We start from the raw sequence: 71,503 nt of genomic DNA on the forward strand, positions 1-71,503 counted from the left end.
CCTTAAGGAATAATAGAGTGCTGGCTATTGCAACTGCTGCCTTTACAATCCCCCAACTCATCTCTTTTGCTTGTGTCCCAGAAAGATGTGAAAATATTTCCTTATTCTCTGTTTGCCTCTTCCTCAAAATGAAGATAAAAATCTGAACAAATCAAGATAGAAGAATACATTATGATGAAACTACCATCTCTCTTGGTAACCTCCTTCAAACCTTGTATCCAGTGACCTTAAGAAACTTCACACAGCCCTGAAATTGATTATTGTGAGAAACGTTTTTCAATACCCCAGTCTGCATGTTAACACTGAGGTAATTAAGAACCGGAACCACTGTATGAGAAATCACGTTACCAAGCTACTACACAATTATTCTCTTTAATCTATCTGTCTGTCACATATTTCTTACCATTAAAAGTAAAGCATTCTTCACATTTCCAGATAGAATTATTTCCTTCATTCTTACATTGGAATCGAACCACACACTTCATTCATCATCTGTTGTCATTCACCCATTTTTGGTGATGAGACCAGATGTTTTTGCTTTCTCCTCCCTGTGAGCTAGCAAAGTCCCAGTGCTTTTTCAGAATACAGCATGACATGGGACAAGAGTAATTTGAGAGTATTTAGTAAAATTCAAGGATGAAAAAATCCTTTTTCAAATCATGTCTTTAAATAAAGAGAACAAAGTTTGTGCTCAGCAGGTCATTTTAGAACATATAGAGAATGCATAATTTTAACTCCATGCTGAAGTATTTATACAGAAGTAACACAGTCTGCTAATCAGAGCACACAAAGGGCAGTCAGAATTCTTCAGTCTCTCATTTCTCCAGGCACTGTTTCCCACAGCATTCCCTTGGAGCAGCTGGCAGCTCATGGCTTAGACAGGTAAAAAAACTGTCTGGATGGCCTGGCCCAGAAAGTGGTGGGGAATGGAGTCAAATCTGGCTGGTGACCTGTCACCAGTGGTGCTCCCCAAGGGTCTGTACTGGGGTCTGTCCTGTTTAGTATGTTTATTGATGATCTGGATGAGGGGATTGAGTGCATGCTCAATAAGTTTGCAAATAACACTTCTTGTTGCTTGAGGGAAGTGTCCATACAGAGGTATCTGGATAGGCTGGATCAATGGGCTGAGGCCAACTGTATGAGGTTCAACAAGACCAAGTGCTGGGTCCTGCACTTTGGTCACAACAACCCCATGCAATGCTACAAACTCGGGGCAGAGTGGCTGGATAGCTGTGCCATGGAACATTGAGGCACTGGAGCATGTTCAAAGAAGGGCAACAAAGCTGGTGAAGGGTCTTATGAGGAATGACTGAGGGAACCAGAATAGTTCAGTCTGGAGGAGACTTGGGAGACCTTATTGTTCTCTACCACTACCTGAAAGGAGGCTGTGGCAAGGTGAGGTTCTACCTCTTCTCCCAGGTGAATAGGGATGTCTAGAGGGGATGGCATCAAGTTGCACCAGGGCAGATTCAGGTTGGTTATTAGGAAAAATTTCTTAGATGGGGTGGTGAGGCATTGGAACAGTCTGCCATGGAAGTGGTCGAGTCACTGTTCTTGGAGGTGTTCAAGAATAATGTAGATGTAGCACTGAGGGATGTGGTTTAGTGGGCATGGTGTTGATGGGTTGACAGTTGGACTAGAAAATCTTAGAGGTCTTTTCCAACATAATGATTCTACGAAATTGTCATAGTTCAGCCACAGGGTCGCTGAGACTGCACTTTTAACTCTGCAAAGCAAAGAAGCTTCAAATGAGGATCTATACCAGGTTCAATAATGTCATCTGCCCCTCTCTTCTACCAATTTTGCCTTCCATAAAATGAAAATACTTCAACTTTGTAAAGCACTTTGAAAATTACACAAAAAAAAATAATACTTAAAGACAACAAACCATTTTCCAGATTACTTACCACTACGTGGACTCCAGGACACCAAGATCTGATAACTAAGAAATGCCTGCTGAATCTAATAGAAGGATTCATCTTTCAATCTGAGCCAAGGAAACTGTCTAGTATTTTGCATTTACACCAGCTACAAACAACTAAAAGCAGCACTGAAACTTGAGCAACCCTAGAAGACCAATGTCTTTAATTCTCATCATATGCAGAATGGCAGGGCCCAGCTGGGAAAAGCAATCTGCTAACATCTTACTAGCTGGCAATGAACAAGAACTGTGTGTGTGCATTGAGTGAGTGCTTCACTTCAGACTCTTGAATGAAGTAATGTTCTACAGTGCTAATGTAAATACAGTTCAATGGAGAGGATGCTGGCAGGAAGCCACTGTAAGGATTCAAATTCATGATGCTGGAAGATTAGCTTGGCTTGCAGATGTAATTTATAAAGAAATACAGCATCTCATATATGTAAACATTTCACCCAGGTAGTAAACCAAGAGAAAGTCTGAATCTTTTTATCAGATATCATGATTGAACAAATGGTTCCACTTCCTCCACATCTTTCCCTTATCCTGAAAAAGAACAAGGAAAATGGAAGAGGTTCCCAGATGATGTATTTCAGCTTGCCAGGTCAACTGAACAGCATGCAAAGCAGATGGGGAGCTATCCACTTCATGCTCATTCTCACTTGCATTACTCAAAGTATTGATTAATACTGTCCCAAATTAGGAGATTTGGTCTGTGGATATGTATATTAATGGTTTCTCCAAAGAGGAGTAGAGTTCCAACTGCTCCTCCAAAGAGAAGCCACTGAATCTTCTTAGATTATCATTTATTGGCTTTTCTCTAGCCTTCCTGTTTGCCTCATATAAGATCTTTATCAGCATTATGTGTGACAAATACTTGGGAATCCATCCAATGCCTAGTTCAATTGTCATAGGAAGAACATTGGTGGTGGCTGATGGCTGTAAGCATTTGTGCTTTCTGGCACCTGCAGATAGTCTGATGAGGGAAATCTGAACCCAGCGAAAGCAACACAGGGGGTTTCACTTTTTTGCTCCTGGCAAATCAAGTAGCTGTATCTTCCAACATCAATAATGGGTTATGCCATTGATTCAGTGTTGACTCAGAGCAGGTCTTCAGTTTCCTTCACTACTTGTAGGCTGCTATTGAAACCTGCCAGTTTCAAGAGGTGTAGGGCTATGCCTTTAAAGCTTTCCATTTCCTTCTTTAATACTTTTATGAATCTGTAAAACTTCAGCTCTCTCAAGTAACATGTCCTCATGCTGTATTCCTGTGCTTCACAGGGCCCATGACAATTGTCTTCTCCTGCATTCTGCCATAATGTTTTAGTCACCTCCACTGTCCTACTAGTCAGTGAGCAATACTCATGCACATCACTTCTAAATAATGTCTTGTCCTAGGGTTTTCTTGTCTACAGCAGTCTCTGTTCTTAACTACATCATTCAAAATGGAGTTGCCATGGCTCATCAATACCATCAATACTAGATTCCAATCCTCTCTAATCTTAGTTCTACTATGCCTTCTATGATGGAATGACGGCATTGGTAGGCAAAGGGAAGGCAACTGATGTCATCTACCTGGACTTCTGCAAGGCCTTTGACATGGTCCCCCATCAAGTCCTTATCTCTAAATTGGAAAGAAATGAATTTGAATGATGGGCTTAATCAGAGGATAAGGAACTTGTTGGAAGGTTGCAGCAATGGGGTTGTGGTCATTAGCTCTCTGTCCAAGTAGAACCAGGTAACAAGCAATGTCTCCCAGGGGTCTTGGGTCTGGTATTCTTTAACATCTCTGTCAGTGACATACGTGAGGGCACTAAGTGCATACTCAGCAAGTTTGCTGATGACACCAAGCTGGCCAGTGCAATTGACACAGCAAAAGGAAGGGAAGCCATCCAGAGGGACCTTGATAAACTCGAATTGTGAGCTCTTGTAAACCTATTGAGCTTCAACAAAGCAAAGTACAAGGTTTTGCACTTGCATCAAGGTAATTCCAGATGTGTTTACAAACTGAGAGAAGAAATCCTTGAGTGTAGCCCTTCTGAGAAGACAGTGGGTAGACAGTGACAGGACAAGGGGAATGGTTTCAAATGAAAGGAAGGGAGATTTAGATTTAGTCTGTGGGAAGGAGAAAGGAAGGTTTAGTAGCAGGTTGTAATTTCCATCTTCCATCCTGTCATAAATTGACAGTATGTGGGACAGTGTTCCTGCTTTGGTTAGCAAGGCAGCACTCTGTAAGCCCATGTTGCCTAGAAGCTGCCGGCTATCTCTGAAGCTTGCCTTCTGTTCTCCCCACTTCTTTCCTATCATTATCTTAGATCTCCAGTATTTTTAGTTTCCCTGTTCCATGCATGGTAGCCATGTTTGCTAAATTCTAAAATCCTCCCATGACACCAGTGCTGCAGATATGGCTCTCCATGCAACATGCTATTTCTCTAAAAGAGTGGTCATGTGCTGGAACAGGCTGTGTAGGGTGGTGGTGGAGTCACCGACCCTGTAGGTGTTGAAGAAATGATTAGATGTTGCATTGATGGACATGGCTTAGTGGGAAATATTGGTGATAGATGGATAGTTGAACTGGATAATCTTGAAGGCCTTTTCCAACCTTGGTGATTCTATGATTCTATGCTTAGGAAAAGGGAGCAAGACACTTCCGGATCACTTTCTGACATATATTCAACAGACAAATCCATGACTAATGTTGTGCATTCCATGGGATGGAAAAATGACATGAATGAAAATCCCAATTTTTGTGGCTAAGAACAGGAAAGGCAGAAATAGATAGATGAGGTGATAAGAAGCCCACTAGTAGCAGCAACAGAAAAGAAAGAAAATACATTCCAGGGTTCAAAATATATAGTGTCATAAGACTGTCTGCTTTTCATGGGACGTTAGGGTTGTTTATAGGCTATGCATTTTACAATTAAAATGACAGTGCTTCTGCTATATGCTTAGGAACCTTCCCAAGGTAACACAGGAGATTTCAGTAACATCCAAATGTTCACTGATGTAATTCCTCCCACCTCTGCATAGTCTGCTGTTTATCAATGAGAAGAGCTGAAAAAAGATACATCCATGTTCAAGAACAATAGCTCTGAGTTTGTGTCCTGTACAGACAGAAAGGGAAGGGGAGATGATATTGCTGATGTCTGTTCCGAATAGCAAATGACGCATCAAACCACTGAAATTTCCTATGCTTTTGTTTTCCATATTTGCAAACTGAGGCAACCACAAAGGCTGTCATGAGGCATGTAGTTCAAAAGTGCCTTGAAGCCACTGACAGTAGAGTCCTGGATACTGCTAAACGTCAGCTTTCAATTTAGGATCTCGAATAGGAAATAATAGAAATAGACAACATTATCCTGTAAGATAGGCCACAATGTGTGAAACAAAAAAACCAGCACTGCCACAACAGCCCCTTTGTGAATGGCGCGACAGGGGCTGAGGCTTGTATTTATACAAGTCTGTACAGATCCCTGTATAAACACAGGCCCGAGATGGGTCAGTGGATGCACTAAATGAAGGCACCATGGCATTATTCTGCATTGTCCTACTGATTCCAATAAAAACACTTACCAATGCCTAGTCACATGTCTTTCTGACCTGCTAGATAGCATGTTATTACACTTGCTTACTGGAACAACAGAAAGGGAACGCTTTCTACAGAAGTGGGTTTGTGGTCAGAGAGTTTAGTACGGAAATGTGTCTCATATAAAAAGGCCTCCTTGTCCCTGTGTCACACCCTTACTACTTTAGTCCAGTAAGCACCCATCACGAAGCACAAGTGAGAGAGAATTCTCCTGGTCTGAACAAAGAATCATAGAATCATAGAATTACCCAGGTTGGAAAAGACCTCGAAGATCATCAAGTCCAACCACAGCCTAACCATAGTGCCCTAACTCGAACAACCCACTGCTAAATCATATCCCCACACACCACGTCCAAATGGCTCTTAAACACAACCAGGGATGGCGATTCAACCACCTCCCTGGGGAGCCTATTCCAACACTTAACTACCCCATGCTCGTTTTCCTCCACATACATACAGAGTGAGAAGGTTTTAAGAACCATTTTCCCCTGTGTGAGAGAGACAGCCTCTGCCAGGTGCTCCTAAGAGAAGAACATGTCCCTTCACGGCTCTGTCCTCTGGCTGCAGTCAGCCAGTAAGGGGATGAGGGGAGAGACATCTGTTTCAGATTAAGGAATTGTTCCAAAACTTTCTGTTCAATGCAAAAAACACAACAGCATCATGAAATAGCCAGAATCCTTCGAAAGGGAAGGGATGGGGAGAACACAGTGGATGCAAAGTAACTTCTTGCTATGACCTGACCAAGGATAGCAAGAGGAGAGCTACAATAAAAACAGTCATCAGGGTGGAAATTAAGTTACAAGCACACCACAGGATAATAAGGACTTTACTATTCTTCAGAATTAGTACATTTTTCAAACATAAGGTTTTCATTAATCTTTTTTTTTTTTTTTAAAGTAGATAAAAAGCTATGAGTACCAAAGTAAGAAAATGCAGCAATAATTCAACATCTTCCAAAATATTTAAGCTAAGAAGTATGAGGAAAAAATGATTTGTCCCTTTCTAGACGACTAAGGATTATAGAAGGAAGTTATTGGCTTCTCTGGATTCTGAGCTGCTCTTTTCCCTCTCATTCCTCATAGATTTACAAAAACTTGGAAGCTTACTACGCAGTAGGCTCATCAAATGGTGAACTTGTCAGTAACTTCTCAGTTACTGACATTTTAATAGGCATCTGATTAAAGGAGAGGTATTTTAATTTTGCACTAAAATAACATACTTATCATGTTTATTTGGGAGCTATTTTGCATGAAACGTAAATTGAATTTGTTGTTGTTGTTGTTAATTGATATTAAAAGCAAGGGAACATTTGTGCATCACATGGCCTCCCACTGAGACCTGAAGCTGAATTGAGCACTGCCTGCAAACAGGTTATTGCTTCAGAGGATATTTTTGTTTTCCATTTAGAATAAGAAAACAGCTTACATCCTATGCATCAAATGCTCCTTTCATATCTTTTGGTCTAATTACCACTGCTGATATGTGTAAACATTTATTTTTCTTGCAAAAATCACAGATGTTCAATTCTGTACAGTAAAATAAGAGTTTGAGAGGGTTTGAGCCATCTGTATATGTCACTAGATGGCGTTGCAAAACAGTTATGGTATAGCCTAATGGCAAATCACAAGGCTGTGATAGTTGAGTAATAAGCTGCTGCACTTACATGTGATACTCTGGAGAACCTACTCATGTACCACATTCACTGAACCATGTCTGAGTACCAGCTCCCAATCAGAGATGCTACAGTGACAGACCATACGAATGACAAACACACACAAATGACCAGTCTTCATCCCCTACAGCTGCCCCTATGCAGCGATCTTGCAAATGTAGTGAGATCCTCATTCCAACCAGGCTAATTCATTGAAAACAGGGAGAGAAGCAAAGCTGGGGCTATTTCCATAGTGAACATGGTCCTGACCTAGGAAATCTGTTGGGCATCTTTCCAGCTTTTTTGTTTTTTTTTACTGCCCTTCCTTAAAGCCTGTGGTGTAGCTGTGCCTTAAGAGTGAGTTTCTAAAGTTGATGTGAAGAGGTGCTTTATGTATTAATATGCATTTGAGATCAGCTCATCAGACTTTAACAGTTAAAAAAGCAAATGCTAGGAGAACAACCTGCCACCCTACTAGGAACTCTGGGACAGTCATCCCATCTTCTACCTTACCCAGCCATTGCTCTCAGCTGAGTTTAGCTCCAAATTACAACTGCACTGCCACTTGCCTTCCAGCCTGCCTACAGTTACAGCCATGTAGCCGCACTGGCAGCATTAGGACTGGCAGAGATTAGTCTCTGCCTTTGCAGTTTAGCCAAGAAGTCTGTTGATGACGATGTGTGAGCTGTAACAGAGACCAGCTCTTATCCCCAGAGCTGTGCCTGTTCTCCAGGGCTAGCAGGGACAGCACGTGACTTGTTTTTGTCACTAAAATCAGATGGCATTTCTCTAACCCCCCAGAAGTAGAGGATCAGAAGGTCCTGGGGAATCTGAAGGGTTGGAGAAGCATGTGAAGCTGGAGCTATTTTATTTCTATCTGCACAGGATGCATATGAGGACAAGTATGTATGCTCCAGGAATGGAATACTGGAATTGGATGGACGAGACACAAAAGGCTGATACAATCACCTAAGACTTATTTCTCTGCTCATAACATGTTTCCTCATGCTCTGTACAGCCCAGATTTAGGAAATTCAGTTACAACAAGCACTAGAGATTCTATTGCCCCAGCTTTCCCTGTAAAAAATCTCTTGTTCCCTGGCTTTTCTTATCACAGCTCACTTTGGCTTATCATTTTGCCAAGCTTAATGTATATGCTTCTTTCATTCTCTCTTCATTCAATCAGTCTCTCAGTCTCTCTGTCACTTACGCTTTTCTTCTGAGGGAGAACTAAATCTCTCCCTCTATAAATAGTGCTGGTTGGTGTTCCAGTCTGCTGCTGATCTTTCCATTACCAAAACTTCTTGTCATTTTATAGCTCACCATCTGCTGTGCGTGATGGCATGCAGATGTTAGTCATACAGATGTTAGACATTTTTGGCTACGAGCACAGCAATAAAGAAATATTTCTCTAACACAAAAATTTGAGAACTTGCCTTAAATGAACTAAGTAACAGAGTTACTTGGTTCTGTCCCTTTGCTTCAAAATGTTGATGAACAAAAGCATATTTTTTCACTCACATTTGGGGAAAAAATGCTCATTCTTCTTTATAATGTTCTTTAAGAACTCCCTAAAACCTTCCCTATGCTAAGATACTCCTATACCGCTGATGACTGCCATGTATTTGGCCACTTGTGTATAACACAAGAATCTGGCACTCCTGCCCTATTGCCTCATTGTTCCTCGAGATCTTCACAGAATCACAGAATCACAGAATTATCAAGGTTGGAAAAGACCTAGAAGATCATCCAGTCCAACCATCACCAATACTTCCCGGCTAAATCATATTCATCAACACAACATCCAAACGTTTCTTGAACACTCCCATGGTCGGTGACTCCACCACCTCCCTGGGCAGTGCATTCCAGTGCCTGACTACCCTTCCCGAGAAGTAATACTTCCTAATGTCCAGCCTGAATCTCCCCTGGTGCAGTTTGGAACCATTCCCTCTAATTCTATCACTGTCTACATGACAGAAGAGGCTGACCCCCAGCTCACTACAACCTCCCTTCAGGAAGTTATAGAGAGCAGTAAGGTCACCCCTGAGCCTCCTCTTCTGCAGGCTGAACAATCTTGTATTTGTCTATCTATAACCATCTATTGCCTTCAACAGAGATTGTAGTTTTCTCAAAGAAGAACTTTTTTTGATGCTTCAGATCTTTGATTGCTGCTACAACTACATTCTGGCACCAGTCACGTTACTAATAGCTACCATGGATGAAATCCATCTAGGAACCAGATGATCTTTAAGGTCCCTCCATTCTGTGGAAGCATCAAGCCCTACTCCTTCAGTTCTTAGCAGTTAACTAAAATAAGTTCATATCAGACATAATAGAATATTTCCAAGGGTGAGATTAAGGGCAAACACTATTAGCATGTCAGTCACAGTTTTAGTATCAGACAACAGTTAACTATAGATACTTGTAAAGAGCTTTTGAGAGAGAAGACAGTGGAAACATGAAACTAGCACATTTCATTCAGTAGATAATTTTTGATAAATTGCAATGTTGTTACTCCATAACAGGATTTAGTTGCTTTCTGATTTTAGTGCTTTTTTTTTTTCTTTCCTCTGGTTGGGATGGCAACAATAATGTAGTGATACAAACAAAAAACGGAGAACAGAGTCTGTGAAAAAGGAACTTTGTATCTGGTCACCAACTTCGTTTCCTGCAGAAATATGACAGATTCCAAACAGTTTTGGAGAGCACAGCCCATTTGGCTTTAGGCTTCCAAGGGTTATAAAATCATTCACTATGGGAGCTGAATGATTGGGTTGGCTACTTGGCATAAGCTTCAGTATCATGTAACCATTTAATATTAACTGTCCTTGCAGAAACAACAGTGAAGAGAACTGGAGGCATAAATACAGTGGGACTTCCAACATCAGTTGCTGTGTTGTGCCACATACTTTCATAGCTAAAGGTGGTATAGGTGTAAATTAGACTTCCTTACTCCGACAACACGACTCTCTAAAACACCTGCAGGAAATAAGACACCTGAATCATGTCTTAAGCACATCTGCATCACTGTACACTTTTATATGACTTGACACTTAAAGCAACCTGTTCTTGGTAAACAGTAATTTTCTGTTCTTTGCTTTCCATTCCGAGTTCATGGACACAAAATGTTATACTTGTCTAAATGATGTCTGCTATATCACGATTCTCCCTGTGCTGATACATTTGTGTAAAACAGCTTTAGCAGTTCTGGTTATTTGTGTGTTAAAATTTATATTATTACTGGGAAAAAAAAAAACAACACCCAGGTCACCTCCCCACAGTGAAAGCAGGAGCTTGCTGGAATAATTATGGAAAAACTAACAACATCCAGACATGAAAATTTGGACCTATTATTTCACCTGGGATCTCTTTCACAACATATTTACTTTCTCATTTCTTTCTCCCTCCTCTTTAATTGTTGGAAGGCTGTGATCTCCCTTAAGTTTTCGGTTTAATCATATCCTATAAATATGGGTAAAATCCAAGAATTTTTGCCGATGACAGGAACTTTGCCATTGATTTCAAGGCAGCTGGTTCATATATCAGGAACACGTGTGGGCCTGTCTTTAACAAGAAAATAAGAATGCAAAACCAGAAATGGAAATACCGGATTGAATTGTATATGTTCCTGAAGAAATCTACTGTATGTGTTTCCCTCTCTCTTGTTTTGCTCACTTTGGAGATAATTAATTGCCAGGGAGCTTTTATCATTAACCTAGTTCTCCGAGCATAGGTGAGCCCATAATTTGGTAAGCTGTTTCTGGACTGGGATGATGCTCTCCACTCATACATTACACACAGAGGCACCAGATTCAGTGGCAACAACTTACTGTTTGATAGTAATATTAGCACTTCTAGAATATGGTCAAAAACAGCTTGCAGTAATGATCTAGAGAAGGGCAGAGACAGTATGTCTCTGAAAGCTTAAAAATAGAAATTTACACAGCATCTGTGTATTGAAAGGGAACCGGATCCAAAAAATGAACCTTGAAAAGCTATCTAGTATATAGCATATCAGATGCATCATTTCAGATGTGAGCCTCTACAGGAGTATAATCCAAGAACAGCAGCAATGTATTAATAAAACACGCTTCAACCACTTTTTTTTTTTTCCTGGCAGATAGTGCTTTTGTGCTCTAGCCCAAAATATATAATGAACTCCAGATCTCACTAGTTGCTGGAATGTCCTTTGTCAATAACTGTGAAAAATGTCTCTCACTCTGCAGTACAAAACTCAGCTGTGGAATTTATATGCATAAGTTCTTCCACTCTTAAAATGCATTTTATATTCTGAATGAAAATACTGACGTTGATTGTACATGGCAGTGACCATTCCCTGCCTCTGCTGTGTATGCTAACTCCATCTGCAACTTTTTTGTTTATGTGAGTGTATTGCTTCTGAAGCAATCTCAGAAACCCAGCTTTTTCCTATTATCATTTGATTAAAAATTAATTCCAGTATTACTGAATGGGAAAGATAGGTGTGTACATGTCAGTGTAAGATACCACATTAGGGACTAGGATATTTTTTTTATTCTTTGCTTTTCTTGGTAAGGAAGCCAATTTAGGATTCAACTTCATTGTTACTCTCTGGTTTTGTGGAAACTTATCCATGAGACATCAGTTTGGCTTTGGTTCCAATCTAAGTTGAGTTTAAATTACTGGCCTAAAAAACTGCAAAATGTAGTTCCCAAACCCTCCATACCAATGTCGTGTCTCAAGGCTTCTCACACCATTTTGCACCCTCTTCATATGTTTTCAGTTGAAAGGACCATAATAGTCAGCACTATTGTATTGCCAGCTGCTGACCACTTGCCATTGCTTCATGAATTATGGTTTAAGAACTATCTGCCTACATCATTCTGCACATATTTCTGCTTCCAAAAGTAGTGCAGAAAGATGACTGGTTTGTGACCCTGTACACTGGTGGAATGATGAGATTAAATACATTAGCAATTCATCTCCTCTCCCAGGTGAGTAGTTTTTGCTCCTCCACAGCCACAGAAGGAAAACAAAATTCTGCAAGAGCTGTATTCACCAGCCAAAGTGCACACCCAGAAGGCTGACATGGGTCTTCTTGGAGAGAATGAAGACTCTTAAAGGAGGCTATAGATCCTCATCCTGCTCTAAACAACTTCAGAACTTTTGACTCCATTTTCTAAATGTTTAAGCAGATACTTGCCCATTTCTACTCTATCTCCAAGAGCATTCCTCCAGTGTTCTCACTTCTATCTTCAAAGGCCCATCTTGTCCTCCTGCATGGCTGGACATAGCCAGGCAGTAGTAGACACTTGTGCTGGATTCAAGAAAAGAGATTAAGAGCCTTGGGCTTCCAGCTGCTTGTATTCCTTTTCCTCATTTTTATGAACTGACCTACAGGTCGCCGGCTTCTGGAGCATCTGCTTACTTGATGGTCACACCTACAAATGGGTAGCACCCTCCTCTGCCATGCACCAAGGAAAGATTCAAGAAGTGTCTGGCAGAGAAGACTTAGTTCAGCCTTGTCTTCCTTGCCTTCCATGCCCTTCCCTTTATAGTCATGAGAGTTATCAAAAAACGTCAGTATATGCTTAAATGCTCATCTGAATTAGAGCCATAGGAAAATCTGAATCTTTGTCACTGGCTAGTAAAATGTTAGAACAAAACTGTGTGCAGCCATGTAACTAGTCATTTTTATATTCATCCACAAAGCTTTCCGACACGTAATCTCTGAGAGTAATCACTGAGCACAGCCCTGTTTTGGAAGGCTCCTCTTATGCTAAACTGTAGCCCAGCCTGTTTTTTAAACAGGATCCTCCTTGATTCCAACCCCTTCAATTTTATAATCAAAACAAGTCTTTAAAAAAAGAAAGAAGCAAACAAATTTTCAACTTAAATTACAGGGTGAAAGAAAAAGGTTTACAAACCATAATATTTTAGGCTAGATAATAAGGCCCACAAATATCTAAAGATCAACCTCATCTGAATCAGTGGGCTGTTTTCTGGCAGAAATCCCTTCAAGTTCCTCTGCCAATGCAGAGAAGAGCTGAGCCTTCCCTGGTAAGTGAATTAGCTGATTGTATTGCAGGTCAATTTCCACTTGATCTGCTTCCACATGGGCAAATCCATAAGCGGTTGCATGTGGACAAAATACTTGTCAGAGAAATCAGACCTGGGGGCTGAAGTCCCAGCATTTGTGCAAAGAAGTTGCATAAGCACCAGCTTCCATCCAACTTAAATCTACTTCATACCACAAAGCAGAGCAACAAGAGCCAGAAGAGAATTTCCCCTCTATCCAGACAGGACTGACATAGGCAGGCCATTCTCCAGACAAAGGAAGGGAGAAGAAAAAAGAAAGTATGCTGGAGGGAGGAGGTAGCAAGGATCAATGCTCAGACCTGCGCCAGTATAACCTTCGGTTGTGCAGAGGTACAAATGTGGGAAGAGAAACCAGGCTTTTGCAGCTGGTGAGTTCACTGCTGTAGCTGAATTCATTTAATCCTGCAGGCTCATGACCCGGGAGAGGTAACCAGTTGTGCTTCATGGGATGATTCTAAATCTCAGCATCATTAAACGTCCTCAGTACATTTTCCCCGTGGGGTTATAGTGCTCCAAGAGAGGGAAGTTGGCCCCACTTATTGATCAGAGCTCATGAAGTCTCCCTTTCCCAGTAGCTCCAAGAAAGGAGAAGACTATTTCTGTGACAGAAAGGATCCTGTACATCAGCAGCTGTAACATCAAGAAACCAGCTGCAACAGGCTGCAATGGCTCTAAGACTCTAACTGGCTTGTGACTAGCAACACCGTTTGCAAGGCCAGCAGATGGCAATCTTCGTATTCATTTGCTCTCAAAGAGCACTTTGGTCTCAGCGTACATAACATCAGTTGCGTCAGTTTGGAGTAGAATTTGTGTCCGTCCTGGCCAGAAGATGTTTTGTTCTTCCTGGCTGACACTTCCATCCCAGATGTTAACCAGATGTAGAACAAGAAATGGGCCTATGCGAGTGCCTTTCTCTCACCAGGAGGCCCTGTAAACTGGACAGAGGTGCTAAACTCAAGGTCACCCTGTATGCAGGCCAGTACTAATATCCAGACATCAGAATTTCACTGCATCTCAAACAAAGCCCAAACCTGTGGGGCTGCCGCCCTGTTAGTATCTTGGAAGCTTAGCCTCAGAATTAAACGTTTAAAGTTTGTAATACAAGTGTCACACTGCATCATTGGTTTCTAAGCAACATTGCTGGGGGACTCTACAGAAAAATAATGTACATTTTGAAAGTGAGGGCTCCACTGGGGCCTCCCTATTTATCAAAAGCGCCTTTCTATTTTAGGAGCTTGATCTGACTAACCAGGCAATGCTCTTTTAATTATGGGTCATTGCTTTTGCAAGCCTCCCTGTATTGACTCCTTTTCCTGCTTACATATAGGGGGCTGCAGCACAAGTCCACTGTGTACACTCTTAGTTGTTATTTCCCCAGCTGCTGGATGGGCTATGACCCCAGGCACGTCACTAATAATAGCTTCCCCTCTTCAGAGGAAAGCAAAGAGCCAGCAGAGTTCAAGAAACCTGTCCCTTTACAGAGGAGCAACAATGTCTGCTTCCCAGGACTCAGACTCTGGTTCTCTGTTGTCCAGTCACCCCCACTGGCATCCACAGGGGATCTCCACCTGCTCCTCTGGCTCCCAGCTTCCCAGCACAGAGCAGCTAATGCTGGATTTCCCAAGCCCCTTCATCTCCCTTCACCTTCCATGTGAACAATTTCTCTCTTGCTCTCTGAAGGCATTCCTGTTAATTCCTTAGCAGCTAAAATAGTGTAGTTATGCACACAGTCCTTCACACACTTAATCTGTATATACATATATACATAATCTGTATATATATATATTTATATATATATATATATGTTTAATTATATGTTTAATTCTGATACAAAAGCAGAATATAGAAAGACCCACAATACAGCTGTTCATAAACTAATATATATTACTCTTTTGTGGACACAGCATTAACTATCACTTCCTCATTAAATCCATTCTGAAGGCTACAAGGTCTGCCTTGTAGCAACTCTACCTGTCTCGAATAGATTGTGCTAACAATAAGAACTGATTTCCGTAAGTCTCCAAAGAGCCACACTCTTCAGGGGTTGATGACATTTTGCTCTCAAAGTTCCCAGATTGATTTGTCCATGAGGATCTCTTTCCATCCTTTTGCCATGTCTGCTAGTCCACCTAGGATCTCCTATAGACTTGATTTGAAGAAATGACAGCAGAAAACAATCATATTCTTGGGGAAACTAACTCAGGGATTAACAAAGACCACTAATTAAAAAAAAAAATAAAATTGAAGTATTTGACAATTACTTCAAGTCTGCATTTGTCAAGATTTAATTCCTAATCCTTTTGCCATCCTTTGATGGATTACAAAGCCATTTTCTTTCAAAGGGCTTTTTCATGTGTACGCATGTGGAGATTGTGCCCAAGGTGTGGCTGTGCCTTCCCCTCATTTACCTTGATGTTTTCCCACCTCTGTTTGCATCGGACCATATCCAGATGTCACATCACTTTTTTGAACCCCCTGCAACTCTTTAGAAAAGCTTGATGTACATGGCAAAAACAGTCTTATTGGTGCTATATATTAATTCCTAACTTCTCATTGGCATGTGGGCAGATGTTTTCCTTGCTGCAGTGTCATACCAGAAGCTTATTTCCAGTGGATTATCTACTCTGACCTTTATGTTCTTTACAGAATAGCTGCATTCTAGGATATTTTTACTCATCTCATGCATATTTCACACATTTTTTTTTTGGTTTCTTGCTGTATGACCTTGCACTGATCCTGTAAGACATAAGTTTGCTTTACTAGGAGTCCCACTCTGGCCTGTAAAAATTATTTACCTCCTATGAAATTCCAATGCCAAATATTTCCAGCAGTCATTTCAGGTTTCATTCCTCACCTCCAATAAAAATACCAAGAAGCATCAGCCTTGGAAACAATTCCTGCAGGTCCAGCTCTTGCTGTGTGATAGTCTGTCCTTGCAGCTGCCTTACAATCTGTCATCTTTGGTGATGTCACCTTTTGATCAGCTTAAAGGAAATTCTGAAGCACACTACTTTTCAACAAAGTCCTCATGGAGATTATTTTGTGTGTCTATAATTTGATAGGGCAAACAGCAGACAATCTCTGTTTCTTTCCTTCTTTTTCATGTGCTGGATTGTGTTTTTCTTGGCTTTGTTCAGGCTGTGCAGATAAACGTTTTGTCTCTGTGTGGTTTCAAACTATCATCTACAATAAGAAAACTTGGGTGATTTACTGGGGAAAAAATCAATTGCCCCAAATTAAGCATTTGGCTTCAACTCTTGTGTTTTCTTTTTAAAATCTTTGTAGTAAAACTGAAGGAAGCACTGAAATGAAAACCTCTTATGAAGTTAGAGTTTATTTACTTTGAAAAGTCACAATGAAACAAAACTGTTTAAAGACTTTGCTTTTCCTTGTCAAGATTAATAATCCAGCAGATCTGCCACTAATGTAAATTTAAGTGGAGAATGTAACCCAATCCTTGCTTCACAGAACTCCACTTCTGTGGTCTTTCTGAGAGGTACAACCCTCCTATTTTGCAGCTGATGTGGGATATGATATTCTGGGAAGGGCTGGTTGCATTCATATTAATGTGAGCACGGGCATGCACCATCCTCCCTTACCCCCACACATACCACAGGCCATAGAAGGCAAACAGTGCACACAAATCAGTGTGGAGCAAAAACACCACTAACGTTTATCAGTGCATTTGATAACACAGAGGTAAAATGAAGGAAAGAGAGAGAAGAGGAAGTGATTTATCTTTGAAACATTCACTTCAAGGGACGAAGAAGGTACACCTTTGCCCCGCACCACAAGAATTCAGATCAAATGCAGTACTTCATGACGCTCATGAGAATGCAGCAGCATCTCTGTAAATAAGTGAGATTTTGGAAAACTATAAAAGGAATACAAAGATCCTGGTTGTTATCCATCAACCACAGCTAAGTGGTGCTTTACACTAAAGGTTCATGACACACTGAAGCCAGTGTGAATCAGCTAAAGACCAGGTGCTGGCAGCGCAGCAGTGCCAGTTTACGTCAGCTCAACAGAATGGTGTCATTTACCCCATGAACAGAGCAAAGGACACGACCCTGTCCTTTATCATGTTGCTTTAGCTATTTTTGCACTTTTTTTTTTCTTTTTTTTCACTGCTAGTGTGCATTCAAGGGAAATATATGTGATGCTATTTTTAGTACCATTATGCAGTAAACATCTTGATCTCTTTAAAACTACAAACAAACAAACAGCCATGTGCATATATGTCTGCGGAGCAGACTGTAGTGACACAGCCGCGTGGGTCTGAAAGTGAAATTGGCAGGAAAGTGAAACAAAACAGGATTTTACTGGAGAACTCCCAGAAAACAAACTAACGGGGAGAAAGGGGAGCAGGAGGCAGAAACAATAGGGTTACAAAGCAACTACTTTTAAACAGCAGGGTGGTTTCTGACACAGATGGGGAAATAATTTTCCCACGGGATGCTTTTTTATTCAGACCATGTCTTTTTAATGGGAAGAAAGGGAAAGATGAGACTGGGGGGCGCGAGGGAGCTCAGAAGCGCAAAGGAAAGAGTTAAGGCTGGAGTCACCCTCTCTGAAGTGCGCTGTGATGCTGTGCAGCGTTTCAGCCCCCTGAGCCTTCCTCCTCCCTCCCTCCCTGTGTCAGAGTGGGGAGGAGGCGGGTTCTGCTGAGCTGTTAAATCCTGAGTGAAGTTTCCCCCATTTCCAGTGGCCACTGTTGTCTGAAGCTGGTTCTGAGCAGCGCTGGGGTTACCCTGACATTTCTGGGACCGTAAAGAGCCAAGAAGGGAAAGAGAAGAAAAGATTAAACTTATACAATTTGCTTTTGTCTAAGTGTGGAGAAAGGGGAAAGGGAAGCATCCGCTTTTTTTTTCAACATCACATTCCTGTGTTTTTCTTCAGCCTGGAAAATATATTAATGCTTGTGCTTTCCTGTCTGGAAACAAAGGAACTTAGCTGGACTGAGGAAGCAAGGAGTGGGAAGGAGGTTTGAGGAAGTTTGAAAGAGAGACTCGGTGCAGCTGGGAGTTTCCTTTTCTTAAATGAAATCCCTGCCTGTGTGGGTAACTGGTACAGAACGAAGACAGACCTGCAGGTAAATGGAGAAGCAGAGATCCCAAAGGAAATTTCCGCTCACCTCATCCCGCTTGTCAAGAACGTGAGGAAAAAGAAGGTAAAAGATACACAAGTAGACAGACAGGCTCTGGGACGTGCTGGGCTGTGTAAGGATAAATCACCGAGCAGCAGCAAAGCTGTATGGCATTTGTGTCCTTTTAAAGGAAAAAGACGTGAAACCTCGTCTCTGGAAGGGGAACTTCTGTGAGAGTGTAAGTCTCAGTCTAATTCTTGGCTTTCTGCTCTATGTGCCAGACCTATTCTCTCTGTGTGTTTGCATGTGTGGATGTGAAAGCATGAGAGACTGAGAGAAGGATGTGGATCACAATGTCCTTTTGGATAGACAGAGTTGTGTTACAGACGGATGATGTCATTTTTTGATAAAATGATTCATTTTGTGCTTTTCCAAAAATGACCTTTAAAACCTACAAAACCACTGGGGCAATGCTGAGGTGTAACCAGCACTCTCAAATCCCTAAAACTACCCAGCCTCTTTTTGTGATTCTATTTAATCATTTGTGTGAAGTATCATCATACTGTTAACACCTGACTTTTTCTCCTCCTTCCCACAAGCAGACTGCACAATGAACTGGAGGCCAGCTCTCAGCTTAGCCCTGCTGTGGACAGCATGGCTAGTTTGTGGCTCTGAGAAGACAGGGAGGTTAGCGGAGAGAGGAAGCCATGGAGTTAGGAAAGTGCCTCAGTCTCACAGGGCTCCCAGCAACCTCCTGAGAAGGTCTGGAGCATCCCCAAAGAATCTAAGCCCGAATCTCCAACACCCCGTCGCCAAGAGAGATTCTTCAGTACCTCCAAAGGCACCTGCCAACCTCCTGAAAGAGGAGTCACGTTCCCAGCCCAGGAGCATAGGCACCAGAACAAGGCGGGTACAGAGACTTACAGCTGCAGCCAAATACTCCAAGTCTGAGATGATTAAGGATGAAGGGATATCTACTGCCTCACAGTCACGAGCAGTACGCTTCCCTTCAGGGTCAAGCTCTCCCAATGTCTTGGCCAGCTTTGCTGGGAAAAATCGGGTGTGGGTCATTTCTGCCCCCCATGCCTCAGAGGGCTACTACCGGCTCATGATGAGCCTGCTGAAAAATGATGTTTACTGTGAACTGGCTGAGAGACACATCCAGCAAATTGTGTTGTTCCACGAAGAAGGGGAAGAAGGAGGAAAAGTCAGAAGGATAACCAATGAAGGAAAAATCCTGGAACAGCCACTGGATCCTGCTCTCATCCCTAAGCTCATGAGCTTTCTGAAACTAGAAAAGGGGAAATTTGGCATGGTGCTGCTGAAGAAAACTCTACAGGTGGAGGAAAGATACCCTTATCCTGTAAGGCTAGAGGCCATGTATGAGGTCATCGATCAGAACCCCATCAGAAAAATTGAGAAGATGAGACAGAAGGGTTTCATACAGACTTGCAAAGCAGCTGGGGTGGAGGGACAGGTGGTTGAAGATGACAATAATGGGGGCAGCACCCCATCTATTCCTAGTGGTGGACATGTCCAAGTATCAGCAGGAGGGAGGAAGGAGGAACCAAGGAGGAGCAACAACCAGCCAACAAGGACCAAAACAGTGAGAAAACCAATGACAACCACTGTGGCTACTCCTCTGCCTACAGTAAGGACCACTACCCTCCCTACCACCACCACAGCCACCCGGGCCACCACCCGCACAGTGACAACAGCAAGCAGGCCTACAACAACAACTACACTCCTCCCCACCACGCAGAGGACATGGATCACAAAGTCACATACCACCACAGAGTACCATAGGCTGCCAGCACCTCCTGAGGCCACCACAGCACGAGTCGTGGCCGCTGAGGATTTCTATTCTCCTGCGTGGAAGGCAAACCGCAGGGACCGGCAGCGAGGCCACCCAGAGAAACACCTGGCAGCCACACGGAAGCCAAGCAAAGGTGGACGCTATGAGAGCTTCACAGAAGTCCCAACAGCCCCCTCAGTGCACTACACAAAGGCAAGCATGAGTAGGTTTAAAGATAACCGAACAGACAGGAAGGACTACAACCACAGAGACCTGAATGTCACGCCAGGGCAACACAAACCAACTAAGACTAAACCACCAAAAAAGAAGGCGCAAGAGAAGATACTGAGTAATGAATATGAAGATAAATATGACCCAAGTAAGCCTGCTAGTTCACATTTAGAGGAAGAGATTGCAAGTATTCCCCCAAAGAAAGGAAAAGAATCAAAGAAGCATGAGAGAATGGATAAACCTGAGAAGAAAAAGAAGAAGGACAGACCTGACAAGCTGCAGAAGAGTGAGAAGCAGTCTAAGAAGGACAAAGCTGAGAAAAAGGGCAAGCAGGATAAAGACCGTAGCAAAAAGAACAAGAAGGGGAGCAGAACAGAGAATGAGGATTTCCCTAAGCCCAACAAGAAGCCTTTCTTACAGCCTCCCAGGAAATCGGTGGCCAACCTCCTGGACTACTTTGAAGGCAAAAGGCGGCTCCTTGTAAGTAACTTGTTCATCTGAATTTTGTTTCATAAATGAAGTAATGTCTCTGTCCTAGTAGGAACAAGGAGAACAGAAAGCTTATGGTGCTTTTGTATTACTCTTTTTTGTTGATTTTGTTAAAGAGATCAGATCTCTAGACCTGGAGGATCATTTCCAACATGGAAGTTTTTGCAGCCTGATGTAGGAAATATTACATATTGTACAAAAGTCCATCAGACAGGAATTAGGTTAAAACCCCTTCCCACTCTCTTCCATGAGCCATCACACAGCCATCAGAATAGTTTGTTTCCAATAGATATACAGGTACTGGGATCCATACAACTATATTCAATAAAATGAAGTTTGTGTGGATTTCAGTCATTGCTTTAGGGTACTTGCCAATGTCACCACATTTTGATGCTAAGCATGTCCTGCCAGCTGGCAAACCTGTTTTGTATTGGTGCTGGTGTCCTAAAACTGGAAGCAAGCCAACTGTTTTTGGCAGTATTATGCATGTCTGACTAATGATATGCACAAAGGCATATGACAAGATTGCCCTGAGGTAGGACTGTTATATGTGCCATTATTTCTCGTGGGAATTTGGCTTTCAGATCTCCTAGATATCTTCAGGGATCCCATACAAACTTTGTTCCCTTTTATTCTCCTGCTGTTTTTATTAAACAATAACTCTTTGGTTAGTTTTTAAGTCTTAGAAACTCAGCACGATCTGGAGTTACTTCTCTCAGGGTTTAATAGTGTTGTATGTTTTTCCAACTACTTATCTAAAAAAACACTTCACCTGCAACAGGAAACAGTTTTAGCTGTAGTACAGATGTTTTTCCTGGCAGATGGCATGTATCCTGAAATGGCACACTTTGAAAAATAACTCTTTAAAAATATTATTATGGGAGCTGGTTTCTTGCAATTATCCCACTGCAAGCTGGCCTCTTTGACAGTTATTGTTCAACAGTCAGTGTCACAACACAGTTTTCACTTTGATGCCCCACATTTCAATACAAATACCTAGAACACCAAGCCAAGATTTCAACCACTGGAATTTAATTAATCATTCCGTTGATGATTCACAAACCTAAATAGAATCCAACTTTCTTATTCCCCCTCCCTACTCTTCCAGCTTTAGGCCTGTGCAGAGCTAGAAGAACGTTCCACAGCATGTTGTGAGCAGAGAAGAACAATCATAGAATGCTTTGGGTTGGAAGAGAACTTTAAGATCACCTAGTTCCAACTCCCTGCTATAGGCAGGGACTCCTCCCTCTGAGTTTGCTCAAAGCCCCATCCAGCCTGGCCTTGAATGCTTCCAGGAAGGGGGCATTCACAACCTCACTGGGCAACCTGTTCCAGTGTCTCAGCACCCTCATAGTACAGAATTTCTTCCTTGGCCTTATATTTGATATATTTGCAATATATTTGAATAATATGCAAATATTATTCAATAATATTATTAGCAATATAATTTAACTTGAGTGAATTTTGCAAATAATTCTTGTCGGTTACATGTTAACTACCAGTTAAGCAAATAGAGGGTGTCTGAGATCTTTGAAATTTGGTCATACATCTTAATGTTGTGGCTTCCAAGAACACATCCAGCATCAACACAAATAAAAACAAATCTGTAAAATGTCAAAATCTGAGCCTATAGACGTTAAACTATTAATCCACTACACCAGCACAATCCTGGCAACTTAAAGGCTGGTCTGAAATTTCAACCAGCTGATACCAGGCCACCTGTCAGCTGCATTTTCAATAAAAGACCTGCACAATCTCAGGCTCTCAGGCCAGAACTCACCGAAGAGAAACGATTTTGCTATGTTCCACTATATTTCTCCAGTATCTACTACCTTTGGCCTGCTTGCCCTTAAGTTTCTTGAAGGGCAAGTCAGAAGTGGTCAGTAGTAAAAGCAATGGCTGGAGACTGTTCTCTCTTTTCCATCCCCAGCACATGGATAACAAAGACCTTTCCAAGCTCCTTTACGCATGCATTTTTGCACTCCTTCCTATCAAACTATTCAGTTCACTAAGGGTAAGTCCTTCTAGCTGGATAAACTCTACCATTCATGAGTCTGCAGACTCCTCTAAAGAATTAGCCCATGCTGTTAGAGAACTGGCTCTACCTGAGTAGAACACAACTACACTGCTGTGCTACTATCTTTCAGTCACTTCATAGACTGTCTCCCAAAGACATTCTTTCAGCCCTCTCGCAATACAAGAGAATTTTAAGAGAGACACAGGCTTTTAAGATTTACACATCATTAAGGATTTCAGTTTGCAGGTTTCAGCATGCTTTTCAAACATGTAGAATTCTGAAGGCTAATCTGCGTTAAGTTCAATTAATGACAAATATAGGATCCACCTACAAAAACTGAAAAAGCATATGGGTATTGAGGTCTATAGCCTCACCAGCCTACACTGAGGGTTTTGTTTCATTCTTACTAATATTAAGAAGTCTTGGCTTACTGTTTTCTGGGTTTTTTGTTTATTTCCCTATGGTGAAGAAGTGCAAGCTGACAATTTATGTAACACTTCATTTATACACACAGGCACATATATGAATACATACATGCACAGACACATGAATGCAAATGCAGGTAGATGTGGTGCATTTTCTGCTTGGCTTAGAACAGTCGTGGAACAAAGCCCTGACCTGAAGATTGCCTTGCCTTTTAAATGTTCCCTGTTTCATTCTGCAAGGTCTGATGAAGTACCTCTAATTCAGACTTCAGTCTGTGTTCTTACTTGCAGCCTCTAAAACAAAAAGTACAATGCAAATCAATGGTCTGGTTTGGGTCTCAGTCCTCAAAACCTCTTCAAGATTGTTTTTAATTTAAAGCATTTCTGTGCAATTTAAAAACAATGTGTTAAAACCCAGAAATCAAACGCTTTTTGTGTTTGATTCTCATTCACCCAAAGCTGTAGTCATGCCAGGGAGTCTTACTATAAACTAGTCAGATTTTACAAGCTGATAAGTGCCCCCTACATGTCAGTACAATTATTAACGTTAATAATGAGTATATCATAAAAATTAGCCTTCAGGCTCTATGAACATGAGGTAGATAGAAAGTACCTGCTGCAGACTGAATCATAAGCTTGCAATCGAGAGACTGTGGTGAGTATTCAGATTCCAACTCCCTTTGTGTTTGGAGGAGTGGCTGCAGGTACTTGAGTGTGCTGCACTGACAGCACTTTCATCATTACTTTGCTAGGCTGGGGACAATCCTCTCCAAACTTCTTCTGGAAACTGCAGCACAGAACTACTGCATGCTGACCAGACCATTGGTTTGCACTGTCCTCTTACTTTCAGAAGCCATGAGTAAGAACATACACTGATGTCTGAATTAGACCTATGTCATCAAACCCTGTAGAACAAAGCAGGGAACACTTAAGAGACAAACACCCTTTTCTTGGGATGTTTGAATCCCAGTCACTGATGAAGGAGCCAGGTTATGTGCTTTAAACTTCTTTAATCTTGTAATTGTTTGGAGACTTTGAAATGAATAGAATAACATGAACTGTGGATAATTTTATACTTTTGTTTTTATAACTGTTCCTCCTCCCTAGCCATGCCTTCTAATCAAAGACCCATATGACAGCAGTGTGACTTAAAATAAATATATGATAAATCAGCAATTTTCAGGCGAGGTCACAGTGGCCTTATTGAGTTTTCAAGGTCTTTTGATATGTTCATCAGTTATATAATTCTCCAGTAAGGTCTAGTTGTACTTGCACTGTCATACTGTCATAGTTGAAAGTGCCACAGGAGCTCTCCCTGGAGCATGAGATGAGGATGGAGAAGCTGCCAGGCTACTACATTCCTAGTGCTCCTGCTGTGAGTGGGTGGGAGGAATCCTAAATATGTTGCACTCCTGAAGGGTGGGGGGAAACATGGTAGGGCAAAGGATAATAGGAAGGTAGAGGGCTTCCTGTAAATTGCAGTGTTTTTTCTCCTGCCCATACTGTGGAAAGGCAATGGAAGAGCTGGTGCCACCAGCTGGCCATACTTCCTACAGCTTTCCAGGGACTGGTTGGACAAGACTGGTCCTACAGTTATGCTACAACCACAAGCAAATAAAACTCCAGAGGAGTCAATAGCTTTACAAAAAAGAATCCAAGGTTGCAGACAGTGACTAGTTCTCCTTCAGTGAAATAGAAATCTGCTTAATTTCTTATATTAAACAAGCTCTTTTGTCTCTGCCACCAACCAGCTGATCACAACCCCCAAGGCGGACAACACCATGTATGTTCAGCAGCGAGACGAGTATCTGGAGAGCTTCTGCAAGATGGCAACAAGGAAAATCTCAGTCATTACAATATTTGGCACCATGAACAACAGCAGCATGAAAATTGACCACTTCCAGCTAGGTTCATTTTTTTTTAATATCATTTCTTTCCATCTTGTGGGCACATTACAGACAGCTTGGGTCAAGACCTAAGCAAGACCATTTGTTGTGGGATAGTAGGACTTTCAAAAACCCATCCCTCCTCCCTCCACGCTGACTGCTCTCATTCTGTATTTATGTAAAGGCCTTTAGTATTTTCCATGCATAGGCTTCCAGTGCTGTAACTTCAGCTTTCTTTGTGGGAATTCATAAAGATAGTAAAATAGTAAACAGAGAAAAGGCCTGAAAATTTGATGTGGGAAATGAGGGAAATGAGGGAAATGTTCTACCAGTATCATGAATACAAACCTCACTATCAGAATGGTTGCCCCAATACAGCTCTACCATTGTTTCTTTACTAAACCATAGGGAGCTAGATATTTGCTACCATGTTTTAAACACAGTTTAAAGAAACTGTCTGATGTCATGAAGGAGAAGAGGTGGGGTACAGAAGAAGCTGAAAAGAATGTTTGAGATAATAATTCAGAACTTGGTGTTAAGCTTATTCTATTTTGAAGTTCAACATCATTACCTCTCTGCCCTGCCATGCAATGTTCACTCATACCTTTTCACTCCTCATGAGAATATGGAAAAGGCTTAATTTTACACATGCATGAACCCACTGAGCCCAGGACTGTGAGAGAAGTGTGCCAGGTAGTCACTTCAATCCTTGAAGTGAGTTCTTTTCCTTCCCAAGATCAGCTTTTCTAGGCCTAACAGATGATTCTGAGATGTTTAAAGTGAGTACTTTCTACCACAGGTGAGGTCCAAGAGCATTTTCCCCTCTCTGTTAGTAAAGAGATATTAATTTAGGAGATTTCATCCATAGCTTCTAATTATGGGCAAGTTTATAAATCTGTACCAGCATACCTGATATTAAAAGGCTTACCGTTTAAATTCTGATAGCCCCTCTTTGCCCATAAAGCAAGATGCTCATCAATGCGTCTGTTTATTGCTGGCTGTTAATGTTTGGAGGCACTATAAATCAGACTGTGCAGGTCTTGTAAAGCTGTTCATTCAGCCTTACCTAGTGCTACTTCCTTTACACAGAGTTCCCATATCTGCAAGTGGCACTGGGCATCCAACTCTTAGATAGTTTTTAAACAGCAGGTGTCAGTGCTCAGGTCCCAGGGAAACCCACCAAAGCCAGCAATAACCTTTCCTTTAATTATGGTGGGATTTGCTCAGAGACATCAAGTCCAGGTCCAGCAAAGCACCTAAGCTTAGATGCCTCTTGAAGAATGTGAACAATCCTGTTGTTGTCTGCATCTACAGCTTCACACCAGTTTAAGTGTTTTGCCGAACCAAGGCAAAGCAATAGTATATAAACTAGGAGTTTTGCTTCTAATGGACCACACTGTTCCTCAGAAGTCCATATGACTAAGGTTTTAGACCTTAGAACCAATGTAAGATGGAATGAAAAGCTCTGGACCACATGATGCTCCCATCACCTGTCTCTTCCAGGGTACTTCAGGTCTGGCATAAAACTGGTCAGAAAAGGATGGAACTATGCCTGGCTTTTCAGCCATGCCTCCACTACTGCCAGAGAGAGGAAACGTAGCTGGGAGCCAGCAGACTTGTCCCTGAAGAGCAGGGACTCACATATCCAGACTGCCCATCCATGCACTTCTCTGGCAAATCTGGAGTGGTACAGAATTTTCCACATCAGACCAAGGTTACTCAAGGTCACTTTTTCTGTACCTACACCAATCTGTCTGTCAGTGGACTGTTTAGGAATATATTTAGCTCCAGTCTCACTAATAAACAGACATTCACTCTGACACAGACCATACTCTTTCAGCCTCTTCCAAACTTAACTTACACCCAAACTTCTTCCAAACCACAAATGTGTATAACAGCTTAATTCTCATAGGAGGAATTAACTTGTTGAAGAAAAGCAGGAGACTTAGAAGGGTATAAGCTAATTTTACATGAGAAGCTCACCTTACATTTTTTGCCCAGAACACCTAATCCTGAGTTTTTTCAGAAGTTTAAATAATACAAACACTTTTCTACTCTCCCTCCCTTCTACCCTTCTTGCTTTCATGACCTCTTAATGGCTTGGATCAGATGCAGCAAATAACAACCTCCTAACAAATGTTTTGTTCACAGTATTTATGTCATAGTGAGAAGTCTTAGCAGCCAGCATGATGGGATCTACTTGTATTGTGATATCCTTGGGCTTGCTGTGCTAGAGCATTATAAATGACAAAAACAGAAAGGTCCACAGAACATACTTTTTCATCTGGAATTTCAAACATATTTAAAAGTAGTTAATGAAAGAGCTCATTAATGCTGTTTGGCCTGGATTGATTTATGATGAAAGCAATGACTGTTTCCCATTGGAATGACAGAAAATTAGAATCCTTTTCACCTCAAGTCAGCCATTCGGTCTCTTTCCCTCACATCCTGGGAACAAGGCTTCAGTGAACTAAACAGCAGTTCCAAGCTGTAATACAACCATCTTACAACCAACGCCAGCACATAACAAGGCTACTATACTTTCACAGCAAAGTACTGACATTCCTTGCTCAGCTGAAGTATTTGTTAAGAGTAACTCACCTTTCCAGCCTATCTGGCTGCTGATGTACTGAGAAAAGTTTCTGCACTTTTTCAGCGACCCTTTCAGAAACATCAGAGAGAATTTTGCTGTTAGTAGCAGGCAGTCTCAACTGTGTTGTCCTTCAGGCTGACCTCAGGTATGCTTTACGACATGCTGAGGCTGGGGGCAAGTGGTGAATTGGAAAAAGGCTAAAACCACTTCTAAATTTGCATCAATCCTTCTGGATTTTTTTCCCTGTAAAGCTTTTTTTCTGTATCACTTCTGTCATTTATTTTTCTTTGCACTCTAAGCTTTAAAAGAAAACATCCAAACAGTAAAACTGTAAAGTGCTATCTTCATGTTGTTATCTGCATTCTTTGAAGCAAAACAGTGCTATGAGTCAGTTACTCTAAGGTAATGTGCCATTCAAACTGTTTTCCTCTAACATCTCTTGTATTATTCTACCTCCATACAGACCAGTGAGATATTACTTTAGGATAAAATTGCAGGCATAAGTATGAATTTTGGTTTATGTTTAAAGAGTCATGCTTGATATTAGTAAGATGCAAATCTTGTTTATGAAGCATTAAAGCATGACTGACCCATCTAAAGGAGAATTTGTAACATTACCTATAGATCTTCACAAAACTTTTAAGTGCATATAACCACATACAGCCATTAAAAATGCTGCCTGGAGAATGATTAGTATAAATACATTATAGAACTGGATGCTGGGTTTTTTGTTTGTTTGTTTTCCCAAGGTATGAAGTTTAGGTCAGGTTCTGATCCAAACATCTTCCCAGAGATTTAATTCAGAAGTTTCATTGAGTGTATTACAAAGATTGGATCTATTGCAAAATTGGAATCAGATTAACTTGCTCACAAAGATAATGATATTTAGAAAATAAATCAATAAATAAATTCCTTATTGTTTAAATAGTCAACTATCTTTAAAACATGCCTTTGTTCTTGAATAAGTATTTTCTGTTGCTGCATGTTGTAATCAGTTCATCTCGTGTCTGTTTGCTGGTGAATAACAGTAAAGCAGGAGACAGCAAAGCTGAGCCTCTGCACTGCATCTCTTTACTGGCTGTGGCACCTCTGACTTCAGGCAGATCACTTAAGCTATGACTGAGATCGCTAAGTGATTATATGAGTATTTATGACCCAGCGCTGTCCTAGGGCATAAACAAGTAGTATTTGAAGACAGCTCTTTGGCCCCCAGGTGCTTGATTCCACTGTGTGTGTGACTTCCCTGCTTTTTACTTCCTAGGCCCATACCTGCATCTGGAAGCCTGTTCCAGCATTGTCATAGTTGTATAGTGCTGTTCTGGATGCTGAGGATGAGATGATGATATGGAGGCCTTCAGGACTTGGCCCTAATGCACTCTGGCTCAAGGAAATTAAGGATCCTCAGTACCTTCACAGGCTTCTCCTGTCCATGTTTCAAATCTCTGTCACAAGTCGCATGGATCTAACTTTGTAAATACATACCTAGAATTTCATTTGGTACCTGTCATCAAATGATGAGAAATCATTCGAAAATGGTGAAAAGGGTGAAACTTTTAGGTTAAAACTGGAAGCATTAGACTAGTCATTTTTCACATTAAATATAAGAAAAGAGACATAAAGTTCTGTGGTGGGCATGAAGTTAGTTATAAATCTTTTTCAGTGTTCAGTTCTTTTTCATTTGAATAATTTGAGCATTTAATAATTCTGTAAGTTTCAAAATGAAATGAAACTGAAGCTTGCTGTGCAATTCCATGACCATGTTTATTTTTCCTCTGTTTTGTATTAAGATAATGAAAAGCCCATGAAAGTGATAGAGGATGAAGATCTTGTGGATCAGCAGCTCATCAGTGAACTGAGGAAAGAGTATGGGATGACCTACAATGATTTCTTCATGGTGCTGACAGACACTGACATGAAGGTCAAGGTGAGAATTTTGACTCTTGGAAAAAAAAGGCACTGAAAAATATGAATATATATATATATGTATATATATATATAATATGTATATGCAAAAAATAGGAATATTACCATATTACCATAGTTTATCATCCATTGTAGGCCTCATTACCTGTGTGCATATGAGGATATTTGAATCGCTGTATACTCTACAGTGCTGTGATGCAAGCACAAAGAATACTAATACATGTACCATTTTTCCATCTGTTCTTTTTGCATGACAGCAATACTATGAAGTACCCATAGCAATGAAGTCTGTGTTTGATTTGATCGACACCTTCCAGTCACGAATTAAAGACATGGAAAGACAGAAAAAAGAGGGCATTGTCTGCAAAGAAGATAAAAAGCAATCACTTGAGAGCTTCTTATCCAGGTATTACCTTCTGGTCCGAGTAATTACTGTCTTAGTAGAAAGATAACTACCAACTACTTCTACAATTTTTAATAGAGCTTTCTCAATGCTATCAATGTTAAGCAAAACCGAGATGTAGCCACAGCTGCATGCAGTCTTGCACAGAGCACTAGAAGTCAATGTGCATGCCGTCATTTCTGACTGACTGCACATTTTCTAGACACTAACTTTCTGTATATCAGTCTCCCCCTCTGCCACCATGATACAGAGATAATAACACTGATTTGCATTAGAAGAGCCAATAAGGATTAATTCACAGATGTTAGTTCAGTGTTTTGAATGTACACACTACAATGTTGATGTTTCAATCACTAACCATCACAATCTCATTAATCCCATTCTAATCCTTTTCATGTAGTTTGATTCACTAATTCAATCACTGTAACTTCCTTCTCATACTACTTGTGATAACATTTGGACTTTGCCAGCATTATTCATGCATTGAAGATCTTGCAGATGTCTCTCGTAAGATGTCTGAGACGTTCTGCAGACAGTTTTGTTTGTGCAGTCTCTATATGCTACGTTACTGCTCTCTACATGTGAGACCTAAATACTGTGAAATAAACATCTGGATTGTGGGAAAATTCAGACCCAAAGAACAGCTGTACAGATTAATTTACATGAAATTAGGGCTATCTCATCACTCTAAGCTTTAAGTGGCACTACTGCATTCTCCTCGCCTGCTATCAGAATCCATCGAGGCACACTTTTAATGCCAGATGGTTATGCAAATAACTGGGACAGCATGATGTGTTATGACATGAGGGGGAATGGAGCAACAGGCAAATTGGTAGGTTGTTTGTTCATGAACATTTTGAAATCCTATGGCCACTTCAACAGAAAGAGAACTTTTAACAAGATGTACCCCACCCTCCTCACCACCTCCTGTTTAGGTCTCAGTGATTCATCCTCAAGACCACCAAGAAGAACCACAGTTTGGAAACAGCTGTCCAACACAAGAAACAGCTTGTATGCTGAAAAATGGCAGTTCCCAAATATTTCTTTGCTTGCAAACAGCCCTAGTAATAAACACGTTCGAGAGACAGGCAGGAAAAATACAGAATGGTGCATCTATAAACAGAACTACTGCTGCACTGAATGTATCTGTTGTCTGTGGAATAGACGTCAGGTTTAAGTATTAGGTGGACTTCATTAGCCACACTAACTGGTCAGATTCCCAGCAAGATTGCTTCCACCTTTGCCCAAGATTATCTTTCCAGCTGGATAAGAGTCCTAGTGTTTCACATTTGGAAGGTCAGTTATACATAGGTCTTTCTGAAACTAATGCCTCCTGTTTATTTCCACTGAGACACTGGCTGTGCAGCTTTCTGGGCTCACAAATCAGAATAAGAAGTAGAACAAGGAAGATGAGGAATACAGAATGCACAAAGGGAAGAGTCTGGCAGATTATCCAAGACAGGAACATCAGTCTGTGTTTCTGATATTGAAAAATTATTGAAAAGAAAAAGAAGGCAGCATCAGTCAGTCAAGAAGACAAAGAATCAGGCAGGAACATCCCCTGCTCTCTCAGCAACTTCAGTGACTTTGAGCAAATCCCACAGCATTTTCTGCTTTCTCAAGTGGAATGGTGTTGATCCACTGCATTAGCTTTTATTTTGAGATCTTCATGCGGTGCTGCAGAAAGTCAGACTATTATTGTAACGGAGTAACATCTGCATCCATTTAAAAGATCATTTCCTGCTATAAAAATATCCCTGCAGCTCTGCAAATTCCTATAAATCTGATTTATTTAGATTTAGTGTAGAAGTACCTTTATTAAAAAAAAGGGGTTGTTTGCCAAGTATTAAATAACTGTAGTTAGAATGTTTAAAGGTCTCAAGTGTCCCTGTGGCATTCCCTTTCTCTGAGAGGACAATGAAAAGTGATCCTCAGTGCACAAGTTTGGTTAGATGAGACACCCCTGTTAAAGAAAACTCAAAAATGGTCTCTGCTGCCCTATGGCTGGCTTATATAGCCAGTCTCACACAGACACATCTACGTAAAGAAGACTAGATTTAAGAGAATGTTAAAAGTATTTTGAGTGAGTGCGTGTGGTAAAGAAGAGATCAGCGATTATTTACATAGGAGCATGAGTTATGTCTGAAATGAAGATACACCCTAATTCTCAGACAGCCTTTGGACTGCAAAATAACAGAGCAGTTCCAGCAGCAGCAAATGACATAAAAGCTAAAATGTCTAGTGAGAAATTCTACAGGAATCTCTCCTGCACTTGAATATGCAGGTCTCAGCATTGTAATATCCAGCAACGGTGGCCTGCAGCAAAGATCTTAAGTTTTGCAATGTTTGACTAAACTGCAGCAAAGCTACAAAAATTGTTTTTGAGTTTTCGAGCTGTAAAATTCCAGATAGGCTTTATCCTCTCTCTGTGATGAATGGAACTGGGAAGATCTGCCAGCAGCTGTTACTTAGAAGTTGTAAAAGATATGACATATCTCAGCCTGAAGAACGAAAATCCTCAAAGTACTCCAGTCATGATGGTTCCCTGTTGCACTCCTTTTTGTTTCCAGGTTCCGATGGAGAAGGCGGCTAGTAGTGATCTCTGCTCCCAGTGATGAAGACTGGGCTTATTCCCAGCAGCTTGCTGCTCTCAGTGGACAAGCCTGTAATTTTGGTGAGTCAAAGGAAATTACACTCTCGCTCCCCAAAACCCACATCCTTCCTGGTGATGTGATGGATTCTTTTGCTCAAGTCTGAAACTAGACAATCTGAGGAGTCTCACAACTGAAAAGCTTGCTTGTAGCTACTCCAAATACTAATGGAAAATACCGTGATAAGCAGGTAGTACAGCACAGCCAGCTAGCAACACTAAACCAAGTGCTCCCTGGAATCCTTTACATTAGGCAGAAAAGGTTTGTGCTCTGCAGCTTCTCTTCCAGCTTATAATTCAGATCTACCTTATTATGTGATTTAATGATGCAATGCCTTGAGAAAGTCAGATCCTTATAACTAGCTTAGAGCTAGATCAGATATCAGGGAGATGCATGGGAATCAATCACAAAAGCCTAGAGAGATTTGCTCCTTAGCTTAGGTTCCTAGCAATAACAGTGTGATGCAAGGCCTAGTCTTCACTCCTACAACAGAATGAAATAGGTCCCATTTAAAAGCCAGTATTTCAGTATGTTTCAATATTGTTACTGCTACACCTTCTGTTTACTCATAATCACTGGGCTTTCATTTAGAGCTTTATCTTATTTGGCAACTCCCAAAGCAAGTTGTGGCAAGAGCCACAGTAAGCTTCTTTCTGAAAAAACTGAATATGGCCATAACAGTTAATTCCTCATACTCCTTGCTAAGAATAGACTGAAGGAGATCTAGTGAGCTCCTAAAAGGGTTTGTCTTCCATAGTTTTTCTTAACCAAGTGATGTTTCCAGACATTTTATCTCCACGTTGTTAATTAGTTACATCAAAGATTTTGTAGATCATGTAGACTCATGTTTCACGAACAGGTTCTTAAGTCCCTTAGGTCTTTCTTCAGTGCAGAGGCAACAGTCCAAGCTTCTGCTCAGAGCAAGTGAAAGAAGAGAATGCCTGTCCTAAGCCATACAGTGCAGTGTTCTGCAGTTTAACTGTTCATGATATCACCTCTAATTATGTTTCTGCTATATTACAAGTAACTTTACCCTTCAACAAAACAGTGCAAAGATATTCTTATTTTTAGAGGTGGCCTCTGTAGGTATGTCAGTATGCTAGCTTACCCCCATGTTTGGGACCAGGTGATGTGGCTGGCAGAGACTCCAGGGAAACTGGCAGTTCAGCTTCACAGAGGGCTGATGAGACTGGCTGCTAATTTAGCATAGATCTGTCTGAATTAACTGAAATCTGCCCAAGAATGTGCATAAAGAACTGGTCTCACTCTAAATCTTCATTTCTTCCACAGGTCTGCGCCATATAACTATCCTCAAGTTGCTAGGAGTTGGAGAAGATGTTGGTGGTGTCTTAGAGTTGTATCCAATAAATGGTAAGTGACTGTTTCCAGTTTGTTCACTACTATTCACAAAGAGCACTATGCAATACTATGGGTTTTTTTGCTGTTAATTTCTTTAGAATATCCCTTTAGTGATATTCACAATTCTGTACATCTCCCCTAACCCACTGACAAACCTATGATCATCCTTCTTTGCCTTGGATTTTTTTTCCAGTTTCAAGGTGAGAGAATCAGACACGTATGTAGTGTTCAAGAGAGACACAACAGGTTTCCATAGTGGCATAATGATAGTCTGATTTCTTTTTGTATTATTTTCTTCATAGCTTCTAACATCCATTTTGGCTTTTTGACCACTAGTGAACAGAGAACAAGCCTTTCAAGTAACTCCCTTTCATAAACCTAAGCTCTAGCCCAGAACAGCACCAGTCCCAGTATAGACAATTGAACTTCACTAGTTACAGAACCACAGAATTGCAGGGGTTGGAAGGGACCTCAAGAGAACAGAGTCCAACCTCCCAGCCAAAGCAGGTACCCTACAATAGGTCACACAGGTTATTTCCCTGCACACAAGAAACTGATCATATATTATTCTTGTTTCTACCTTGCAACCATATTATCAAAGTTTATTTTGAAGCCTTCTACTACTCTTCATCACCTGTATCAGCCTGACCACCCTCAGCTATCCACATGCAGATCTCCTTTGGAGAATCTCACAAAGTTTGTAAGCAGGATGCCAATTCATGAAAGTCCTGTTACAATATCCATTCTGTGTATAGGTGTCCACTGATCCTAGTTGTCTTATACCCACTTACTTAGTACAGGCTTCATATTTGTAAGCCAAATTCAGCAGATCAGCATGAGAATCTATATATTTTTTTAAGCTGCTATGACATCAGCCACATCTCATACTTCATACAGCATTCCAGCTCAAGAGCGAGGCTCTATACTGCCATTAACAACCCAGCACATTCAGTGCTTCACACTATCACATTTCTAGTCCAGTGATTTCTTTCACTGTGACTATTTTTATGTGTGCCTTCTGCAGACATGAACTGTTACTCAAGCTGCATAAGAAACAAAGACGCATATCCATGTCAGGTGAGGAAAAGGTGTGCCACACCACAATAGCTTCAGCCCAGAGGATAAAGACAAATTTACTAACCTTGACAAAACTGTTAAAAACGCATCTTTGGTTCACAGCCTTTCATTTCAAAACTAGGAAATACTATACTGCAAATGTCAAGAGTATTACATTATCAAACACTGAGTTATATCTTTTCTCACACTGCAAACTCACTGAGTTACTCATAGTCATCACTGCTGCCTGGACAAAATGCCAATGCTGTTTTATGTAATCACTTTCTAGGAAGCGCTACCGTAGACCGAGAAGACATCCCAGCTAACTTGGTGAAAGACATTCGAAATTATTTCCAAATTAGCCCAGAGTATTTCTCCATGCTTCTAGTTGGAAAAGATGGAAATGTCAAATCCTGGTATCCTTCTCCAATGTGGTCTATGGCAATTGTGTACGATCTCATTGATTCCATGCAGCTTCGGCGACAGGAAATGACAATTCAGCAATCGCTCGGCATGCAGTGCCCAGAAGATGAGTATGGTGGGTATGGTTACCATAGCTATCACCAGGGATACCAGGAAGGTTATCAAGATGACTACCGCCACCATGGAAGTTACCACCATGGATATCCATACTGAAAAGAGCAAGTTAGCCTCTGACTGCCCTGTGCCTGTCTTCTAATAGCTATCCAAGCAATACATGGCCGGTCGCAAAGGGTTTTTTCCAGGCCACCTAGATATCCATGCCTCTCCTTCTTCCACTGTTCAATCAAGGGACTTTGTTTATTTGCCTTCTCAAAAACGCAGGAGCCTTTTTACAGTGAAACAATTTGAAACAGTAGTATTGAAGCTTTAAACAATAAAGACGCCTTTATATTTTTAATCCTTTAAAAACAAAGGGCATCAGCAGTTGCTGTTTGTTTGTACTAAAACCAAACAAAAAGTCCCCACACCCTCAGTCCATGGACGCTACTGTAGGGCAGGATATGAACAGTCGGACAAATATTGCAATGCTCTTTTTAGTATTTTTTTCTAAGAAGAAAAAAGAAAAGTATATTTATTGGAAAGCGAGAATTTTGCATTGTGCTGATGAAGATAAGCAAAGAACTTCAGAACTTTCCCAATAAAGGAAACGTTATGAAAGAGGCATTTGACAAGTTCTTCAATAATCATTTAAAACATCCTTTTGAAGTAACTTGTCTAAAAAAGAAAACAAAACAACACAGCATCCCTTCTACAGTGCATCAGCATTATAATTTGCTGACTTTGCCAGTGAAAGTAAGAATTTATGGTTCTGGCAGTACTTGTTCCGACACTAAACAGTGTCAAGTTCTCTTAACAGCAAAGCTGGCTGCAAGGCCATCTATTCTCTCAGTTGGGGTCCCTGTTCTTCTAAGGTCTTACCCACCTGGCAGTTAATTCTAAGATAATGAGAGCTAAGCGAAAACACCAGCCATATAGTCTTGTCTGAAAGGAACTGAAAAGCATTATTCCTAATCAGGAAAAAAGAACAAAAAAAAACCACCAAAAAACATTGTCATTCACATATTTTACGTTGTACTAGCTCTCTGCTGTAATGTTATGTAAACTATTGCTCTAAACTTCAGATTTCCTTCTACCTCTTCTCATATCCTCTCCCCTTGAAAAAAAAAAAAAAAGAAAATCTGGATGAAATGTTTATAGAATTGTTTGGGTATAATTTGATTTGCTACTAAACCAGCTATATTTCTGCCACATTTTCTGGAATGGTTTTCTTTTCCCTTCTCACTGGTGTCTTTGGGCACTGGGTCCATTGCATAACCTTATTCTCTTGAAGTCAGTTGCAGGAACTCCTTGCATAGCCATGTTTTCAATACCATTTGGGTTAGACTTCCAAACACTAAAGACTCGGGAACAAGATTCAGGAATATCTTGAAGTCATCATGCAAAGCGGCACAGTACTCTCTTCTACTGTTTCAGGCACACCTAATCAGTCATTTTTCTTTTTTATAATCTATTACATGGAAGCATATGCCAGGTATGCATTCATGCCTTTCATGCGTATGTGTAACAGAGCACACAGGTTTTTGTCTGGAGCTAAGTGGGTGAAGATAGACTTCTGACAGAGCCATTCAGAGAGGACTGATGCTTGCAGAGTACCTCTTAACTTACTTCTATGGCACTTCTACTTCAAATCCTTTTAGAACAACAATACATATTTACCTCAAAGACTCCAAGTATCAGAGAGACAGACAACTCCAAACCAACACTTCATTGTGCCAAACACAAATCAGTTCAAAAATACTGCATCTGTCCCTGCAGCACCACACTGAGGACAGGTTTATTGAGATTAAAGCCTTGTTTTAACAGTTCTGAGTAGGAAGTTCCAACACGGTGAAGGAAAGTTTCAAAGTTTCTTTTCTCATACATATTTCTGGGATTTAATTCAGCTCAAAGGCAGCTGTTATAATCCACAAGCTGTCTTTGAAGCACAATGGCTCAGTTTCTACATTCACAGAGTAGCTGAAATTAACCAATAAAAAAATCACTTTAATAAATTTGTTATAAATAAGTGAAACGTGAAGAGATCTCTCTTCCTTAGAGGCTTTATGAACTAATTCCTCCCACCCAAGGGAGAAGCATAACATTCTAAGCAGCGACAAAGTTCAAACATTTGTGAATCTGGGCTCTCCAACACCTTTGTTAAAGGCTATGTGTCAAAGTAATGCTGATCTCCAAAAAGCTCCTAATAAAACTCCCTATTGCCGTTTGAGGAGAAAAACAGTAAGCTAGAGGAGAAAAAAAAAACCAACTAGTAAGCCTTCTGACAAAGAGTAGGTGAAGGACAACACAGTGGAAGTACTTAACCACTATTATTGCAGTAAGGGTCACATGATCTATTTGTAAGGGATAGCTCTACACTTGCCAACCGGATCTGTTTTTCCAGCTAACAGTTGTTTATAGTCACTTTCTCTAACAAATGCCATATACACACTACATTTGACTATCACCACGGGCAGTATGACTGCACAGAATTGCATGGTCATATTTCTGAATTACTTACACACTTTTTATTGCTAAGTTTATGTCATGTCTTTACACATTTTTAGACAGCTAATGTTACTGTTACTGCCGAGAGGATACACAGTTCTCTTCCATTATTAACAGAAACCTGACTGGCCAATCCAACAGAATCACTCCAACCCGTTCACTTGAAGACAACAGAAAGATTTCCACGTGTTAGGAACTACCTAACTCTACATGGAAAGTAAATCAAATAGATCAGTAAATCAGTATATCAGCATACATTCACAGTTATATACCTGATATCGTCGTGCAATCAGAGTTCAGCAAAACAAGTCAAGAATGACAACATCAGTGGAACTTAAAGAGTGAAGAAGTGACTAAGGCTGACAAGAGCGGAATGCAAGCCTAAGTATGCTTTATAAAATTTGCTAATCAGTCATTTCCAACTCTTATCTCTCTTAAGGCAGATATTTCCTGTGTGAAGGTCAAATAATGTTTTCAAGACACTCATCTTCAGTTTGATATTCTGTCATTACAGGTATGAAGCTGAATTCTATGCTCTGACTTAATGTAAGGCAAAACTGTCTGCAAAAGTCATTGTAAATGTAAGTCACTCTAAATACAAAGCAGTCTAAAGCCAGCAGTACATTCATTTTCCACGAAAACATCTGCTAAAAGCGGGTAGCTGAGACTGAAAAAAAACAACAATGAAATCAGGCAGGTATGTATTGCAAACCTGTATGCGATGGAAAAAAGAAAGAAAAAAAAAAAAAAAAAAAAAAAAAAAAAAAAAAAAAAAAAAAAAAAAAAAAAAAAAAAGCTGTCTTTTTGCAACTAAGTCTCAAACAGTTTGAGGGTTTTTTTCTGTTTGTTTGTTTTATAACACTGAACTTTCATTTCCCAAAGCAGGACATCATACACCAGTGAAACCATGTGGGATTAACACTCAAATATACTACCTTATTCATTCTGTACAGATCCAAACGACAAGGGGTTTTTTTGTTGTTGTTGAAATGAGCTACTATGCAAGCACAACAAGATCAGCCATATAATGTTTTTCAGCTCAACACTACTTACAAGGTTACCTCATATAAACAAACCACAACAGTAATTTCTCTTTTGTATAATTATTCTTAATGCATGCTCGAAAAAGCTTATGCTTCTGGGGAAAAACAAAAAGAGAACAATAAGATTTCACATTCATCATCCAAAAAACAGAAATCAGAATAGGAATTTCACATACGTAGTTTACGACAGCCATTGGCCACAACTGGAAACACGCTGCCCTTCTTGACAGACCAGTAACAGGAGGTATGCCAATTAATACAGCAATGAGCCATTAATACAGTATGTGTAAGTAAGCTGTTAGCACACAGAGCCTGGAAAAAGGGTAGCAGAGGGGAACAAAGACAGAACTGTCCTCATTCCACAGAGAAATGCATTACTATATCCTGTGGTATGAGAGTTTGACGCTGAGCTTATTGCATACCTCCTTAAGAATTCCTTTGACAGAATCTTTCCAAGAACACATCAGTAACTCTTATCTGCATTCCTATTCACTTCATCCTTCAATTTTTGAGATTCACTGAATTACTTGAAACCTATTTTTCATCTCACTCAAAATACAAGCCAACAGTTATTCCGAGATCATCCTGCCTGACACTCTGCGGAGTAACTTTTCCCTCTACAAAACGAATGCAAACCTTTATCAGCCTGAGCTGGTGGAGCAACGCCAAATGATACCAACACCTGTACCCTCCTGCTCAGTGCTCCACATGTTGTAGTGCCTCACTGTAGCTATGTAACATTCGCTTCCAGATGGTGACCTCAGTATAAAGTAAATCTCTACATATATGCTTTCCACATGAAGAAAAGATCCTATGATACATTCAAACTGAAGAACACACTTTTGTTTTATTCAGGCTCTTTCAATGTTAGGCCACATAAGTTGCATGTAAAGTATACTATTTTCTACAAAGGCATTCCAAATTTATTTTCCCCAAACACTGGGAGACAGGCACTAAGCAGTCTCATACCGGAAATGTGAGAGAGCTAGTGGCTGAAGTGAAATCTGTTCTGCTTCAGTCACATCCAAGAATCAAAAAGGACTCCACAGGAGCCAGTACAGAGTTACACTGGTGTAAGACAGGAATGAACATTAAATTAAAACCATTCACATTGAAATCACACTCTAGAAATTCCTCTATCTGAAGGATCCTTAACCCAAATTATCTGATTTGTTATACATTCACAAGTCAAGGCTTGATGAGGTTGTTTCAGGGGGACTCCTCCACTCAACTAGGGATATTTCAATCTGATTTGCCAAAATACAATAGAACAGTCAATATGCCTCATTACACCTCATTATTTATAAGGTTATTAGCGCCAGCTTAATTAGAAGATTCTAATCAGTCCTCCCACCGCTTCTGCAAGATGAACAAGTTTTATCACCTTTGTTTTGCTAACTAAGGAATTCATACAGGAATTTGCACTGCTTCACAACAGTCAACCAAAGTGATGAAAGACACGCTGGCGTATTTGCAGAAAGGACTGCCCTCCAATGCAGCACATGTCACCCACACAACTGAGTCCAGTGTCCAAGTTTCTTCTTGTTCACATCAATTATAAGCTTTGTTTATTTCAGCAGATTTTAAACTCTTCATTTGCAGAGATGGTAAGAGGGAAAACAGCTTTCAAAAACGTGTGGCTCAAATTAAGATATTTGAATGTTTTCCTCATCTATCTCTGACATTTAGGCCCAAAGAAGTCTCAATCATTCAGCAAAAAGGGAAAAAAGGAAATATGAACATTCCCTCACTATGAGTAATAGCATTCTTCTCAGCCCGCTCCATGCTAGAGTGAATCTTCGTCTGTTTCAATGTCACTGCTTGGTTTGTTCAGTCTCTCAAATTCTTCTCCATCCTGCAAGAACCAGAAGCAGAAGAAAACAACGTTAACAAAAGTTAACTTGTTATCAATGCATAAAGAGAGAAAAGAGAGAAGAAATTTTATTTTTAAGCAATCTCTATATCAACATCCAGGACTTCATCTTTTACCAGCATGTTGAAATCTTACTCTAGAACACATATGCTTAAAAGGGACAATCTCTCTAATGCTTTTTTCTGAAGCTTGATCCCTGAAAAAACTTGTAGCCCACCATCAGGAAACTTGCTCACATAGTATTCTTTGTTTTTACCACATATACTCACTTGTAAATGACAAGATAGTTTCAGGTATAAACAACAACGACAACAAAAACCACACAAAAAAAAACCCACATACTGTTTGTTAAACAAACATCTAAAAGGGCGCCATCTGTAAGTTTCAGAAAACATCTGTAGGAAGCTTCGTGTTTCCGAGAATTAAATGGAGACAGCACTCTCTGCTGGATGCAACACACGTTACAGACATACATCTGTCCACACAGAATGCAGAGACATGAACTCCTTCCCCTTAAGACTGACCTATCAGCTCAGGTGAATGAGCTGAGATTCCTAAGGGTAAGCTCTCTGTGCCATATTTGAGTTGTCTAGGTTACAGTTCAATTTAGGGACAGGAAAAACAAACAAACAAACAACACACAAAAGGCCCTGGAGAAAAAGCTGTGTGCAAAAAAATATTAAAATGTCTACTCCAATATTACCTGTGTGTCTGTGGGTATCTTTGTTAAGACAGAAATAATCTTAAATAACAAATATTAATTTCTTCATGATGGGGTCCTACTTAAGTATTGCTAATTTCCGGCCATCAATTCCAATTTCTGTATTCCCAGGGCCAGCAATATCCTCAACAGAGAATTTGTACAAAGCTGAAGTTGGTCACAGCACAATCACTGCAGAAAAGCATTCTTTATCTAGGATTCACGAATTAAAAAGTCTCGTAAGGAAAGCAATACTTTTGAAGATTATTAACAAATACCGAGGAACACTGGTGTTTCAGTTGACAAATAATTTCAGTTCATATCCCATAGCGTAAATAGGGGAGAAATAAGAAAAAAAAATCAGAGAAGACAAGTATGGAAAAGCCTTACCCCACTTGACCTCTCCCACGTGTCTCCTTTGAAGAGCTTGCCCCTTTCCCTCATAGCAGTATATTCCAGGCCTCTTGGTTTACTGGCATTATAGATGAATATTGAAAGAAGCACTACAGGAGCTTCCAAAAAGAACTCTAAAGAAGGCCTGAAGTCAAAGATGACAAAAGACACTGTGGTGATGATGACAGTGGTGATCTGAGCTGTCATAACATGGAACATATTGTCTCGGAACTTCAAGATGAAGGCTACAGACAACCCCAGGAAAGCAGTGACAAATATGAGAGCCACTGAGAAGACGTTGTGCCCATAAAAGAATCCACAGTTCCCTATCTGCCTCCGGTCCTTAGCTTGTAGGCCAAGCATCAGCCCATTGAATAACACCCCAAAGGCATACAGTTTGCTGTTCTGTGTGAAGATGCTTTCAGCAAGCTGATCTCCATCTTTCAATATCTTTTCATTGTAGATGTTAGCCAGAGCAGAAATGAAACACTGCACTAGAATAAGCAGATGTCCCAGACTGAGTCGTAGAGGTTTCAATGCTCCTGCCATGGTACTTGTAACATTCCAATGGAAGACGGGAAGGAATCTTGGTGCTCCACAGCTACTATTTTCCATGCATGTTTCCTCTGGTCCAGCAGTAAGAAGGCAATGGTTAGATGGGCTGAAAAACATACTGTGATGGAACCCGTGCACAGCCAAGCTTTGCTGATGGCCTCCAGTTCCTAGTGTCAGGGCGACAATGGATAGGAATAAGATGACCAGAGATGCCCACTGTACCCAAGAGAGTTTTCGCCTAGGAGTAGACAAAAAAGCCACAAACTTTAGAAACATGGTCACACAAATTAAATGACAAGAGAACAAACTCTATGAAGCACACACAAGACATTGCGCTTGACTACTTATCTATGGCATGATGAAAAATCTTGATTTTTTTTTTTTTTGGCAAGGGGATCCCTACCTGGTGATTACAGAAATGCAGAATAGAGAATAAACCAATGTAGAGATAATGAAAGGAAAATCTTTCAAGATAAAGTCAGTTCTCGATGCTGGTTGCCTGACACCAAAAATCAACTGCTGTCCACATAATCACAGACTTGAAGGATTAAAAGGAAGTCAGACGTTCAAATAATTCTCTCTCTGGTAAACCTTTACAACATTGCATTTTTTTCCCCCACAATTTTGTACACTTTTAAATTATTTTATGATGGTAGAAATGTGGTGTACGAAGCCTAATGGTCTTATCCATTGTAACTACCCTCTCTCTCAATCAAACAAAACTAGTTTATTGTGTGAGGGAAGAAAAAAAAAAAAAAAAAAACAAACCATCAAAAATTTGGAAGCCGTCTGTGGAATCACAAGAGATATAAAACCAAAGAACTGAGAAAAACCACTTTGGCCAGACTACCAAACGCTCTTTTGGAAAATGCATCTTTGTTCAAGGCTCACCACAAATAACTTTTCAGCTAGTGTATGAAAGCTAATATCCTTTTCCCTATCACATGAATAACAAAGAAGAGACTCACCCTATGCAATTCACCAGAAACATATTAGGGCAGGAACAGTATTACTGTAAACAGCTATTTTACTCTCATGTATCTCATCCTTTCTTGTTAGATTACATTTCATTAAGAGTTACATCAGACTGGAAAGAAGTAACGCTCATCATTAAGTATGAAATTTAGTGCACAAATGAAGGTACACAAACCCAAACCTTAATTCTGATCATTCAACATCTATCACTTGCAGTCTGTCGCAGGTGACAATATGTGGAGATATGTAGGAGACTCTAAATATTATTTCCAGCACCTTCATATGCAGAACACAAAGCCATTTCTCTAAGTTGGTGTAGTCACAGGAAAACAGTATTACTGTTGCTATCAGACAAAGAAAGACTGTAGTGTAACCACTGTATCTACGCTAGAACGACAAAATTTAAAGTTTTGTTTACCTTATTAAGTACCACTTACTTTAGCACTATCCTGAACAGAAGAGCTGTTGTTATAATGACAAAATTTGAGAAGAGCACAGCCATTGCCTAGAAAAAGAAGAGGAACAAAGTTATAATTCAGACACGCTGATATCAAAAGCCCACCAACTTTCAGTGACACCTTACAGAAAGAAGACTAGAGTGGAAAGCGGCACTCTTACTGAATCTTCTTTCATCAGCAAAGTGCTAAAATAACATTTAAGTGCCATTTCAAAGCATCAAGTGAAGCACTGATTCTCAGTTCCACTGCAGGGGAAAAACCTGTACTGAAACAAAGACATCAGGAAACAAATCCAGCTGAAAACATACTTGGCAAAAATGGTAATAGTTTACATGTCTCTCAGATAAGTTCCTCAGCCAGGCTCTGTCCTCATAAGGACAAAGTAGAGGGGGGCAATCACCTCTATCATCTTGCTGGCCACTCCTATTCTGATACAGCTCAGCATACAGTGTGCAAGTGCACACTGCTGGCTCATGTCAAGCTTTTCATCCAGCAGGACCACAAAGTCCTTTTTCCACAGAGCTGAGCTCAGTGAGCTCTCCTATCAGTCTGTACACGTATCTGGGATTGCCCTGACACAAGTGCAACACCATGCAGTTGACTTTGTTGAATCTCATTAGGCTCTCATGGGCCCACTTCTCAAGACTGTATAGGTCTCCCTGGGTGGCATCCCTTTCTTCAGTCATACTGACTGCACCACTAAGCTTGGTGCCATCAACAAACTTCCTGAGGGTACACCCGACCTCACTGTCCACATCACTGATAAAGATGTTAAAAAACAATGGTTAAAAACAACTGACTCCCCAGGGGACACCACTCGTGACAGGACTCCACCTGGACACAGATCCATTGACCACAGTGGTCTGTTGGCAATGATCCAGCCAAATATTCATCCACCAAATAGTCCACCCTTCAAATCCATCTATCTCCAATTTAGAGAAAAGGATGCAGAGGAGGACCATGCCAAGGGCCTTGCACAAGTCAAAGAAGACAACATCAGTTGTCTTTGTTCACTGTTCATGCACACTGTATGCTGAGCTGTTCTCAGAACTTTGTTCACTGTTGCTGTATCTCCACTGTAGAAGTCCACCAGATTGTTCAAGCATGATCTGCCCATGGTGAAGCCATGCTGTCTCTCTCGGATCACTTACTCCAGCATGACACAGGGTCTCAAGTAAGCTGATGCATGACATGTCTGCCTAAGAAATCACAGCTTCATTTTATGCTTTGTCAAATTACAACTGTTAAAAATTCGTGTTGGGTGAAAATTATGGAAGAAAACATTGAATGAAAAGATGAAACTGGAGCTGGTAGAAGCCACCGTGGAAGAAAGAGGCTTGAGTTAAAATTTATGTGCAAACAACATGCAAAAAATGGTTGAGTTTTTGACTAAGACAAAAACACGGCATACGTGAAACATCCCTGGTAACATAACACAACCCAAATCTATGGAAGAATAGTTAAAATGAGCTAATTTGGAGCTGCTTTATTCTGAGGCCACCAGGGACCTCTGTCTCACATAAGTATGAATTGGAAAAAAATTTACAAAAGACCACCATGTTAGTGGCTTACATGCTACCAGCACTACCAGCAAAGCCTCTAAAAATAACATACACTAAACACTGAAGAATAACTGTGGTTACTGCTGAAGCTTCAAGAGAAAAGAGGTCACCGAAGCAACTCTATACTTGAGATGCCTGCTCACCTAAGTATAACACAGTCCAAAACCTATTTAGCTTTAAAACTCACATGAAACAAAGTTTAGCCTGGCATGGCTGCCTTCTTTTGGGTGCCTCACATCTGCCTTTTCACTTTGAGGGTTTTGTAACTCCATCAAGGTACTCTACCTTACAGGTATTTGGTTACCTCATTTACTATTTCTGTCTAGTTAGCCATGATGGTGTTACAGTTTTATCTACTCATCAGGTAAAAGATAAAAGACACTAAGAATTCCAAAGAAGAGTAACTTCAGTGCACATGTTCTGAGGAGAGAGAAATGTTTTACATGTGAATGCATATGAGTGTCTGCACGCAACAAAGAATCTGCAATGTACACTTAACAAAAGATTGCTCTAACTCAGCCAAATCCAACTGCTTAAGAAAGCAATAGTAGCGTATAGCCTTTTAAATATCAGACTTGGCTATTATAAAAGTTATAGCTGAATTTCCTTCTACCCCCTCGCCCCCCCCCCCCCGCCTACCTTCCCCCCGCCCCCCCCCAAAAAAAAAGCAAAGAACACAAAATAACATCAACTTATTTTAAGATACCAGATTACACAGAATTACAGAATGGTAGGGGCATTATTCATTTTAATCATTTTATTAAATGTATATGTGAAGTTGTGTAAATAAAGTGGCAGTTGCCACACAGAAAAGGACAACTCAAATAGCAGCAACATGTACAAATATATTGAGAAATACAGAATTGAAGGAGGCAAAGGATGGAAAACACAAAAAGCCTGCCCCATACTTAAAAAAATCAGCCTCTTCCTAAATCACTTAGGATAAAGGAATATTTCTGTGCATTTTCTCTACTGAGATCTGTAGAACTGGACCACTGGCAGGAGAAAGGATGGTCTAGCTGTTCAGATAATTACAAATCAATCGTCAATTGTCAATGTAGCAACTGTAGATAGTCTACAGTTAGTCTTATCTATTATTAAGACACTGAAAGATACTTCATTCAGTACACACATACTTACTGGCTGGAGGTAGGACAGCACATAGAAGACAATCAAGTTATCCAAAAAGTAAAGAAAGGCAGGAATTGACCATTTCATGGAATTACAAAAATTCTTCCAGGAAAGACATCCGAATGGATGATCTAAGCAGCCCTCTGAAAGGAAAAAAAAAAAAAAGGAATAGGAAAAATAACTTCTTTATTATCAGATGTCCATTTTACAGCCCTTTGAATAGGTATCACTGTATTCTGGCAACACAGAGGACAGCCCCAAGGCAGAACACACAGTTAAAGCAGAAATCTAGTGTCTACGAGCATTCACATCCTTGCTTTGCTAAGGAAACTATGAAGGAATCTCAGAACTGTTAAGGTTTGGAAGAGCCTTCTAGAGAGCATCCAGTCCAACCCTCCTGCTAAACCTCCTCAAGTAGGTTCCCTAAAGCAAGTCACAAAGGCAGGCACTCAGATAAGTCTTGAACATCACCAAAGAAGGAGATTCCACAACTTCTCTGAGCAGATTTTGCTAATCAGTCCACAAGACAGAAACCTGCATTAGGGTTTCTCAAGTGGTTTCTCGCATGAGAATCAGAACCAGGAGATAAAAATTTGCAATCTCTAGCCCTGCTCTCCTCTGTTTTTTCTTTTCTTTTGCCATTTTATCTTGTTCTGTTCTAGGGTTGAACAGGAACAGCAAAAAAATGCTTAGATAATCCTTTACCCTATCAGAGTATTTCTCCACTGCTGCAAAAACACATCATAATCATTCTTTGAGGACCAAAAAGCACTCCAGAAAGCCCTCACAAAACAGTCACATCAGTATTAGGTGATTATCAATCTCATCTAGACTCAAAATAATGACACAGATGGAGGATCTGTTCATTTAGCACCCAGATGGTAGCCAGTAACAAGCTTCTTTTCAGTTGTGTCTTCATAGTGAGGTAACTCCTATTACCCTAGCCCGATGCTGTGCTAAAATTCAGAAGAGATTAGATTGTGTCTTCATTACACTTTCTAATTCAACTCACTGTCCTCATTTCAGCTATCACACAAACAACTTGAGAACATCTGAATTTAATGCACAAATTAGAGTTATAATATAATTATAATTGTGTATAGAAGACATAAACCCAGAGAACATTATTATCAGGACTTACTTCATGCCATTAAATGTGAACCTATTAGTGGGAAGAAAAAAAAGGGAAAAAAAAAGATATGAAGTATAATAAATCTTATTAAGTCAACACATCTTAGTTACTTTAAACATACATACTCACCTTTTTTCTTAACCCATAGTGCCAATACCACGCACAGGAACAGTTTTACTACTTCAGAACATATGTTCACTGTCGTAGGAAGATAATCGTATTTGTTATCTGTGGGATTCAGCAAATTGTAGAGAGTACACCGTCAGATTCCTCTCGCATTCACAATTGGATAAAAGAAACATTTTAACCCCTTCAGTCAGAATTAGAGCCTCTGCTCATAAACACGAAGCGTTAGCACTTCTATTACGAGTACTCAGCTTTTGACCAGTCAGTTGCCCTTCTGTGCTGAAACTTTTCTTCAATCGCTCTCAGTTTACAGTACATACATCATTCTTAAAAGAATAAAACCAGTAATATTTCCCCCCCAAACAATGATATAGTATGTTTGCCTACTAGAAGAAAGCTTCCAGGATGACACAGCCTACTTGGGGATTTTATCCTTTCTTTGACAGCATATTTTGCTAACGCTTGCTGAAAAGAGAAGCAGTAAGACAGCTTGCACACTACTATACCATCTTCCCCTAAAGATGTTGTGAATCAAACTGGTCATGCACTACTAATAGCGCTTGCCCAACTTTATATTTGAAAATTAGCTATAAAGTAATTTATTGTCTCATCTTTTGAGGCTAATCTTCAAAAGGATCAGTTATCTTGTAACCTCAAATTGTTATTCTATGTTAGACCCAATGAAATTTAAGTCTTAGTTCATGCAATGGAAAGCTAGGTTTTAGGGTGTCTGTTATACCTGAAATGACAAATCTTACTTGACATTCATTATGTTTACTGCCCAATGGTACCTTCATTAGCAGAATATTTCATCAGGAGGATTCGACTGGAGCCCAGAGCAATGAAGACTCCTCCAAGTAGGAAGGTGTAGATGGTTGTCTTGGAGCAAACCGCAGAGCGACGACAGCACTTGCTCTCCATTCTGCTGCCTTGCTGTCAGCGCCCTTTGGACGGTACAATACAGACACATTATAAACAGTACTTCCAGAAACTGATACAGTGAGGTGAAACATGTGCCTTTTATTGCTTTGTGTTATTGTAAACAAATTGGTTTGTGTTGAGAGCCATGACTGCATGCTACAGTTATTTTATTAAAAAGGGAAAAAGATGTGATATGTGGACCAGCAAGAGTGGAATAAACACCTCACATACACAGTGATACCTATGGAATACTGAGGTTCTAGTGAGCTGGGGATTGGCCTCTTCTCTCATGTAATCAGTGATAGAACTAGAGGGAATGGTTTTAAGCTGCGCCAGGGGAGATTCAGGCTGGACATTAGGAAGTATTACTTCTCGGAAAGGGTAGTCAGGGATTGGAATGCACTGCCCAGGGAGGTGGTGGAGTCACCGACCATGGGAGTGTTCAAGAAACGTCTGGATGTCGTGTTGATGAATATGATTTAGCTGGGAAGTATTGGTGATGGTTGGACTAGATGATCTTCTAGGTCTTTTCCAACCTTGACAATTCTGTGATTCTGTGTTATTTCTATACAGGCCTTTTAGCTTTGAATACACACGCATGTATATAACATAAGGGTCAGGTTGGAAAGGACCTTATAGCCCATCCAGTTCCAACACCGTGTCATGATCAGGGCTGTCACCCACCACACCGGGCTGCCTGTTCCAGACCAGCTGCTGCTCCCAACCCCAGCACACAGGGCTGCACAGGCCACCTACGGTTCTTCCTGCAGCTGTTTCAGCAGCTCAGCCGCTCGCTAACGAAAGACGGAAGGGCGGCGGCCCCGGCACTGGGGGGGTACGGGGACAGTCAACGCTCTGGCACCCGGCCCCGCTCTCCCTCATGGGCTGCACTTCAGCCTCGCCGCTCCCTGCCACGTCTCCACCTCACGCCGCGGGACGAGCCGGGCCCGCAGGAGGCGGCGGCCGCCGAGACGGGGGACCGACAAGGCGCACCCGACGCTCGGCTCTCTAGGGCCGGTTCTTACCGAACTCGACCGCGAATCCCCACCCCCCAACCACCCAGCACCTCCCCCCTCCCACTGCCCCTCCGAGCGGGACCCCCACGGCCTCACCTGGCGGGGCGGAGCCGAACGAGGCGGGGCCTTCCCCCTCCTGCGCTGCCTCGTTCTCCATGACAACTGCCCACGTGATCCAAGCTCACTTCCGGGTCTCTCCCCGCCCCCCAAACCACGTGATCCTGAGGACGGCCGGCTTCTCGTCTCGTCCTGCGCATGCGCACGCGATATGCGTGACCCGTGAGTCACGTGGTTGGGGCGGGGGGCGGGGCTGCCAGTGCCGCCGTGAGTGTTGTTGGCTGCGTTGCTCGGTGCCGTGTCCGTGCGGCGTGATGCAGAACGTCATCAACACGGTGAAGGGGAAGGCCCTGGAGGTGGCCGAGTACCTCACTCCCGTCCTCAAGGTACCGGACTGCGCGGAGGGCGTGCGCTCCATGGAGCGATGGGGATATTCCTGGGGGGGGAAGGGTGGCTGCCCTGTCTGTGTAGGCCCGGGTATCGGCTGCAATGAGGGAGCGGGCAGCGCCGTGCTGCCGTGGGGCTGAGCTGTGCTTTGTGTCCCGGCAGGGCTGGAGCTGCCCACGGGGGGTGGCAGGGCCTAGAGAAGAGAAGGTTGCGGGGTGACCTCATTGCAGCCTTTCAATACCTGAAGGGAACTTACTCCCAGGAGGGGAGTAAACTCTTCGAAAGGGCTGATAATAGCAGGACACGGGGAAATGGTTTTAAGTTAAAAGACGGAAGGTTTAGGTTGGATGTTAGGGGGAAGTTCTTCACTAGGAGAGTGGTGAGGCCCTGGAACAGGCTGCCCAGTGAGGTTGTGGATGCCCCGTCCTTGGAGGTGTTCAAGACCAGGTTGGACGGGGCCCTGGGCAACCTGATCTAGTAAATGTGTATGTTTGGTGGTCCTGCCAGGCAGGGGGGTTGGAACTACATGATCCTTGAGGTCCCTTCCAACCCGGGTCATTCTGTGATTCTGTGGTGCTGGGGGAACAGCTCGTCTGTCACCGGTTTGTGCTGAAGCGGCTGGATGTTAACGCCGCTGAGAGCGGGGACGGAGCCTAAATGTGCTTGTGTAGTTTTGAGTATGGTTTCAGGTGTGGGAGCGCAGCTTTCTCAGCTGACAGCAAAAGCAACTTGTGATGTCTTCATTGTGCAGATCTAACTCTGTATAGCACAGCTGGCTGTACCAGCACTGCTAAATAAATGGCAGCGTCTGCACGACATAACAGCAAACACTAGAAATTCTTGATGGTCTCCCTTAATAACATGCTTATAAAGGTGTACAGCACATCTATTCCTGCTTGTTTAGGTAGGTGGGAAGTGATTTTTCTCCATTTCTCAGCTCTGCATTATATTTTTACCTTCTGTTTACAAGTATTTTCCTCTTCAAAAATCAACTCTGTATGGAAATATTTAACTTCTCAGCAATCTCACTACTGACATTCAGACTTTATTAAAATACATGGGTCACTCTGAAAGTAATGCCTCCTATTTATTTCCCTGGAAACTACAACAGATGCAGAGAGTACAATAACACTATTTGACAGAGAAAGTTCTCAGCTACAAATCATGATTTCTCAACATAGGCACCAGCATTTGCTGTGTGTTTTTTGCTAGCAGTGAACAACAGACTGTGTGCCGCTGCATCATTAGAGATGACCAGCAGTTGCCACTGCTGAAACACACTAGCCACCTCTTCACTGTGCCCACATTCACTATTTGGTCTCCAGAAATATCAGTGAATGTCAGTGGCAGCTATTTTTTTTCCATGAAGGAATTCAGTGGCCCACCTTTGTTTCGTCCACATTCCCACATTGGGTGCCATTTTATCAGACTGCCCCTCTGCTGCCATTTGTCATGTGGCAACCAAGTGAAATGGAATATTGGTGGGAAGGTTCGACCCCTACTGCCATATCACCTACACCTGCCTCTGACATAGTTGATCCACATAAGAAAACAGGGGGTATTACATCTGGAGTAATCCTTGTATGTCTGCTGTGATGGCCTACAACAGTGAGCTCTCTGGCTATAGTTTTGCTGTGTGACCTTATACATGACTTGTACTATGCAACCTGGATCCTCAGACAGGAGTCAGTGATATGCAATTAATAATTGAACTTATCCCTTAAAAGCAAATAATGAGCTCCTGCCTGGATGGCCTATCTCTGTAGGTTTGTCTACCAGTACAACCCATCTGCAGCTGTGAATTTGTGTGGAATTGTGACTTGTTCACTGTTGCACAACTGGTATTTGACCATGTGAATGGTGGAGGAGTCTTTGTGCTCGGATGTACTGGGGGGCTGTGGAACTTCTCATGCGTGGGAGGTGATGATAACATGCATGTATTCCCTTTACAAGGGGACTTAAGCAAGTGCTCTGATTTCTTCAGAATTTAACTTCAGCTACCATGTCTCATGGATCACAGAATGACTCGGGTTGGAAGGGACCTCAAGAATCATGTAGTTCCAACCCCCCTGGGCTTGCATACCACAGGATGCCCATAGATTGAAACAAGTGAACTCTTTACCCTTTGGGAACAGAGAGTAGTTATTTTACGTTTCCTAATGTAATTCCAGAAGCACAAGCTTGTTCTTTCTGCATAACACGTATGGATACTTTTGAGGTTAAACAGTAAGTTGACTGTAATGTGGTTTTGTATAATATGTTATCTGGAATTCCCAATATTTGTAGTAATCCAATGTGGTTCTTTAGGGTTCTTCTTTAGAGACGTAATGGGAGAGAAGGGAATCAGGTGTATTCATGTGTGCCTCCCCTGCCCAGGGAGGTGGTGGAGGCAGTGTTCAAGAGGCATCTGGATGAGGAGCTACGAGACATGGTTTAGCGGCTTGTGGTAGCAATGGTAATGTGAGGATGGCTGGACTGGATAATTTTGTAGGTCCTTTCCAACCTTGTGATTCTATGAAATAGGTGCTTGTTTCCTTTTGTATAGCACAGGTGTTATAGCACCAGTGTCAAGAACTAAGTTAAGCAGCATCTGGTTTTCTTTAGTGCTTTCCTAGTGACCGCACCTGCTGAAGTTGTAGCCAAACAAGAAATTCTTTGCATTTGCTGCTTTTAGTCTTGATGGAAAGAATCATGGGTTCTTCGGGGCAAGAAGTTATGTAGTAATGGCTTGGAAAGTGACCTATGCCATCCTTGAAATTTATATTCTTTCAGAAATTCTTAAAAAGGTGGAAAACAGCAGGTTTCCTTGAGGCTATTCAGAATGTAAAAACATAGATGAATCCTAAACAGAATAAACAGAATACACTCTCCAAATTTGATTACACTGAAAATATAGTCTTTATAGATGTTGTCTTTAATGCAAAAGTTCTTAATCTTTCTATGAAAAACTAAATGATGTGGCCATCTGCAATCGGTTGTAATTATAACCTGTTCAGTGGTTTGTATAATGAAGGCATCACAACAAAATGGGTACAAAAAAAGATAATAACAGAGTCATTGGAACTTTTCTTACCACAGGTGAAAGTTGATTCAGTCCTTCATTTTAATACCTTTCGTACCTGGGAACCCACATACTGATGCATTACACTGTCACTGAGTGTTTTAAACAGTCTCATAATTAGTACTCTGAAGATGGTTACTTCCAGCTGCTTTTCTGTCTCTGACTGGTAAATGTAATACAGAGTGTAAGGTGTCTTATTTTATTTTTATTATTATTCTTACAATATATTTATTATTATTGACATAATTGGCTGTATCAAAAGCAAAAAATAATAAATTAAAAACCGCTACCAACAAAACAACTTTGGAATCCTATCATGAACCTCATTCCCCTCCCCCACACCTCCAAGTCTGCTGCAAAGTAATATTATTAGGCCTTATGTTATAGGATATGGAGGTATCAGCATAAGCAGAGGCTGACTTCAAGCTGCTTTGCAGATCTATGTGGACTGAGCAGATATTTTTGTCACCAGTAAAGTGAGTATGTTGATTTGCCAGCCAAGCTCAAAATCTCTGTTTTTTCTGTATTGCAGGAATCCAAATTTAAAGAAACTGGAGTCATTACACCTGAGGAAGTAAGTATTTAGAACCTTTGAAAATACATTTGGAAAGCATGGAAGTACTGATGATTTTTACTCAAAGTGACCGTGCTCATTTAAAACAGTTTATTTCTTTTGTCTGCTAAATATTCCTTCTTGAAACAATTTCCACACTGTGAAAGCTCTAAATGGCCTTCTTACTCTACAGGTGAAGTCGATCAACATCAGAATTCTTTTTGAGATCTGAGTGTGGGGTGTCTTTTCATCATTCAGAAATCATTATTCTCGAATGTCGCTTTCCTTTTCACAGTTTGTGCGGGAAAACTAGGCCCACTGGGTTAGAATAAGCTGGGTAGATTTTGAGTTGGTACAGTTTTTGCATGGTGAAATAGCTGTGAACTTTGATACTAAGAGAAAGTAGAGTGAAGATTTTTAAAAGTTATTTCTTTGGAACAAAGATCTACGTAAGTTTTTTTCAATCTACTCAGTGTCTGGTTATCCATATCTAATAAATGTCAGTGGTGAAATATGGAGGTTGGTGCTTATTTCTTAACGCATTCTGGTTACTCCTCTGTTGCAATTATCTGCAGTTACAGTCTTGCTTCAGTTCTTGCTGCAAAATTGCTTTGAACGCTAGAAGAGAATTAAACTCTTTTCGTAGCTGAAACTCAAATAAATATACATAAATGCTTTTCCTGGTTTGATTTTTGTATGGAAAGCTTAAGTTCAGTTATTCATCTCATATTAATCTTTTCAGCGTCTTTGTAAAACATGAAAAGTAGCTAATAAAAATAATTTATTCATCACAACGTCAATGATGTAACTCGGACTAGGAAACAATGGTTAGTTTGCATTTCCTTCAGGTGAAGTTGATTTAGTTTCATAAGTCATCATGATTAGCTGAAAAATAGTTTAAAGAAAGCATCAAACTAGTATGAACAGATTAGCTGTGTAATAAGTATCAGAGGAATATCCAAGTGAAATAACAGTAGTATTGCAGGAATTGTGTATTGTTTTCTTATGCTCTATTTTAACAGTTCTTTAATTTTTTCTTACCTTAACAGTTTGTCGCAGCTGGTGATCACTTAGTTCACCACTGTCCTACATGGCAATGGTAAGTATAAGCACAAAAGATTTGCATAAAGTTAGCATCCCTACCAGTGCTTTGATGAGTTTCCATTGGATACAACTGTACAATCATCTCATTTCAGAATAGTACTTTGACTCTTGCAGTACAATCTATCTCTGTGATGAAGATTCATGAACTTTAAGTCAAACGGGTCTTATTTATTGTTCTTTGTAGTAATAGGAGAAATAAGGGTTTGTTTGTGGGTTTTGGTTTTTCATTTTTTTTCCTCCATAGGCTCTGGTGGAAATAAACTAGTACATACCATGCATGCTTTCAGTATTTAGCTGCAGTAGCAGTGTCTCTCCCCAAGTTTGTCTTTGGTGATTAAAAAAAAGCAAAGGCCACATCCAACCAAAATTGCTAAGAACAAGTTGTAATTGGGGTGTTTTAAGCAAGAGTTTGGTTAAATACTTACAGGTTGGCCCACACCAGGTAGCTTTGTGCTGTGTTTGTTCTGGGAAATCCCTTGTTATTCACACACAGCGGGGGGTGCAAATAAGGTACTTTCTTACATTTTGTTAGTATCTTGCATTATAAAAGCAACCATTCTGTGCAGCTGATATAACGGACCATGAACAGATGAAGGAAGAAATATTATACTTAAATCAGTTTCTTGCCTTTTTAACTGTCTTCTTCAGAAGAAAAAAAATAAGATGGTGAATCATGCCTGTGCATAAGCAGTTTGCACCAGGCTGTTTAGAAGATTAGAAGACTTTTATTCCAAACCAAAAAGGAAGGAAAGTAAAAGGAAGTGCTCTGAATAATGTGGGTTTAGCAAAATTACTGGAGCTCTGGTTACTATGGACAGGTTTTAAATCTTCAGAAGTCCATTTCTTTTTCTGAAGTTGCTTTCTAGAGATGCTTGGTACTACATTGTTGCTGGTTCTAGTATGTTACTTAGAGACTAGACTGTTCTGTCAAGCCATCTTTGCTTGGCTCTCTCAGGGTGAAGAAAATTTTTTCAGAGCAGAAAATATTTGTAATCCAAGACTTGATAGTTTAGGAATGGCCAGCTTTCTTTGATCTGGAACAGGTGTTGAAGTCTCCCCGTGGCCAAGGGCTAAGTTGTAGCAAACAAAATCTGTGAAGAGTTCAAAAGGAGTACATGAAATACTTGTGATGTAGATTGAAAATAGGGTTCTTTTCCTTGCACATCATCAAATTCCCAAACTTTTTGTGTTGCACTTTGCTTTGCAGGGCTTCAGGAGAAGAGCTAAAAGTCAAGGCTTATCTGCCAACAGACAAACAATTTTTGGTAACTAAAAATGGTAAGGCTGAAGTTTAAATATAAGTGTGTTTAGGACTGATAGTACGGTTGATTGTGCTGTCAACTCTACTCATTGCCTGTATTGACAAGGGAAGCATATTTTGTCCTTGCTATATTAGAGGTTTTTCCCGTACATCTAAAATCTTTTCCTTTTATCAGTTGTTAACAGGACTTTATACCAGCAGTGCAGTTTCTTTTGATGAAGTAAAAATGAAGCTTAGATGCCATAAACCTCCTTGTCAGTCTTTTTTTTTTCCCCCTGCCCTTCAGATCATAATTGTTTTTTTAAAATAAATATGTTTATTTTACTCCTCCTTTTGGAAATCTTGGGTTTTTGAAGTTCCCAGAATTGTGACACTCAGCGCTTCTAGTTGGAATATATAACTGATGGCACTGTTCCTTTCAATAACAATTATATAAAGCACAAGTTTAAATCCAGTTTTCATCAGATTTACAGTTAGTAAAGTACTAACTTTAAGTAAAGATACAGTATAGTATAATACTTGTGATTACTGCCTTTTTAATAAAATACAGGTACAGGCCTGTACATTGGCACTGCAATGGTAGAATTGTTTTCTTGAGAGGTCTTGTATTGAAATATGTCAAAGATAATGTAATTAGAAGTACCTAAAATACTATGAAGATCCTCAAAAGTTTTTTTACCTACAGGAAGTTGTATTTCATACTTTCAAGCCACGCTACAGACTTCGTCTTGGAAGTCTTTAGAGAACATTTTTTTACTGTGACTTTCAACCCTCCTTTTCTCTTTCTGAAAATTAGTATTTTTGTTGTAGTGTTTGTTTATGCAATTGGAAAGCATCTGCTTTGTCTTAGCCAGATCTGCATTTTCTGTGACTATTTTCTGAAACTTATATTTAAAGCTGTACTTAATTGGCAATATAACGCATATGGCTGAAGTTACCTTAATTAACATATGGCTGAAGTTACACCTTAATTAACATTTTAATTCTAGCCTCTTCCAGACTTGTAGATGTTAATTAGCAAGACAAACTAGGTGTGCTTAATAATAAACAGTTGTTAGCAAATTAATAGGTAGGATAAGGACACAAGAGAAATTAATTTCTTTCTGGTACTTGTGAGTTTGGGTAAAAGTTCTAAGTGCTAGAAGAAGACTGAAGCAACTCAAACAAGTGATGTGCCCTAGTGAGATAAAACAGCACTTGCAGCTGATCAACATAATTAATATAATTTGAAATATATATCTAGGATTCCTTAAATAAAGATGTGAGCTAACTATATTTCAGAAGACCTTGTAGAAAAATCTCTTGCATCAATCTAATTTTGTATAGGAATGGCTGCAATCATCTTGTTTTTGTCATTTTTTGCAGTACCGTGCTATAAAAGGTGCAAGCAGATGGAGTACTCAGACGAGCAGGAAGCAATTATAGAAGAAGATGATGGTGATGGGGGATGGGTAGACACCTTTCACAACGCAGGTATTCAGAGTTTTGCTTCAGTCTTTGCATTTGGTAGTTAATAAGATTATTGGTTTCCACGGTTAGAAAGTAAAATCTCATGTAGATGACTGTGTATTAGTAACTAAGCTGGAAGAAACTATGTTACTATGTCAGCAACCCACATGCTTTGTATATTACTGCTTGGGTATTTGACTGTATGCCCATATGTGTCTGAAATAGGCTGCTTTTCAGAGATGTCAACAGTTTTTTAGTTGTTTTGGTATTCTCTTAGAAAAAATTGCTAAGAAGTTATTGTGGGGGGGAGGGAAGCAAAGAGCTGTGTACTGGCTCATTCTTTAGCATGGAGATCTTCCCTTAAAGAGAGTGCTGGTTTAAAATATATTTCAAGAATGTACTAATTTCTACTTCTAGTAAGATTGCATGTAAAGGATTTTGAGGTCTTAATTATGATGTACAGACTTAATGATTGTAGTATTTCCCATTTTGTTAGTTTTTTTGGGTTTGAATTAAAAAGGGGAATGATTAGAAAACAGCTCTTAGTATCTGATATCATTTGAGGGGCTAAAAACATTGTTAAATATGGTGATCACTGTGAAAGATGATCCTTTTTTATTTGAAGTCTTTAAAAGAGTTTGCATCTAAAAATTATTGCTTACATGGATCTGTTTCATTATGAAGCTTGTTCAGCCTGGAGAAGAGAAAGCTGCAGGGTAACCTCATTGCAGCCTTCCATTACCTAAAGAGAGACTATAAACAGGAGGGGAGTCAACACTTTACAAGGGTAGATAATGGCAGGACAGGGGGAAATGGGTTTAAGTTGAAGGAGGGAAGATTTAGGTTGGATATCAGGGGGAAGTTCTTTACCAACTGAGTGGTGGGTACTGGAACAGGCTGCCCAGAGAGGCTGTGGTTGCCCCGTCCCTGGAGGTGTTCAAGGCCAAGTTGAATGGGGCTCTGGGCAGCCTGGTCTAGTATTAGATATGGAAGTGGTCTGTGGCAGGGGTTTGGAGCTTGATGATCCTTCAAGTCCCTCTGATCCCGTATAGCACAGCTTCTAATAAACAACATTGTTCTTTTCTAAGAAATGGCAGTTTTATTAGTTTTTATCCATTTTTTCCATGAGCTGTAATGAGTTAATTAAATTCAGTCTTTCAATTACATTGTCTTCTACTGTCTCAAGGCTGGAATATATTTCAGTCAGCTTTACTTTTTTCAGTGTAATTTCTTTTGCTGTGTTCTGGCAAATAATTTAATAATTATAGCTAAATAATTTAGCTATACTGGGGAGAACAGAGGCACAAGAAGATGCTTTTGCTTCTGTAAATGTGTACTTTTGATCACTGAAAATTCACTGTATTGCTCTTCATAATTGAATGCCTCACCTTGAAAAAGTCATGTGAGACATAGCTTTGTCATATTCTTGAATTAAATATGCCTTCTCCTTCCCTGCTCTATCAGGTGTTGGGAGGTTGGTTTGTTTGTTTCTTTTCTTTTATTTGGGTGGGATTATTTGGGTTGACGGATTTGGTTTCTATGCTTTGCTAGTACAGCTATAAGACTTTTAATTAGGCCTGGCTGGGTCTCTAAGCACTGTCACAGGAGATAAAAATCTATTTCCATTCATCTGTATTGATAAGTTTTATAACAACACGTTTTGGTGGGTGGGGCAAAACTGCATGTAAACAATCACACTGCCACTAGAAATGCATTGTTTCTGAGCAGCATTCATTTGACATCCCTTTTCCTTAAACAGTTAAGGTCCGTTCTTGCACTTCTGCAGGACAGCCACTTGATTTCAGGTTCACTCTTCTTAGTGATATAACTTCTCAATTGAGCAGTTAAAAAGATTCATTTACTGTGTCAAAGCAGAATGCTGTCCTGTATCCCAAAGAGCAGCAAATGAGTGCTATAATAAAACAGGGAATCTAATGGGAAGGTATTGAAGTGTTGATACTGCTGTGACTTGGGGTGTTCTTAACTTCCACTTCCTCTCAGCTAAAAGCATTGTGTGCTACCATGTTACTGCTTTGTTGTCAACACTTTGCCTTCAAGATGCTTCGAAACAACTAATGAAGCATGCCTTGCTCATGAAGCTGAGGGAATACCTATCCTGAATTCATTCTTTGTGCCAACGATCCTTAAAATAAAAATCCAAATTATTTGCATTATTCCTTCAACAAAATTTGTTTGCAGCACAAGAACTGTGCTGTTGTGCTGCACACTACCAGCATGGTCTGTTTATGGATGTCTACCTTCAAGCATGCTACCAACACCAAATAAACAACCTTTCAAATATCTAGAATTGTTGTGAGATGTATTAGAAGTGATCATATGCTGCTTTCTGAGATGCAACATTCATTGTAGTGTTCTGTAACAAAGAAGCAGGCTTCTTTAATGCAAACTTATTGTTCAATTAACAGGTATAGTGGGTGCAACAGAAGCAGTTAAGGAGATCACGCTAGACAGTAAGGTACTTGCTTTTGAATTTTTCTTTTGCTTTATTATGGGACATAAATAGAAATCTTACCTGCAGCACTCTAGTATCACTTCTGAAAGTCAGAGTACTCTTTGTAACTAGATGGGTTGCAGATATTCATTGACCTTCATAGCTTGTGATACTAATTTAAACATGCCCATTTTTTATTACCACATGTTTACCAGAGCAGTGTTCCTTTTGTAATGTGTTTAACTAGTGTGCTCTTGTGCCAACCTTCTACAGACTGAAAGTGCACCTGGATTTATGGTGATAGCTCCTCTTGTTTCTCAAGAAGCTGTTTTGTGATTCAGTGTAAATAATGCTGGGGTTTTTTTGTGCAAAAATAATGCAGGAGTATGAAGTACTTATTCATAGTCTTTCAACTTTACTTGCAGTAGAGTTTAAACTCTTTAAGTCCTGTTTGATGGACTTGTGCCCTCACATTCACTGACATACCAGTGCTGTTTAAGTATATTACAAAGTCACCAGTTTCTGTATGTTTCAAAAAAAATCACTCAGTAGCAGGAAAAATCTGTAACCTAAGGTGTCATGAAACTGAGAATAGCAATTGGAATGAATATATCTAAAATAGCTAATGTGCTTAAGAGATGGGGAGAATGTCACAAGGTGCAAAATAATTTTAACAATGAGTTGAAAGCTCGAGTGGAGTTGTATTTGTGCCCTGTAAGAATTTGTGTAACCATCCAAGCATGAGTCTTTTGATTCTGAAGATTAGATGGAAAGAGAATTGACAATTTTAAGCAACTCAAAACACTGCTTATGTGATTAATGTGAAATTCATCCAAGTGAGGCTGTACGCTCAAAATACTGCTTTCTGACAACTCAGTTATGTAAGGGTAGAAAAAACATTCTTAAGGATCACCTAGAGGTGACTGGCATTTCTACAAAATGTAACTGTAGAACCTTATTGGATGCGTAACTGCTGTTGTGTTAAAAATTTCACTTCTATTTTGTACACAGAAGAAAATCTGCTTGTTGTACAGTACTTCATTTCTTGGAGTACAGGGCCAATCCAGAATGACAAATCTTTTTATATACAGTTTGCCAAAGCACTCAACAACATAGTTATGCACTGATTATGTTTTGTTTTGTTTTCCTGGGAGAAAACTTACAATTAGAGCAGCTTATAATTCTAATCATTATTTTGAGTATTCTCTGGAAGCCTTTGTGACGTTGGCATAAATTGAGGCCTCCCTTTCTGAATTTCTCTGGAATTGTCTATTGGATTCAAATGTTATCCATGGGCACAAAAGTTGCTTAGTTTATAGGAAACCTTCATTTATGTGTTCAGTTGTAGGCATTCATTTGAGGCAGGTAGGTTATTTGAAAACAAATTATGGCTGTGTAATTATTCTTCGCATAGAAATAGAATCATTCTGGACTACAAAGTCAAAGGAGAAATTTTTAGTGGATTTTTGAAGCAAGTATTTGAGTTCAGTGTAGTTCTTGTTAATATTGCAGATTTTTTAATCTTATTTTATTTTTTTGCATGGCTGTTTTGACTGGACCTTAATTCTTGAGATTTGCTGGAGCTACTAGACTGTGTAGATAAATCTTAAATGTGGCTGTCTTTAAAGCAATGCTTTCAATTTAACTTATAAAGGATAATATAAAAATACCAGAGCGATCAGTATCCTGTGAAGATGATGACGAGGAAGATGAAGGAGAAGCTGCAGATATGGAAGGTATTTCTTTAATTGGATGGGATGCGCTTTGTTTCAGGCCTTTAGCTATAGTGCTACACTTAAAGAGAATGATACTTTATTTTTACAGAGTGCATGCTGACAAGAATCAGCAGGCAGATCTCCTTTATTATCTTTTGCTAGCTCTTATCAATGCATGTTTAATTTGTGTGATGAAATCTTAATGGCTGCTGACAGGCAGATAGGTTTGAGTAGCAACACAGATGCAAACAAAAATCAGGAATTTAGCATACCTTCATTCCTGCTATGTGGCTACACTTAATCTGTCAACTAAAAACCACTTGTTTAAGGATTGTTTATCATGTACTTGAAGGCTTTGTCACATTTGCATTAAAAAGGCTTAGTCTGGTTTGGGGGTTGGGAAATCTGTGTCAATTAAGCATGTTTATATACTTGTGACATTGAGAATGAGAAATATCACAACTTGCTATGAACTGAACACAAAATTTTATGGGTCTTCTTTTCAGAGTATGAAGAAAGTGGGCTACTGGAGACAGATGATGTGAGTAAACTGTACTGTCTTGTCTGTTACAATGCTTATCACCAGAATGAGCACAAGCAAAGTAAAAATAAGAATGACAAGTGGCTCACTTAGGGTTATTAGGAACAGTGGGATTCCTGAGCCTGGTTTTCTATGGATTTGTTTCTTTCCTGACTACCTTAACTCTTAGGTCCTTAAAAATTTTAATTTTAATTTTGTTTTCTTTGCTGTTCTGCTTTGCTCTATTTACATACTGTGCTCAATTCACAAGAATTATAAAATGCAGTGGTTGTTTTAAGGCTTGTATGTAGTGGATGGAGTGGTTTATAGGTTCAATTAATTACATGCATGCTCCAGAATCTAATGTGGAAAAACAGGGCATCATTATTTGGGGGTACTCTCCTGAGGTTTACATGAAATCTGCCTAAGCTGAGACCTGCCTTGTGAATTTCATTGGGATTGTCTTTTTTGTTTAAAAGTGTTTGGTGGAAGAAGGGAAGAGGGTGGGACAATGTAGTTGCATCTTTCCTTTAGAGATTTTGTCTTAAAAAAAAAAAAAAAAAAAAAAAGGAAAAAAAAGTGGAGAGAAATTTAAATTCCTGCTTTGAAGATTGAAAAGAAAACCTAAAAGCCTCTAGTTTGTACTGTTTGTTCAAGAACATTAATTTTGGTTTTGCAGCTCTGCATAGCTACATAGGATGGGACAAGAGGAAATACAAACAAGACTATACTAACGTTTTCATTTTCACCTTGAAAACCAGGCAACACTTGACACAAGACAGATTGTAGAAGTTAACAAAGCTAAAGTTGATGTTGGAGGAGAAGATGCTATTCTACAGACTAGAACTTATGACCTCTACATCACTTACGACAAATATTACCAAACTCCAAGGCTCTGGTTATTTGGATATGACGAGGTATAGCAATGTTTGTTTGTTTTTCCACTTCTGTAAAATTAGACCATGTCAGATAACAAGGCTACTTTGTTATTGCTTTCTCATTCACAGTGCAAATTCAAAGGAAGAAATGGTGAGGAAGCCATTATGCAGGCAGGATTGCAGACAGGGCTTTAGGGTTGCAGGACACACATATTGTTTCACTGAAAAATTGTACCTGATAACTAAGAATATTTGGAAAAAGGGGGATTGTGCACTCTTATTTTTTAAGCTGTTGCTGTACAGAGCTAAGAGAGATAACCCTTGTCAATTTAGACAACTAAACAGACGTGTTTTTGTGCTAAAAAGATTAGCTAAATCACTTCCCTCTTAATAGCTAAGTTTCTTGAGTTAAAGTTGATCAGGGCTAATGACACATACCTAGATGATGCTAGAATTACTGAGAAGTAGTAAAAGATTCTTTGTTTGTAATGTTTGATGGAATGTTCCTTTTTTACTTTGTAGCAACGGCAGCCTTTAACAGTAGAGCATATGTATGAAGACATTAGTCAAGATCATGTCAAGAAAACCGTGACCATTGAAAATCATCCTCACCTTCCTCCACCTCCCATGTGCTCAGTTCATCCATGCAGGTAAGTCTTTTTTTCTAGTGTGATGTGGGATGCAGACATAAGGTACTTCGCTGGTCTTGTTATGGTTTTGATTCAATTTTTTTGGACTTAGTTCCACAGTTGGCTGCCACAATGGTCTCTTAGCTCCTGAGGAAATATGAAATACAGATAATAGCTTTTCTCTGAGATCATTCCACTGCTCACTGCTGCAAACGTATAATGCAGTTAAAGTTCTCTTCTCTGTGCTTAACGTGCTTTTCCTCCACTTTCCCAGTAACTCCAGAAGATGGCAGGCTACTAGAAATCTGTAAAGCAAGTTCTGTGCTTCCATTTGCTGTTCTTTGGGGGAGTCGAAGTATGATGCATACTTTGAGAGCAGGAAAATGTTATTTCAATTTGAAAGAACTCTTTTTCATTACTGCCTTCTCCCCAAGAAGTCATTTAAACTACTAAGTAGAGGTCCTGTAACTGTCACACTGAAATACTGTTTTGTACTTGTGTTTAAGAAAAAAAGGATTTTCAGGGACTTTTCCGTTTTATTTCCACATTTCTCATCCCAGGTACAAGTAGTCTGTTGTTAGACTAGCTGCATAGATATTTTTTCTAACATGTTTTTGAAGATGCCTTTTATCTTAGATATAGAGTGACTCTTCAGCTTCTTGGCATTATTAAGATCTTGGAGATGTGAGTTTGGGCTCTTTCTGTTTGTTTGTTTGGTTTTTTTCATAAAAATAAAAATCCTGTGTCGTGTACACACTTACTATAAAAATAAATAGAAATTCTGATTGTCCCTTTCACTCATGAAAGTTTCTTTGTTCTTGAAGAAACAATTCTGGATTCTGTGTCACTAGCTGAGATGCCAAGTGATTGCCACAAGCTTGTGGTCACTTCTGCAGACTCAAAACATTATTATTTCTAGGTTAGGCATTATTCAATCACATGATTAGTTTTGGGAAGGGTGTACCATTCTTTATAGAGAATGGAAGCTTGCACTGGTGGCTGGCTCATCATCATCTTATGGGGAGATACATCCATGTACTTTGTAAATCTGTATCTTGTCTTCCAGATTTTGGTTCTTTAATAGTGGTCACAGTACTGCCTTACAATAGTCTCTGCTTTTAACAAGCACTCAAGCTTATGCCTGCCCAGTATTGAGCAGGGAAAACATTTTGCAAGTGGGAAATAGCCTTCTCCCCAGTTCAGCTGATGTAGAGAAATTTAAGTATATGTAGCTAAGAAGGTCTGGAATTCTGAGATTTTATTTTAAAAGGTCAAAAATGTTTTGTTGTTAACTTAGTGTTTTTCTAGCTCTTCTGCTGTTGCTTCCCTATGCATATTGTGCAATGTGGTCTTGCGTGGTCCTAAGCTCACTTGGCTGTTTCTTGCAATACGTATGTCCTTTTATCCTACGTCAGAGAACAGGAAGAAATGGGATGGTGGTGTGAGGGAGGCTGCCACTGGCAGTGTTTTAAAATTGCTTCTATTTTAAGTAGTTAGTTGAAAGTGTTCATCTTGCAGCTCTTCTGGAAATTGTATTCTTTATCAGCATTTTTATGATACCAGCAGGAACGCATTCAACTTCCTCATTAATTGCTGGAAACCGATTTAACCACAATTCTCAGTATTTATGTGTGTTTTATGAATGTGTGCAGTTATACAATTGTACAGTTATACAGTCAGTAGGTAAACAGAGGTTATACAGATGTTTCATACAAAAGATTGTCATAATAGAAAGATAATCTATGATAAATGGAAAATGCTCACTGATGTTGAGGGCTTGCAATAAACTCCAGACAGGAGCAATCTCCAAAGAAAGAGATTCTGCCTTGCAATAGTCAGCCCTTAAATGAGATTTGGGAGCTTGGCTCCACCTCATCTGGTAGCACAGCTGAATTACCTTCACCTGTGCTCCTGCAGCTGTCTCATTGCTTGCCTCAGATGGTCAATCAGAGGTTCAGGCTGTGATCAACAGTTTCCCATACACTCCACCCCTTCACAGCATGAACCAATGATTAGGTGAGCTTTCCCTTATTACAGAGATCCAACATATTATAACGCTTATACAATTTCCCATTGCAATGTATGTTGACACAATTTGAGTGATGATTGGTGAATGTTCATGTTCTTCCGTGGGCCAGTGCTTGATTGGTGTTACTGGAGGCATGTAATCATGAGGTGCACGTCCATCTATGTTTCATCAGTCCCATGTAGGTCATCACCAGGTACTGCACATGATGTGGCAGCACCACTGGAATACTTTAAGGATATTTTGTTCCTTCCGGTGGTCCTGGAGGCTCAGAGACTCAGGGGGAGTAATACAGATGTTTCAAAGGTACTAGGAGGGGAAGGTCTGCCCTCCAGGGCAAGATACAGTCTGTATTTCTATTTTGGGTCAACACTTGCTTGTACCAGGGCACATCCTAGCCACTTGTACCATACATACATTATAGCTGGCACCAAAGGATGTGTCTTCATCTGCCATAGGGACATCTTGGGCCCTTTAGCAATAAAGATTGGAGTGTTGACCACAATATCCATAGACCATTTACCTATCTCCGGAGGGACTACCAAGCCTCCCACCTCTAACCGTCTCCCCCAAGGTAAAAGTAGGTCATACCACTTGGGTCCTACCTGCACCTTCCAAGGCCATTTTATTCTATGGGTTCCCAGATCTAAATTCTCAGGGGCAGGGAGCAGAAGATTATTTTCATTGCCAATCTGGGGTCTTACCTGATTATCAGTGCCCATAATTTGGATCCTAAGCAGGGAGGCCCATATTATCTGTAGCATTTTCAGGGCACTAGGTCTGCCATCTCGAGGTCTTTCATTCAGGTCCTGCAGAGTTTCATAGAGTCTCTTTGTCCACCCCTGCAGGGACTGGGAGTCTGTCTTCAGGGCAGCCTTGAGAATACCATTATAATGTTCAATGAGGCCTGCCCCAGTTGGATTATATGGCAGGTGGAATCGCCATTCAATGTTGTATTCTTCTGCCCAGCACTGTATCATTGCACCAGTAAAATGAGTCCCTTGGTCGCTCTTGATAACTTGAGGTGTCCCATAGGCAGACATCAGTTTAGTAAGTGCCTTGATGGTATATGCCTGATTTGCTTTTGGCACCGGATAGGCCTGCAGTAGCCCACTTACAGTATCAACACAGGTCAGGGCATATCTCGCCCCCTCAGACCAAGGGAGGGGCCCAATGTAATCAACCTGCCATTGCTGGAGAGGACTGTGTCCTCTAGCAATATGGGCTGTTGTTTCAGGCAATGATCTCAGTCTCATCTTAGAGCAAGCATCACAGTCTCAGCATGCCTGGGCAATGTCAGATAGTTGTATGGGCAGCCCCCATGCTTTAGCAGCTGCCCACATTATCTTCTGTCCAGCATGCCGGAGTTTCTGGTGTAACCAATGGGCGATGTTCTCAATCCATCAAACTCAGGACAGTGTGTCAGCCTCATCATTTCCCGGTGACTGTAGGGGTTGGTGACCAGAGACATGGTAGACACGTACAGTCCTGTGTTTAAATGCATTCCATACGTCCAGGGTGGCCCACTGTGCAATCCAGAGTGAGCCCCCAGTACACAGCCCAACTACCTGTGCAGATGTTCAGGATACTGTCACCGGGTTCCTTGGTTATAACCATCCACATGGCTCACAGTTCTGCCCATTGGCTGCTCTGACCATCCCCCTCATCAAACCAGATTGTCTCAGTAGAGGGATGATATGCTATTGCTCTCCACTTGCTCGGGTTGCCCTTGCTGGATCCATCTGTGTACCATGCATCTTCAGGAATAGGATATTTTCCTTCCTGAATAGGACTCTTCTCTGGTGGAGCAACCATTTCTTTTGGTGCATCACTATGGTACGTCACTGGGCCTAGGATCTTCTGTAATTCTTCTTTCAGTGGTGATGAAGACAGACTACTCCTCTGGCTGAGATAGGCAACCCATTGTGCCACTGTTTGTGCTTGGGCCACCCCCATCTTAGGAAGGTGGGTCAGATCTTTTACCCACCCCTGAATCAGCAGAGTGGTTTTAACTAAGATTTCAGCCATTTGGGTTATTGGCTCTACCACTTGTAATGCCAAATAGGCAGCCAATAACTGTTTTTCAATCATACTATATCTTTCTTCTGCTCCGTAACATACCTGAGACCAGAATCCAATAGGGGTCTGTACAGAATTCTGGCATTGCCACAGGCCCCAGCCAAAGCCATCCTGAGTAACATGAACATCCAGTTCAGCTGGGAGGGTAGGATCAAATATACCCAATGCCTGGGCTTGTTTAACTGCCAGTTTTGCCTGTTGGAAAGCATCCTGTTCTGTTCTCCCCCAGTCCCATAGCTGCCCCTTCTTCATACAGTGGGGGCTGTACAACAGCCTCAGCAGCTGCACTAAATGAGAGATATAAAGGAGGGCCAGTACCCCAGTATACCTAAAAATTCCTGCAGCTGCTTTGGTGTCATAGGGACTGGAAATGCCTGAACCTTATCTATTACAGCACTGGGTAGTACTTTGGTTTTTCCTGACCAAACTACCCCCAGGAATTTCACAGACAGGCCTGGACCTTGCACCTTCTGAGGATTTATAGCCCATCCTCTTTCCTGCAGATAGGTGGTTAACAAATCTGCTGCTTGTCCTACTGCCTCCAATGAGTTGGATGTTAACAGGAGATCATCAATATAGTGATATAAGTTGACATTATTAGGTTTCTCCCATTTAGCCAGGTCACGTGCCACTAGATTGTGACAGTATGTCGGTGAATGTACGTACCCTTGTGGCAGGACCTGAAAGGTCCACTGCCTGCCTCCCCATGTGAATGCAAACTGGTCTTGCAATTCTTCAGCAATTAGAATACTGAAGAATGTATTTGCCAAATCTAAAACACAATGGTATGTTTTTATTTCTCTACTTAATGTGTCCATTAGGGAAGCAATGTTAGGTACAGCCACATGAATAAGCAGCATGACCTTGTTTAATTCTCTATAATCTACTGTCATTCTCCATGTTCCATCCGACTTCCGCACTGGCCATATAGGGGAATTATACAGGCTATGTGCAGGTCTTATAATACCTACTTTTTCCAATTCCTGCACCGTTCTTGATATTTCATCTTGCCCACCCAGGAGTCTATACTGCCTTATATTAGTAATCCAGCACAGTTTCGGCAGACAAATAGGCTCATGTTTCACATGGCCTCTCAATATTGCTTGCAATGCTCACCCACAGTCGTCTGGAGAGCCAGACCCCATAGGATATCTATGCCCAGAATATATTCTTGGACTGGGGCAATAGACACCTTATATTCCTGAGGTGGGAGACGCCCAACCCCCAGTTTCAACCAGGTTTGGGTGACTGGAATGGTCTGTCCCCCAAAACCTCCAATCATCACTCTATCACCATTAAATCTAGTTGGGTCTCTAAATTATCGATGTTTCTGCCCCTGTGTCAACTAGGGCCATAACCCTCTGGACATTTTTCCAGGACCAGAATATTGTTAATTTTACATAGGGCCTCCAGAATTTTTAATTATCCTTCCAGCTCTAGTAAGATCATTAAACATTTGTTTTCGGGACACCCTTATGGGTCCCGATTGAGGGGCTCGTGGAGCTGGCCTCTTGGTTTTAATTACTAGCAGAACTTCAGCTTCTTCTAACATTCGAATATTACATTTAGTCCGCAGGCACTCTGTTTCTCCCAGGTCAGCTACTAATTGAGCAGCCTGCTGGACCACTGCCTCTGATGCCACTAGAGGATTTAATATTGAAACCAGGGTGCCATACATGTGGGAAGGGGCCTGCTGTAAAATTAGGTCCCTCATTCCTGCTGAGAATTTAACCATATCAGGGCTATCAAAGGTATCTTCATAGATAGCCTCCCTCATACCCAGTTCCCTGATATAATTTTCAAGGTCCTCCATGGAGGACCACAACCCTGCATGTAATGGTATGTCTGATTTGTTTGGCCAAACCATACGGCATGCTGCCATTAACCAATCTAAAATAGAATGGTTTTCATCTGGAAACTGGGTACCAGCATATAATCTTTGCCTAAGGGCAGGGTGAACAGTTACAGTAGCTAATTTAGATATTTCAGGTCCACTAACCGTAACACTTTCTGCCCCTGAATCCCATAAGCGCAACAGCCAGGTCAGTACACTCTCTCTAGGTTTCTGTTGAAACCGTTGTACCAGATCCATTAGTTCTGTTGCTGTGTATGGTCGGGTGGTGACATGAAAATATGTTTGGGCAACTCTGATTTCTGCCCGATTTAAGGCATTTAACAGTGGCCATGCCACTGTAGAGGCAGCTAACTGCCATTCTTTCATAATCAAAACATCCTTATTTAATCCTTGAAAATATTCCACCATGCAGAATGGGGAAATACTCCCCATAACCCACAGGGGACCCCACTTTTCAACTATAGTGGCCAGTTGATAATAGGGAGAACCCATAAATCCTGGGATCTGCCCAGGAATCATTTTGTCTAAGGGGGTGATGTTCTCCCCCCTGACCCATTTATAAATACCCCACAAAAAAGACATTATGTCTGTTTGGCCTGCCTGGCTCACCAAACGTGCAATTATACAATTGCGTACAGTTATACAGACAGTAGATAAACAGAGGTTATACAGATGTTTTGTATGAAAGATTATCATGATAGAAAGATAATCTATGATAGATGGAAAATGCTCACCAATGTCAAAGACACACAGGAACAATCTCCAGAGCAAGAGATCCTGCCTTAGTGGTAGTCAGCCCTTAAATGAGATCTGGGAGCACAGCTGAATTACCTTCACCTGTGTTCCCAAAGCTGACTCACTTGCCTCAGGTGTCAAGATTATGCAAGTTTATACCAAAGATGGCACATGTGTGCTTTTATTCCACCAGTGTCTTTGTGTGAGCAGTTACATACACTGAGTCATATCTGTGGATAGTTTTCTCTTGAAAATGCTCTGTTCTGAAGAGTTTTCAATTCAGCTATTTGTTGTAGAAGCTTATAGTTATCCACTACACTGGAAGTCATGAAGAAGGCCTAATACTGTTTTGAACTGTGAATAATTGATCATTTCTGGTATTGCTGTTGTGTGGTTTGTGGGTTGTTTTTTCCCCCAGTAGTTCAGGATGTTTTTATTGTATGCATTTACTTTCCAGTGTTGTAGGTTTCCCTTTCAGCTGATACTGAGAAAATGTCAGTATGTCAACTGTGCTGAATTACACTATTAGGTTATTTTTATTTACTTACTTCTGAAAGATTTTAATTACTTCCAAGGGGAAATGGGCATAAACTGGAGCATAAGAAGTTCCACACCAATATGCAAAAGAAGCTCCTCACAGTAAGGGTGACAGAACACTGGAATGGGTAGCCCAGGCTGTAGTG

The 71,503-nt window shown here is 40.6% G+C and overlaps 3 protein-coding genes across 7 annotated transcripts in view; 2 read left to right on the top strand and 1 right to left on the bottom strand.

The window, feature by feature from the left end:
* The first annotated feature begins 17,885 nt into the window (after positions 1 to 17,885).
* On the top strand, positions 17,886 to 36,661 carry CCDC80 (coiled-coil domain containing 80). Of its 2 annotated transcripts, none has more exons than XM_015875225.2 (8): positions 17,886 to 18,559; positions 18,924 to 20,825; positions 25,028 to 25,184; positions 29,543 to 29,679; positions 29,936 to 30,084; positions 32,652 to 32,755; positions 34,023 to 34,103; positions 35,437 to 36,661. In XM_015875225.2, exons 2-8 carry the CDS (start codon positions 18,930 to 18,932, stop codon positions 35,781 to 35,783), a joined length of 2,871 nt encoding a protein of 956 aa, XP_015730711.1. In that variant the 5' UTR covers positions 17,886 to 18,559; positions 18,924 to 18,929; the 3' UTR covers positions 35,784 to 36,661. The 2 variants fall into 2 exon arrangements, with proteins under 2 accessions (XP_015730711.1, XP_015730720.1); XM_015875234.2 differs by having other exon boundaries at positions 17,886 to 18,557; positions 18,919 to 20,825.
* A 2,600-nt stretch (positions 36,662 to 39,261) lies between these two features.
* On the bottom strand, positions 39,262 to 50,275 carry SLC35A5 (solute carrier family 35 member A5). Of its 2 annotated transcripts, XM_015875293.1 has the most exons (7): positions 50,156 to 50,275; positions 48,914 to 49,066; positions 48,126 to 48,224; positions 46,874 to 47,007; positions 44,151 to 44,218; positions 42,181 to 42,976; positions 40,043 to 41,072 (listed from the first exon to the last, which is right to left on the bottom strand). In XM_015875293.1, the coding sequence occupies exons 2-7, from the start codon at positions 49,041 to 49,043 to the stop codon at positions 41,004 to 41,006; spliced, it is 1,296 nt and encodes a 431-aa protein (XP_015730779.1). In that variant the 5' UTR covers positions 49,044 to 49,066; positions 50,156 to 50,275; the 3' UTR covers positions 40,043 to 41,003. The 2 variants fall into 2 exon arrangements, with proteins under 2 accessions (XP_032303487.1, XP_015730779.1); XM_032447596.1 differs by lacking the exons at positions 48,914 to 49,066; positions 50,156 to 50,275 and adding an exon at positions 48,006 to 48,026 and having other exon boundaries at positions 39,262 to 41,072.
* A 54-nt stretch (positions 50,276 to 50,329) lies between these two features.
* The window catches only part of ATG3 (autophagy related 3), a 24,866-nt gene continuing 3,692 nt past the window's right edge, over positions 50,330 to 71,503 (top strand). The window contains exons 1-11 of one of the 3 annotated variants that reach the window (XM_015875344.2): positions 50,332 to 50,502; positions 54,097 to 54,138; positions 55,167 to 55,216; positions 56,429 to 56,499; positions 57,848 to 57,955; positions 60,358 to 60,407; positions 62,038 to 62,119; positions 62,605 to 62,639; positions 63,380 to 63,535; positions 64,019 to 64,146; positions 64,400 to 64,451. In XM_015875344.2, the coding sequence (XP_015730830.1) occupies positions 50,431 to 50,502; positions 54,097 to 54,138; positions 55,167 to 55,216; positions 56,429 to 56,499; positions 57,848 to 57,955; positions 60,358 to 60,407; positions 62,038 to 62,119; positions 62,605 to 62,639; positions 63,380 to 63,535; positions 64,019 to 64,146; positions 64,400 to 64,436 (831 nt within the window). In that variant the 5' untranslated portion in view covers positions 50,332 to 50,430 and the 3' untranslated portion in view covers positions 64,437 to 64,451. Of the gene's footprint in view, positions 50,503 to 54,096; positions 54,139 to 55,166; positions 55,217 to 56,428; positions 56,500 to 57,847; positions 57,956 to 60,357; positions 60,408 to 62,037; positions 62,120 to 62,604; positions 62,640 to 63,379; positions 63,536 to 64,018; positions 64,147 to 64,399; positions 64,452 to 71,503 lie in introns of those variants that run through there. The other 2 variants (XM_015875328.2, XM_015875337.2) reach the window with 2 other exon arrangements.

Source organism: Coturnix japonica, chromosome 1, assembly GCF_001577835.2.
Source record: "Coturnix japonica isolate 7356 chromosome 1, Coturnix japonica 2.1, whole genome shotgun sequence".
In the NCBI taxonomy this organism is placed as follows: Eukaryota; Metazoa; Chordata; class Aves; order Galliformes; family Phasianidae; genus Coturnix; species Coturnix japonica.

Excerpts from the sequence above, each read along its gene's own strand:
- SLC35A5 (XM_015875293.1), bottom strand. The coding sequence starts at position 49,043 with ATGGAGAGCAAGTGCTGTCGTCGCTCTGCGGTTTGCTCCAAGACAACC. Across the intron at positions 47,008-48,125 it reads ACTATGGGTTAAGAAAAAAG|AGGGCTGCTTAGATCATCCA; the intron begins GTGAGTATGTAT and ends TTTTCCTTTCAG. Across the intron at positions 41,073-42,180 it reads CGTGGGAGAGGTCAAGTGGG|GATGGAGAAGAATTTGAGAG; the intron begins GTAAGGCTTTTC and ends TGGTTCTTGCAG.
- CCDC80 (XM_015875225.2), top strand. The coding sequence starts at position 18,930 with ATGAACTGGAGGCCAGCTCTCAGCTTAGCCCTGCTGTGGACAGCATGG. Across the intron at positions 29,680-29,935 it reads ACACTGACATGAAGGTCAAG|CAATACTATGAAGTACCCAT; the intron begins GTGAGAATTTTG and ends TTTGCATGACAG. Across the intron at positions 32,756-34,022 it reads TGGACAAGCCTGTAATTTTG|GTCTGCGCCATATAACTATC; the intron begins GTGAGTCAAAGG and ends TTTCTTCCACAG.